Source organism: Falco cherrug, chromosome 15 (assembly GCF_023634085.1).
Source record: "Falco cherrug isolate bFalChe1 chromosome 15, bFalChe1.pri, whole genome shotgun sequence".
Taxonomy (NCBI): Eukaryota; Metazoa; Chordata; class Aves; order Falconiformes; family Falconidae; genus Falco; species Falco cherrug.
Window position 1 is genome coordinate 12,622,411 of NC_073711.1, and position 60,948 is coordinate 12,683,358.

Here is a 60,948-nt window from a genome sequence, read left to right on the forward strand (position 1 = left end):
ACTCCTTCTAGGTGGCTGTGGCAGGCTCGAGAGAATGGCAGGTTTCAATTATGGCTAAGTTGGATTTAAATCTGGAATGTGGCTATGCAGCACATTTGATCATGAGACTGTACGAGCAGCAGTTATGCAGCCTGGCTCCGTGAGATTGCTCCAAGCAGCCTTTCACTGGCTAAGCTGGTGTCTGAGAAAGGATTATTTCAAAACATGCAACGGGCTGACTCTAACATGGATGTCTGAATCCAGCAGCTGAGATCAGGGCTAGTGGAGCTGCTCCCATCCCACCACTCAATGGGTTTAAAACAAGGAGAGAAAAAAAAGCATTAAACATGTATTGTCTGGGCTAATCCTAGCCCAGCAGTGAAGTGCACTTAAAATGACCCTTCTCTAAGCTTCATCTCTCTCATTCGATGTTGCTCTTATTCGAGGATCTTTCTGGCTGCAACATCTATTTCTCTGTCAACAGCCCTCAGCGCATCTCTCTTGCTATCTTTAGTCTCGGTTTATTGATCCCTCATTCCTATCTATCCATCTAATTCTATTGTGCTTATTTCTGCCTGTCACTCAATTTACCACAGTACACCTGTCCTGTTTTACAATGTGTAGCTCATGTCAGCCTCCTTTTCCACATTTCCCCTTCCCTGGTGAGGGGGGACACCAAGCAGGTAACCGTGTGCCAGCCTGCAGTGCCTGCACAGCTCCTGGGCAGAGGCTGAGAGAAGAGCAGCCCAGTGGACAGAGCTGCTTTCTGTCAAGAAGAAACCCCACCTTGGCCGGGCTGGAGCATCCCCTTGACTGTGCCTGGGAAGGGAATAAATATAAATCAGGCAGCAGCCACCCGAGCTGCAATGTCAGACTCTCTGCCCTGTGACTCCTGCTGTGACACACCTTATCGGAGGAGATTAGTTAGAACCTCGATCCTAATACTGTCTCTGAATCCAAAACACCAGCCATACCCTTGGAGATAAGGACATCTTTGACAGCAGCATCAGCTCTCCAGGCTAGCTGGATCAGGGCAAAGCAGGGAAAGGCAGATAAAAGGAGAAAAGAAAGACTAAGAAAAGGGAGGGTGCCCTCAGAGCTGCTCCTGTTTTATTTTCACCTTTCATGTCTTTAAAGGTGAACCTGGAAAAAGAGAGGCCAATAACAAAGCCCTATCACTTACCCTGGCTCGTTAACTCATTATCATTAATGTGGGCTGTGCTGTGGCAAGCAGAACAAGGGGAAGAAGGAGGATTTTTTGTCTTAGAACAGGTGAATAAAGTCCCTCCTTAGCAGACAGCCACTTTTCAGAGGGTTTAAGCTGATGAATGCCTAGATTGCCCAGCTGTCCCTCCCCAGGGCTTGGCAGGGCTGAAACCCTCATAAAGGGTCTGGTCCATATTTTCATGCTTTTCTGTGGGACCAGGCGTTGTGGAGGTCCCATCTCTGGACACCACCAAAGCACATGCTTAGTGTGCACACAGCATATCAAGAGTGACACCCAAAACCGCTGGGATGTCCATCTGTCACGAAGGTTGGCAGTCAGACTGGCTTACCCTCTGCTGAGGAACTGGGTTTGGAGCACTAACAGAGGCTCAAACTCATCACCAGTCACCACAGCTATGTGGGTTTGGAAGCCCAGGCCATGGCCAGAAGGTAGGTCTGGATCCTTAACAAATGTCAGTCCCTTGTGTCTATCATAACTTTCCTAAGGATGGCTCGTAACTGTGAAGTGCCTTGTTGTCCTCCAGGCAAAGCTAAGCAAGTACGCATACAGATTGTGAACTCACCTGGAAAGGCAGCAGAAAAAACAGTGCCCTTCCTGAGTGAGACTGAAGTCTCAGAAAATCCCCAGAAGTCCCCAAATCCTGACCCCACCAAGCAGTGCGAGATGACTGCTCCCAGGAGCACTGATAAAGGCTGAGGTGGGAACACGCAGCTCCATGAAAATCTGGCCAAGCGAACTGCCAAATCTGACACCCCTCTCAGGAGAGAGGGCAGATACACATCATGGTGATGATCTCTGGAAAAACTTACGGGTTTTCACTGAAGGTTTTCCTGTAGGATGGACATCACTGCATCCACCGTAGCACTGCAAATATGTCCTGAATCACAACAGCCTTGTGCAGTAGAAATCCTGGGGTTAAGCCTTGGCTACTTCATGGCCAACAGGAGCTCAGGGACAGAAAAGCTGCTATCTCCACTTCTCTGTCTGAACTACCAGATTGTACCTGTTTGGGCAAACAACAACCGAGACAGTGATGCAAAGACCATTTTTTGCCCTTCTGCCGCAGCCACAAATGAGAGAGATGAGGAGACGACCACCAGCGGCAGGCAAAGATTGAAGAAGTTTCATGCCTCTAATAAAAACCGTCCCCATGTTGTAGTCCCAGAACTTCAACTAGAAATTGCTTTCACAGAAAAAGGACAATAACAGCAAGGCTAACATGCAAGGGCATGTTCTTATTTAAGAAGTCCTCTTGGGTTCTTGGGAAGATCAGGAAAAAGGGATAAGATGCAAAGAAGGTTTATGGCTTTGGGTACTCAAGTGTAAGACTGCAGTCCAGGGCTTCAAAATCAATGGTTCAAATTATTCCCACACTCTTTGCAAGCTGGTGGGCTTTGAAGGTGCATGCTTGCACCTCCTGCAAGAGTTTCACTGCAGCCCTGCTTGCAGACTGAGGCCTGGATGCGTAACGGTGACTGGACTCCATCACTGTCCCAGAGGGATGCTCCATCCAGGCTTCAGCAGGCTACACAGCAACAAGCACTCCCAGTACCTCCAGCAGGGGCCAGGCCCTCACCGGATCCTTCTTCTCATATCTCCTTGCCCCATCTCCAACAGCAGAGCGGGGTGAGAGGAGCCAGATTCTGCCATGCATAAGTGCAGGCTTTCCTCCTCCGTTATCTAGCGTTGAGCAGCTCATTATTGCACTTTTTCCACTGTAACCTTGTTGGCACCTCCAACATTGCCACATGCTGGAGTGGAAAAGCTCTACAGCCTTGGGACATGAATCTCACTTTCTCAGACACATCTCACCTTCAGCGAAATGATCCGAGTCACTCTTCCCACTCCTGCCTCCCAAGTTCACACCATGTTAAATGCTGTGGTTGCCATAAGTAACCTCCAGCTCTGCCATATAAGCATAGCTCCCACAGGGTGGGAAAATTCTATCAGGATTCCCCAAAAGTGCTGGCTCTTGTCTGAACTAGCTGCTGCAGCAGCCAAAGGCTGAAACAACTTTAAATCTCACACCACTGCAGAACCAGGACCCCGAAAATCTGTGGCTTTATAACAGGCCCCAGGAGAAAAACAGAATGAGAATAGGAACAGAGGAAGGAGGCACAGACACTTGCCCCATGCTCCAAGCCTCCAGCAGGTTGTGTTGTCAGGGACTTCTTGGGCTGACTTGTTTGGTTTAAAAGCTGCTGTGCCCCAACACAGGCCATGGCTGGTTCATGCCCCCCAGAAGACCAGGGCTTTGGGGACAGAATGTATTAGGGAAGCAAAGGCTCATCCACACTGCAGAGAGAACAGAGGGAAAGGAAGGAGTGTGGCAGTAACTCAGCCTTAATTAGCCTTATCAAATATTCATCTGGTAATTTCTCTAAATTTACAGAGAATGTTAACAACATCAATACGATCCACTGACTCTTTGAAGATCTCACAGCATAAAGCCAACCCGCTCCAAAAAGAGAGAACAGGCTGGGAAGGAAGGGCATGGGGTTTGAGCAGGCAGTGCCGTGCCGCAGGGATGGGAGGCCCCAGGCACTGGGATTTGCTCCAGCAGGGCCTTTGGAGATGCCAAGCTTAGCCCAGGGCCCTCCAGATGATATGATCCCCCTCCCCTGCATCCCAGCTGTGGCTGACACATGAGGGTGTGGACCTAGGAGGGCACTGGGAGCAGCTGGGGAGCACAATGGCACCCAGTGTGATGACTGCTGCGTGGCAAAGTCACAAGGTGCCATGGCAGCAACCAACGCAGAATATCCTGTGCTGAGGCGAGATGATGGGTTCGGTGGTCAGTGCATGGCAGCACGACAGTCAGCTTGGGCAGGCTGCCGGAGTGCTCGCCAGTCCTGGCCAGAACTGGGTTTGGAGGTGGCAGCAGAGAAATTTTCTGGGCTGTTGCTTGGCTCCGGAGAGATCATGACCTGTGCTGATGAGCAGCTAGGAAACATCTCAGCCTGAGGTCTAGTAGCAGTGGAGCCTTGCTATGCCTCTGGTCCGAGACCAAGGCTGGAGAAGGGAAGAGGAATAACAGCCAGCTACGCCATGCAAACAAGTCCATAAGTCTTGAGTTCTCACAGAAAGCACAAGCTATGCCCTTCAAGCCTGACAGAAAGCAATCAAGCCAAGGCCAGCTTACAGGGAACCTTTGCCATTGCTTTGCAGTACAAAGATTTCCATAAACTGCTGTTGGGTTTGGTGGGTTTTTTTCATGAGACATTTTCCCTCAATTTGTCTTTCACAAAAGGTCATTTTTAAAGACAGCAGCCCACTGGCGCCCATCACTCAGAGGCTCTGACAAGCCAAAGAAACTGTCAGACCACATTTTGCCTCCCAGCCACATTCAAGGTTTTGCATTCAACGTTTTTTATTTTCCTAATGGAGTTTTCCCTTCAAGGCCAGCACACTATCAGAAACCAGAGCGCACCAGCACAAGGCAGAACTTCACAAAGAGAAGCCTTACAACTCAATTCACTGCCAGGTAGAAGCTGCAGTAGGTGGCCAGAGCTGGAAACCTCTGCAGACATTTTGGGGTTGGTGTGGGGCAGACATTATCAAGGTAGCAGGATACAGACCAGTCCCAACTTTAGGAGCATCCAGGTAACAGTGAGATTTGTAGGGATCACAGGGATTGAATAGGAACAAGACTCACTGTGTCCCAGGTGAGCAGGCAGGGGGAAGCACTGGGAAATGGCAGGGCTCCCGAAGCCTTTTCTCAGGGAGGGCATGTCTCTGCGTCACCTGCAGGCTGCAGAGCAGGCAGGAGAATCCGGTCACTGGGTGCAGGGTCTTCCCCCAGCCCTGAGCACGGTGAAGAAAATCCACAAGGAACTTGTTCTGCTCCTGCCTGTCGATCTGGAGGATGGCACCAGAGCAGGGACCACGGCTGATGCAACCCAGACCCAACCATGCATGTGCCAGCATCATGGGAGTCTAGCTCCAAGAACAGCTTGTTATTAAGAATACAGCGTATCAGCACACGTTATTAAGAATAATCATTTACACTCCCTTTCATTGAGGGGGCTGGAGGGCAGGCCCAAGATATGCGCCTGGGCCCCACAGCTCACACCAGCCCAGATTCATGAGCTTGCTGAGGCAGCGAGGGGTGGCCCAGGGATGCCTGGTCAGGACAGCCATCAGCTGGGGACCAGAGACTGGCTAGGAAGGACAAAGGACCAACAGGGCAGGAGGGGGATAGGGAAGGCTCATTGTGGAATATAGCACCTGTTTTTCATAACTGTGATATAGATAAATGATTAAAAAGTTCTTAGCTGAGGTAGGATGAACTACCTGAGGCCCCAGAATAAGCTGCAGTAGCAGCATTATGAGCCTGAGCCTCAAAGATGTGGGCACAGACAATGCAAAGGACCCCAGGGCTACCCTCATCTCATGGCTGGCAATGCAGGCTTGCAAGCTGAGCAAAATCCCTCCCAGGGGTAACAGAAACATCAGAGATCAAATGTCCTGCATTTGTGCAAGGCACCAGATTAACTGTCAAATGCAACATGAACACACAGACCAGTGAAGAAAGAGTCAAGCATAAAGCCTGTTGGAAAAGAGATAAAACCATCTCCAAGCGGTTTGCTTCTCTCAAGCAAACGAAGGAAGAAGCCCCCGTGGTGAAAGGCACATTGCTCCTGGCCAAGAGCCGAGGAGGGTGATGGCTCATTGCCCCCACCCTCCACCCAGGGGGAGCCCAGTGCCAGGGGCACTGGGGAAATACTGGCTTTTAATTGCACAGCGGCTTGTAACTGCAGCACTGCTGATGGCATTTGTTAAGTATTGATTTAAGAATCAATAGGCTGTCAGTGTTAGCGTAATTTTAACTGGACTAATAATAACAACTGTTCATTGCATTTGTGGTTATATTGTTAAAAGTTTTAATTGGACTAACAATAAATTCTTGGTTTGGCATAAGAGGGTGGGTTTGGTTTTTAGGGAATAACATCCCCCAGCTTAACTAATACATCTCTGTCTTGCCCCTGCCTCCCAGGGTGGATGGGATACAGGGAGCTGCTATCCTCCCAACGGCTCAACACCACCCTCTTCATAGAGACCCTTCTTGGGGCAAAGTCAGAGCTTATCAACGCCTTGCAGCTCTCCCCCCTCCAAAGTGCCATTTATGGGTCAGGGCACAGACCGACTCACTGCCTCCACCTTGCACTGCTGCCCACCGTGGCCACTGTGACTGCTGAAAGTCCTTTCAGCAGCCCATCCCCACCTTGCATCCCGGCAAAGGCATAGCAGAAAAATGGCAGAGCTTTAATCTCGATCTGTTGCCGATACCGCTGCAGAGGCAGGCGAAGGGGTAGCAGTGACTGGCTCGCATCAGCCGTGCTACAGGTAGCTCAGCCACCTCCCCAGGAGCAGCCCAGGTCAGGCAGCAAAGGGAGGCTTTAAACCTCTGCGAAGGACAGGTCTGCCCATGGGACAGCATCTCTATACCTATGCAGACAGCAGTTTGTTACCAGTTTGTATAAGGTCCTGAGAGCATTACACCATGCTGAGCCCCTGGAGCAGCAGAGAGCCCTTTGCTCTGAGGCATGGGGGTCAGCAGGGTCCCTTTTTGGGGCAGAGGACATCCCCCTGTGGCTGCTGTGGCTTCCCGCCTGCAGACACCATGGACCTGACCACAGCATTAACCTGGCTCCGAGCAGGGCTGGAAGGATGCTGTGGGGCTGAGAAAGACCTGAGTTCAGGGTATTTGCCAGCAAGCAAGAGCTCAGCCCCACACCAGCCCCAAGCAGGGTCCCTCTCTGTTTATTCCATCTCCTGCAGCCTTCCCCAGGATGCAGGATGCTTCTGGGGGCAGATGTGCAAGGCACTGTCCTGAAGGCTGCCATGGGCCTGACAGCCCCCCGTATTCTGCCCCACTGTGCAGTCCCAAATCTTGGCATTGTGTGGGGCTGCTTAATCCTGGCAAAACCCCTCTGTGTGCCCATGCCAGCTGCACCTTCTCAGCCCAGTGGCTTTCCCCACCATAAAAAACACGTGGAGGGATACAGAGGAGCTTGGCCACCTGGAAGAGAGCTGGGTGACCCCAGTTCCCTCATCTCAAGCAGAACAACTTTTCCCAGCTCCCCCTGGAACCCCAAACAAGCCAGACATTTCTTCAGCTCCTTTGCATGCCCTTCCTGACCCCTTCTCTCAGTCAGCCCCTGTCGCAGTGCTTGGCAGCCTCCCCGTCCTCCCAGGGGCAAGAAACTGCCCATGCTTACAGCCCACCCACAGTAACAGCTCACCACAACATGCTCACTTCTAATTTGCTTACCCAAGCAATAAAGCAGAAATGAGAAATGGCAGCTAATTAAAAGTAGCAATTCACTGGCATTCACAACTACCCAGAGCAAGCCAGGGGTGAGAGGGATGAGAAACCTTGAAGAAGAGAGGATAGCAAGGCTCCAGGCGGGTGTATCCTTGCTTCCTGTGACTTCTTACCACGGGGAAGACTTTTGCTCTAACAATCCTGCTCCTGCAAGACACTGTCCCCAAGACACTGGGTGTCTCCTTTACGAGAGAAGTTGCCAGGATTCCCATTATCTCAGCTCCGTGTGAACCCTCACTGAAGCTTGGCATGCCCCATGTATTTTTAAGACTGGCTGATGGCACGCAGACAGAAACCCTGAAATGGAGGAAAAGCACAGCTGTGATGTGTTCCTACAGTTCCTACACAAGAGTGAGCACAGCACACTCAAAGGTTACCGCTTGCAGTCCCCTCTGACCTTCACATCTGCGCATCCATATGCGAACACACAGACTATGCTGTCTTTGTGACTCAGGTACATGCAGGACAAGGAGGGTGCCTGAGGCCAGCAAATCCAGACAACTTCCAGTCTAGATGGTCCGCAGCTCACCCGCTCTGCACGCCATTGAATTCTCCCTGCTACAAGAAGATGGTTTTTAGCATCGAAGTCGGTGCCTATAGCTTGCATGGGAATGGGAGCGGGGGAGGTGGAGGCCATCACTAGGGACTTGGGTCTCTACCATGGATAGATTTCTTTTGGTGGAAACATCCAGTTCATTAGATGAGGAAGGTGCTTATGACAAGATGGGAGCTGAGGCTGCCTGTGCCTGGCTGGTGTGGGAGAGGAAGGTGGCTGCTGAATCCTCACTTCTCAACAAGAGCAAAAAATTTGTGTCTCAAGAGACAAGCCAAGTGAAGAGCATCTAGCCAGTGCTCTGCCAGCGACAGAGCTATGAATAGACTCAGAAGAATCCACAGTCACCCATGAGGTGAGAAACTGTCGCTCTCTTGCTCCGCATTACCCATGCCACCACCTCCCCACCTCTCTGTCTTGTGTAGCTACCAAGAGGGGTCAGAAAAGAGCCAGAAAGTGGGACTGAAAGATTGCTCCCCATCCCTCTGATCACGCGCACCAAGCAGGTGCCACCATGGCCCAGATTACAAAGGGAGCAGGGTAGTGCAGCATCACCATCCGAGGACTCAGAAGCAAGGATGATCCTGCAGGCAAGGACTTCTGCTCTGGAAATGCTCTAAAAGCTTCTCAGAGAAGTGCCAGAGTATCTTCAAAACTTCTTACCTTCGAAACCGCCCTGGCAGCCTCCTCTGCAAGGTTTGCATCCACATCATGGGCACAGGCCTTGGGACGATCATCACCTTCTGCCTGGTGTGTCATCAGGGCTTCCTCTGAGCTCCTGGAAAAGCCGTGGGGAAGCGCAGGCACACACTTAGGCTGCTTCTCCACTGCTTCCAGCCTGTCTCGTTTTCCCCAGACAGCAGCCTGCTCTACCCAAGCTATCGCAGACCATCCTGCCTAGCAAAGCACCCAGGCACTGCTTCCTAGAGCACCACCAGACACCGGGAGAGCCAGCGCCCACTGCCCCAGCACCCCCATCCCACACCACACGCAGGGATCACAATGCTGGAGGAGATCAAAGGTCCTGCTACAGCTGCAGGTAATCCAGCCAGGCAGGCAAGCAGAGGGATTCACTCTCTGTTGCAGACTTTATCTGGCTCCAAGAAGGATAAGCCTAAATCCTCTACTGTATTTCCCCTCCCTCCCCTCCACTCTGTAGTCCAGAAGGTGTAATGTGACATGTGGCTGAGACCGAAAGGCAATGTTTAGGAACAGGCCCAGGAAAAATGTGTCACTTGGGGCAGGAAGGGGACAAGGGTGACTGAAGTCTCAGAGGAAGGGGAAGGAAGGACACCTGCAGTCTACAACCATCTCTCCTTGCAGACCCTGGCTCTGCAGGCTCTCACTCTAAACCAACTGCGTGGAGGAGACATCTCCCATCCCCCCAGAGGCTGGAGGAACCAGCCAAGGTGGATGTTCCCACAGGAGGTGGCAGGCTTACAGACAACCAGTTCTGCACCAATGTCACCCAGCCCAAGTCTGGATCCTGGCTTCAAGACCCAGCTCAGACCCTACCACTGCAACCCTGCCAGGGCTGCCTGGCTCCAACACCCTGCGCTGCCCTGGCACAGCTTACCTGCACGGTGGAGCTCCCAGCAACGGGCAGAGCCTGCTAGGCTCTCCCAAATCCCACCTTGCACCAATTGAATTACTGATCACCACCTCAGCTTGAACATTTTCCCCATGGACCACCAGCATGGGGAGTTTCTCTTAGGAGACTATCTGCAGAGCTAGGTTGAGGAGGGCACCAGGGAGAGCCCCATGATGGGGCAAGGAAGTCTTCACCCTCAGGAACACCAAGCTGCTGGGTCAGGGGAAAAAGGGGTGTTGGGAAGGCATCCCAGGGTTTTCCCTCCATCACACCAAGGGAGATGGCGGAGATGGCCTCACCTCCTGCTTACCCATCACCCTGAGCTGCTGTCATGGCAACACCCACTCCAGTTCAGGAAGGAATGGGTACTTCCACTTGTTTAACCAAGGAGGAGGCAGCACCCTGGCATTTTGAACATGGGAAGGATGGGAACAAGCAAGACAGCCTGCACAGAGAGAGCTCGCGGAAAGGCTGACCTGGACCTACACAACGTGCAGGTCTGCAGCTTCCTGCCACCTGCAAGACAGGTATGATGGTGAGCCACTTCGGCTCTGCTCCTCACGGCTGGGAAATGTGCTCATGGGGATGGTACTCATAGGGATACTGCCCGCACACCACAGCAACACCCCACACAAAAACAGGGGTGATAGAGGGCTTGAGCTCCGCAGGACAGAACTGGCACAGAGCACCCACCAGTCTGTAAGACGTGCTGGGTGCTCAGCACCAATCTTCCCCTTCAAAGGGCAGACCACATCTCAGTGAGCCACAACTCACTGAAACACCTCAGAAAGACCCTCAGATACTCCTCAGGGGCTGCAAAGAAAACAACCATTGCCTAGCACCACCAAAACTCCTTTGACAGTAGGTCCTACGCTGGCGGCTGTCCTCTGCAGCCATTTCCCAGGAGCAGCCCCAGGACACAGCACATCCACCATGGCCCATGGCAAGAAGCTGAGCACAGAGCCTTTTCTTTGAAATCCCACTCACACCTGCAGAGGAAGCAGGCAGTTCTTTGATTTCAGAGCTATTGAATCCAAACGATCATGAGCAAGCCAGCCCCCCTCCAGAGAATAGTGCATGGCAGTCTGATGACCTTCTACACCACCTCCACATCCCGGTTCTGGGAGAACTGGTGGAAATCTTGCTCACGGCAGCCCTCTGCGTGCAGTGCCTCACTCCTGGGAAGGCAGCACCAGCAGCACGCTCGCGGTCCTGGTTGCCTTGGGTGCAGAGGAGGCAGGAGCTGGGGAAGGCAAAGCCATCTAGAGAGCACTTTGGGGGGATGTGCTGGAGAGCTTGGAGCTGTATCCAAACTTTCCTGATTTTCAAGAGACTTCAGCTGAGCCCATAGGAGACACAATGCAGTCAGGAAGTCAGAGCAAGGCTGGAGCTTGCCCACCGCTTCACACCACTGAGGTCTTGACTGGACAGCCAGACCCCATCTCAGCAGTGCAGAGGAGACCATAGGCACAGCGCTATGGAGAAGGCCATCACAGATTTCAACAGCACCAAAAGCAGCTCTGCTGCTGCCTGTGCCGTGCCACACACCAGAACCGCAGTCATCAGGGATCCTGGTAAGCCACGAGCCAGCCACCTCCACAACCTCTGTTTCATGCCTTTCTCCCTGCACTGCACACACCACAACAGATCTTCTCGCCAAGGTGGGCCTGTTGTGCTGCAGGACTCAGAGGCTTCAGGCTTCGTGCCAGAGCTTGGGCTTGAAGCCAGGCCCACTCGGCAATCCCAAAATCCAGTGGTTCAAACTGATATGAGCCCTGCTTACAGACCTAACCTACCTCTGGAGAAGGGGCAAAGCCACATGGTCTCCTGCACTGCAGTCTCCAGCCCAAGGAGAAGAGGTTGTTTTGCAGCTTGGTCACAATGACCAAAATGGCCTCTTCGTGGACATCTTAAGAAAAACAAAAAGCAGGCAGGCAGCAGGCAGCAGGCAGGAGTTATCACTGTTGTGTCCTGGCAAGCTCTCTCCATTTCCCCCTGCTGTGAAACGGGTACTTAGATCTCCCAGAGGCCAATGAGAGACCTTTTTCTGGGTATCATCCAGTGATGATTATTTCATTCCTAGAAGCAGTGCTCAGAGGCGAGGAGGGAAACCAGTACCACGCAATGCACTTATGGTTGATACACCTGAGAATCCCAGCCCTTTTCCTGCAGCTGTAGGGGTGGCAGGCAACATCTGAAGATACACCCTTTAGCAGCAGCAGATTTGCAGAAAACATCTGGAAGTCAAGGGGCTTCCCTGGTCCGATGGCACTGGAAGGGGTGGCTGCCTGGTTAGGCACACGTTTGCCCCTGGTCTGACCTCTCTGGAGGTCAATGCATTTACTCCATATTTGATGTCTCCCACCCACAACACACAACTGAGAAAGCTGTGTTGTGCAACGGCAGAGATCTAGAAAAAAGAAATTGTTATTAATCTGCAGACAAAGCAGTTTAATGTACCGTGGTGCATGGGCAAGTCTGTGCAGAGCACCCAGCAGACCCTCTGAGTGGGCATCCTCAGCTTTTCCTCCCGGTTGCCAGCCCTGAGGAGCAGCCTTTGGTAAGCCTCTGTTCCCCATCGCCAGGCGAGCCTTACTGGGGGCGGGGGGGGGAAGGCACATACTGGGACCACCTGTAAAACAGGCAGCAGCCAAAGCTGTATCTGCTGTGCCCCGTGTCCACTCTGCTGGGAATTTAGGCAGCCCACAAGTGCAGCTGTGCCATTGTCTGCTTCTGTCCGACATCTGCCTCTCCAAAAAACTCACGGAGCTGCTGCTAATTTCATTAGCAGGCCCCATCAAGCGGTTCATCAATCTCTGATTTCCTGGCTTGCTGCCATGAGGAAACAAGCGGGATCTGCTCGGAATTCACAAAGCCATCCTCTGGGGTAATTTGTCTGAAGACTTAAAATTTCCCCGAGTGGATTATTATCTCGGATTAAAACCGGGGGGCGGGGGGGGGGGTGTTTTTGCTGCTTTCTTTTCTTTTTTCCTTCCCCCGGAATAAATCAGAATACCCCCTAAGCTGCCAGCAGTTCCCCAGCCCGGAGGCAGAAGCCCCGGGATCCGCTCCCGGGCCGGCTGCATCCCACAGACCCGCCCGGTGCGCAGCAGCGCAGGACCCGAGCCCGGGGGCTCGGAGCGGGGCACGGGGCCGGCGAAAGGGAACCGGGAAGCGCCGGAGCGATGGAAGAGGTTCCAACTCGCCCTCCAGGGACCTACAGCTCCGCCGGGAAACACTCCGGGGTACGCTGTCAAGCGCTCGGCTCCCCACGCGTGCCGCACGGCGAGCGGCTGCGAGCCCACAGCCCCGCGGGGGCCGCATCCAGCCCGCTGCAGCGCCGCGGCCCGGGGGTGCGCGGCCGTTCCGCGGCTCACAGCGCCCCCTCGCGGCCCCCTCCCCGCAGCGCGGCCGCCCGTGCCCGCCCGGCGGAGCGGGGCTGGGGCCCGGGCCGTGCCCTGTGCGGGCGGGGCGAGCGGCACCTTCCGGAGCCACAAACCACGGGAACGGGGAAAGCGGGGGGCCGGGGCTCCGGGTGTCACAGGAAAAAACAGAAACCACCTCACACTCAGCCAAAATCGTCCTAGCCCTACAAACAAACGAACGAACGAAAATCCTAAATTTAGAGGCGACAAAAAACTTATCTTACCCTAGATTCTAAATTTGGTAATTTAACCTTCCCTCTCCCACCAATCCCAAAAAGCAAGGCCATTATTTTTAAATGGAAAATTCCCATACAAAATGAAGAGAGGCAGTCTTACTTTGGAGGGAGAAGAAAGGAAAAACCGAATCCCTTCAGTTTTCCACCACGAACCTTCTTCAGTTGATACCTGTCTATGCGTCATCCCATTATTTTAGCCACACTATTGGCTGAATTTGACCCAGAACATGAAGTTTCTCTAAAATTCCTTTCTCCAACAAATATTCTCCTTGTAAACCAGCCCCAGCCCACCCCACAGACCCCGTGGCTGGGAGCAGGAGGTCGCAGATACCTACCCATGGATCAGAGCAAGCTATGCAACAGAAGCAAGAAATAAGGTTGCATCCCCCAGTGCCAGCACCTGCACAGCACCATTAGGCGTGGGTGGGATTATTGCTTGTGCTGAGGCTGCCGTTGCTTGCAGGGTATTGGTGCCTTCCCTGCACCGCACCCCTCACCAAGCAGCTGCTGGCACTGTGGAGCCCACAGAGCTTTGTGGCGCATGTGATGGTGCCACAGTTTCACCCTTGCACATGTGTCCCCGTGGCTCTGCCATTCATTTCTCCTTCAGAAGGCAACTGGCCGGCAAAGCCCCAAAACTCCTACTGAGTACAAGAAAACCTCCTGCCTAAGAAAATAAATGTGTTCTGTATTCTCTCCGAGCTACCCACAGCAAAGCAAATACAGGCACAGTTGGGTCCCACCACTGCTCTGTTCCTTAAAAATGTGTCATTTCAGTCAAACCCTTCCTGGCACATCTGGCTGTCATTAGGTAGAGGAGAGGGACAGCTACTGTCTTTCTTCTGCACGTAGCACAACAGGTGCTGTCGGGCCAGTAAGCCATGGTCTTTACCTCTGTATGGATGTCTCAGATGACAAATACAGTAGCCCAAATAGAAATCATGCTGCCTCTGCAGTGGGAGGGCTTGGGGACCATCCCCCAGGAAGGTGCAGTGCTCAGCGTACTGAGCCACCCACGCCAGGTGCCATCTGACAACATCAAACAGAGCAGAAGGGAGAAGAGAGGCAGGCAGGAGGACAGCAGCTGCCTGCCCTTGCAGCTAGATTTCCAGCCTCAGTGTGGACAGTAGAGGTGACCTAGGTAGTGACAATGACCCAGACAAGCCTCTCCATCTGCAGACATAAGAGGCAAAGACTGGGCTGTCTTAGTTGAGTGTTGGTATCTTGCAAGTAAGGAGTGTCTTGGTGCAGGCTGGGTGTCTGCAGACAGTCAGTGGAGACTGTTTACTTAAAATGAGTTATAAAGGCTGAACCCAAAATACATTTGTTAAATATGTGGCTTGAGTTTTGGTGCCTCTCACTGGGGTGGTTTTGTTATCTGCAAGGGATCCGGCATCTTCCAAAGCCTGTCTCCTCCTTGGTCCCTGTACGGATGGGTAGGTGGCACATGGCAGGCTCTGTCCACCATGACTCTGCGTCTCTTCAACATAGATGGGAGGCCAGCATGTCCAGGTATCCCTCCCCGTAAGGTTCACGTCCCACCTTCTATTAAGGCAACCAGGAGGAAAGAGGCGTGATGGGCACAGAACTTTTGCAGAAGCTGGAAGGAAATGTTAGCAGTGGCATTAGCCATTGTCCTCTTTTTAGTGATCCAAGTCCAAGATCTCAGACCAAGGCAATGAGAACAGGGACAGGCCAGAAGAAGAGCTGGGACAATCACCTGATTTGGAGCCATTTCAGAAGCTGCCATCAAAGCAGTGGCAGCAGCAATGCTAAGGACCTGAGAGAAGTCCCTGTCAAGGCAGCCACAGGATCTGCCTTGTGAAATAGCAAACACTGTCTCAGCACAAGACCAGACATCACCTAGCTGGCCTCTGCACCCTCTCATTTCATCCCACCAGGTAAAGCTTTCTCCTTATCCTCAAGCGAACTGTCTGAGCTATCAGAGAAGAAGTCCTCCAAATCCTGCTGCCTCATCTTGGACTCTAGAAGAGTGATGCGCTGCTTGAGCTTCATCTGGGCATTGTTGTACTCTGTCAGAAGCCGGCCAAAGCGGGCGTGCAGTGTGTCCAGGTTCAAGGCCAGCCTGTCCAGCTTCTCCTCCATGCTCTTCCCTTCTGCACTTGCCTCTGCAGCTGACTCATCCAGCAGACCTTCCTTGATCAGGATCTCCCGGCCACGCTCCTCCAAGACCTTTTTGGCATCAGGATACTCTGTGACAGCTTCCATAAGATCTTCCTTTGACAGGCAGAAGAGATCAGAGTAGCCCAGGCTACGGATGTTGGCTGTACGCCTGTTGCCCATTTTGCTCCCTTTAATGTTGATGATGCTGATCTCACCAAAGCAGCCTCCTGCAGTGAGCAAAGCATACTGTGTTATTCCATCATCTGCCACTACAGCCAGCTTCCCCTCCTTGATAATGTACATCTCTTTCCCAATGTCTCCTTTCCGGCAAACGTAATCCCCTGGGCTGAACACCTGAGGGCGAAGCTTCAGCACCAGCTCCACCAGTAGACCTGCCTCACAGTCCTGGAAAATCCTCACCTTCTTCAGTGTCTCCAGGTGAACGTTGATGGCAATCTCTGCCCTTAATTTATCAGGGAGATTCTTGAGGACTTCCCGTTCATCCACTGCTTTCTTGTTGGTCCACAGGTAGTCAAACCACTTGATGACTTTGGTTTCCATGTCTTTGCTCACCTTGCGAAACTGCATGTAGTGTTTGATGGCGTCAATTTTTGCCTGGAATTCTGCCCTGGTGGCATTCATGTTGGATATCATGGATCCCACATTCCCCACAATGGTGGCAAAGATGAGGACACCGATGAGAAAATCAAAGATCACGAAGAGGTACTCTTCATCACGCACAGGGGGAGGGGTCTCTCCGATGGTAGTCAAAGTCAACGTAGACCAGTAGAGACAGTAGACATACTCCCGGGTCAGATACCCATATTCAGGGTCTGTGATGTTGGGATAGACCCAGGTGTCCTCTCCAAAGCCTATGGCCTTGGAAATGGCATAATAAATGCAGGCATTCCAGTGGATGATGACCAGGATGTAAAGAACCAAATTGCTAATGCGGAAGACGTTGGGGTGGCTGGTTCTGGTCTCAGTCCTATCAAAGAACTCAAACATGCGGGAGAAGTGCAGCAGTCTGTTGAAACGCAATTCAGGGCAGTGCAATCCCACAGCAAAGTATGCCAGGTCTGTGGGCAAGATGGAGAGAACATCCAGCTTGAATTGTAAGGTGTAGATGTAGTTATCCCGTAACTTCTTCAGGTCCTTAACCAGGAGGCCCTGCTCCAAGAAACCTAACAGGGAAGCAAATGACAAAATTAGCTTGGCTTATGTTCAGCTCTTCTGCAGGCTTTGTAAGCACTTCTGAGAAACGTTTTATGGCACGCCATGCACATGTGTGCATATATACACAGGGTCATCCAAATATTACCAGTTCTACCTGATCTACTCAGTTTACAAGCTTTTGCCCCTACTCAAGCTCTTCATCTGGCAAAAGCCACCGAAAGATACCACTTAGGGATTTAGTCTGTTGCACAAAGAAAGGGGGACACAAAGGTTTTCATCCTCCAGATCATGAATTATTGCAGTTCTGACAGAAAACATACAGCCACATGCTGCATTCCTAGAACTTTAAATTCTGCCTTTTTCCATGTAGATAATTCAGTAGCTGAACTGATGCAAAATCAGACACACAGACCTTCAACTACACCCGAATACTAATAGTAACACAAGTCATTTTGTACAATTATTCAAAGCTGAAGTTGAAAGCTGGGATGATTAATCTTTCAATCTGAAACTTACTCCATTTCTCAGATCTTTTAATTAGATTCCTTCTCTGCAGACCGCTTCGTAGTAGTGAGTGCCAAGGTAGACAAAACCCCCCTTCTACTGGAGGTGCAGATTAAGTCTCTCCCTTGCAGCTCATCTCCACTTTTAGGGATTAAAGCAAAGCAACTCACAAGCCAGCATGCTCCCTCTGCTTACCCGTATGCAGGTGTATCACTATGTCCCCAACGTAGATACAGTCTGAGATGTAGTCTAGCACCAGCCAGAGGACAACATAGGTTTTTTGCAGGTCACTGAAGCAAGCCCTGGTGGAAGGTCATAAAACAGGGTGGTGAAACCAACAAATCTCCATATCATCTCCAGCTGTTACAGCTAGCTGATTCTGAGGCTCCTAACTTCGCAACAGAGCTTAGCCACTTGCCCCTTTTCTCCTAGAAATTAAAACTCCCTTCTCTGAAAAGTCTGCCCTCCCTGGACCTAGGTAAAGCAACATCCTGAAATGACCTCCCAAATGCACCTTGCAGCTTGACCCTGAAATCATGGTCCTTTCCAGATGGATGCTCTGCCTTTGCACCGCAGAAGTCACAATGATAGGAGGGTTCCTTTCCTTTAGGTTCCCACCAGCCCCAACACCACCAGTTGTCAGTTGTCTGATCCTGGCAGAGCCACGACAACCAGGTGAATAGGAGGATTAGAGGAGACAGGGACCCTACAACCTCCCAGCTCACCTGGCTATGAGCAAGCACCAGTTATAGAGGACAGGAACTGCAATGACAACCAGCCAACGGTAGTACCAGTCCCCTGCAGGGTCCACCACAAAGATCTGCCATTTCTTCCTGGAAACAGAGAGAAGCCAGAGCTAGCAATGTATGAAAAAAGGGCTAAACATAGAAAATAGGGTTGAAAGGAACCATCCCAGCCATATCCTTCATCCCTTGCACTAAACTGGCTCAAACATAGCTGCAGCTTGAGTGTCAGTCTGGAAGCTAAAACCAAACCCAGCAGCACTGAGCAAAAATACCCATCGCCATCTAAGCTCCTTTATCCCTTAAACTGAGCTCAGTAACGTACCAGAAGAGGAAACTGTAGGATGGTAAGGCAAAGCAGGTGGCCTACATGCACACAGCACCCCAGTGGCAGAGCCAGAAACAGATGTATGCAAGAGGGCGATCAGAAAACTTCTTGTTACATGACATTGCCTCTTGCAGATGAGGTATGGATTGGTGCCAGACAGATCTTAAGAGATTAATTAGAGCAGGAAGGAAAGCGTGCTGCAGATCAGCAGGAACACCAGGAGGGGATGCCCAGGCCCCAGCACAGAGACCCAGGGGGCAGCTGGCATTGCATGGCTGCAGTCACCATGCTGCTCACAGCTGCCTGCTCAGTGCTGGGTCCAGCCTTTGAACTGCTCCCAAGTGTTTGATCCTGCTCGTCTTGGGACTCCGAGATAAGATGTGCGTGTTCCAGTCCCCAGATCTCACTGGAGAAGCCAGGGAAGAGAAACTGTGTAGCAGGGCTGATAGACTGAGCTGCTGCAGCCTGGTGGGGCAAAACTCCCTCTCCCACTTCCAGATTTTGAACATGGAAAACTCTCTCCAGTGACAGGAGAAAAACAACCCACTTGCCAACAGATTCCCCATGCCGACCCCCACTGCTTCTGACAGCTTCTAAAGCAAAACCTCTGCCTTGAAGTCTCCTTCCCCAGCAGCACAGGCAGCAGCACCCATGGTGCCCAGAACGTGGGGACTTGCATGAGGCGCAAAGCCAGCAGTGGTCCTTCGCACTCACTCTGATCACAGCCATAGACAAAGAGATGGTCCAACCTTCCCACTAGAAGCGTTTATCTTTTGCTCAGAAAGTGGGATTTCAATGTTTTTTTGAGAAAGGGACTCTTTGCTCCCTGGCACATACAGCACCGACCCACCTGCGGCTAGCCAGTACCCTTGTAACATCTGCAAGCACTAATAACCTTAATAACAATGTTAATCACATTGGTAATTTTAGCTTTAAAACACCAGTGCTGCCCATGGCAGGTGGCCAGATTTACTGACATCACACTGACAGCAGGGTCAGGGTTGGAAAACCAGGGCTCTGGGTTAACCCAGGAAGAGGGAATAATTATCTCTTCCCAAAGGCTTTGCATCCAAGCCTGCAACCATGGAGTCTCCCAGGGCTGTTAACAGCAGCTCACGTTTGCAATTACCAGACCTGGGTCCTTTCTTACCTGTGGAGGTGAGGACCTAGAAAACAGCAGAAGTTACTACCATCTCCCCAGGAACCCGGTGGCACCGAGCAGCCCTTTCACAGCACACCTCAGCCGCCCCTGGTAATTAACAAGCTCCCCTTAACCTCACAGGGCAGAATGCTTTTTTCTATGACTAGTAAAGACCCAGATACAAGGCTCAGATATTTTTTCTCTACAGAAAACAATTATTTCCTTAGTGTTTTAATTACCAGGTATAATGGTAGGGTCCAGAGTAGTCTGTGAGCTTTGCCCTTTCATTAGCCAGCAGAAAAAAAGCCAGGTTATTGCTTTTCACCCAGAGTGTGAGCTGAGGAGATGAAAGGGCTGGATTTGAAAGAGCCTTTCCAGAATGCTGCTGTCACAGCGTCTGCAACTGGGGGGGGGGGCATGGGCAGCAAACACACTCCTGCATCTCCCTTCATCCTGCAGATTACGAATGAGACTGGCAAATCCCAAGTGTTTGTGCTTGCTGTGGTCTCCTGGGTGGCAACTCCACACCCCTTGGCTTGACCCCAGCTCCTCGTATGCACAGGCTGAAGGTACATCTCTCCACAGACCCAGGGCTGCCTCCAAACACCAGCCCTAGTGCTGAACTGCTGTGAAAATGGGGAGGTCTGCTAGCTGCCACAAGCCACACAATGTGTGTTACCTACCAGGGGAGAGAAAACCGCACTGGTGAGGCACAGGCCAGGTCTTTTCCATAAGGACAGACTACCAGATCCTATGTGCCTGCACAACACCCGGCAAAGCCAGGCTGGCTGCCAGGACAAGGGCTGGAGAGGCCAGGGAGGACTCTTCCCACCACTGCATCCTACCTCCCTCTTTTCCATCCCCATCTACCTCCATTAGCCATCACTGCCAGGAGCCCCCCTAGCACCACGCACAGCTGATCTCCAGCCAAGGACAGCTGGGGGCACAGGAAAGGGACCCTACTTTTTGTTTTCCTCTTCGGTCTCCTCGTCCTCTAGACCATTACCAGCACCTGCAGCCACTGTCTGGAGCTCAGGACCCTGGAAGCGCTCAAGGAAGGGGTCTGGCCTTTGCTGCTCCTCCTGCAAGCTCTTGCTGGCCCAGTTCCTCAGCACCAGCACCAGCCGGACTATCCTGGATTGGGAAGAGAGGCAGAATCAGGAGGTGTCTGCAGAGCAAAGAGAAAGCAAAAGCTTGAGAGCAGGCAGAGGGGCTACAGATGAGAAGACAACTCTCACAACTCCCTTTCAAGCCCAAACATTTCCTTCCCCATCCCCCCCCCCTTGTAGTGGTGGTGTGGGACCAAGAATATACAAGCAAAAGAGCCCACCCTGGCAGAGTCTCACAGCTTCTTCCCCAATCCTGCGGCCGTGCCTGCAGGGACATGAGGAATGTGTGGGTGACTGGGGCAGGGTGAAACTGCCTGTGAGGGAAAGGAGTGAGCCATCCCAGGGCCCCAGAGGTGATGAAGCTGCCCCCTCCCACAGCCCTCTTCATGGGCACTGAGGCAAGCAGAGCAGCATTCACAGATGCCGGTCCCTGCAACCCCTGTATGCCATGCAGCAGGAGGGGATCCTGACCCCACACAAGTCCCCAGTGTCAAAGCCAGGCACAAAGGGCTCAGGCTCACCCTGGGCCAGCAGCATGTGCAGGTACCTGGCCAAAGCTCCCCTGCCTTGGAAAGCAGAGGCAGCCGGCTGCTCCCTGCCATCCAGGGAAGCTTCTCTCCACAGCTCTGAGGAGGTGTCATCCTGAGTCAAGCAGGTTCTGCAGCGAGGAAAAGAGGGGGTCACAGCCATACCGTGCCATCGAGGCACTTGCCCACAGCCAGACAAACTGGAGGAAGCAGGCAGCTGAGGTTTGGCATCGCAGCCCTGCCCACACCAGGTCTCGGCAGACACACAGAGATGACCCTCCCCTCCCCTCCCCCACTACTGCCTCCCTCACCCCAACCAGGAACCAGCCTGACCTCCTGGTGCTGAGCTGCATCCTCTCTGTGTCACCCTCCACTTGGGCTTGGGTGGATGGGCAGGGGTGGCAGCTGGCTGGTGAGCTGTGCAGAGCATTACTCTTGGCCATCATCCTCCATGTGTGGAGACCACAGGCACACACCCTGCCCCAGAGACCTGCAAAGAGCAGAAGACAGCCACAGGAAGAGCCGTGCAGGACACATTATGTGGTCTGAACTGAGAGATACAGCACAGCATGGGAAGAGAGGTTCAAACTCTATGGGATGCGCCCACCCCATGTTTTCCACCACCGGCCGTCACTGATGCTGCATTAAGAGTCTTGCAGAGCATTTCACCCTCCCCAATAGATCCCACATCTGCCCATGGCTCATGAAAGATGCTCTCCTCATCATTCAGGCTCCTCGGCCATTGCTGGGACAACAGCATCCCCAGCCAGCTGTGCCATAACAAGCTCTCAGCACCACTGCCTGCCCAAGGACAAGAAAATAGTCTCATAAGGAATGCAAATGCAAGGCCAGCCCGGGCAGGGAGAAGCTGTCATGCAGCAGCACAGGGTAGACTTCGCATGTACGAGGGCATTTGCACCCAAGCAACCACCCTCCTTCTCCAGGGCACTGCAACCTGCTGGTGGTCTGCCCAGCAAGCTCCACCTCTCATCACTGCAGAAATTTCTGCTCTGGAAATAAAGGTTTGCTATTTAAAAAGAGCCTTGCTGAGCTTCCTGCTGGCAGGAGCTACTAACTGGCTTCAAAAAGCAGCAGACAAGACCCAGCATTAATACGTGGTGCTTGCTGTGAAGCTGTTAAGTGTGGGATTTAACTGGGGTTTGTTTATCTAAAAAGCCAGAGGTGCCCATGGGGATTGCCCAGCCCCAGCACCACATGCAGCCCTCACTTCTGCTGCACCCTAGTACAGACCACGCCGTGCAAAAGCACCTGACAGACACACAGACTTGACATGCACAGACACAAAGGCACACAGGCATTGCTCAGCCCTCCCTAGAGACAGACACACAGACTTGACATGCACAGACACAAAGGCACACAGGCATTGCTCAGCCCTCCCTAGAGACAGACACACAGACTTGACATGCACAGACACAAAGGCACACAGGCATTGCTCAGCCCTCCCTAGACCGCGTATTCCCACCCTGGCCACCCTGCCTGCTGCCCCCAGGGCACAGGACGCTCTCTATACCCACAATGCATGGATAAGCAAAAGCACGCTTGTGCTCTCCCATGGTGCAGCCCACGGCCAGGGCTCTGCTTGGGGGAAGGCAATGCCTTGTACACCTCTACCAACACGCACAAAGACTACATCCACGCTGCATGCACAGGGACAGCCACACACACGCGGGAGAGCCACCTCCCTGGGGCAGCGGAGCTGCTGCCAAGAAGCCACCACTGTCCACTTACGAGCCTGGCGTCCCCCGAAGCCTTCAACACTTGACTGCTGCCTAGCGCAGGCTAGAGGGGTGGCTGGGGAGCGTCCCTCCCCAGGAGCCTCCTGGGCTGTCTCCAGAGCAGTCAGGCTTTCACAAGGTGTGTTGAGCTGCAAAGCAAAGCTAGCACAAGTGGACCGGCCTGCCCTCCTGCCCTTCGTCCCTGCCCAAGCAGAGAAGCAGGCAGGTGGCCAGGCAGCACGCTGGCAGTGGCAGAGGGGCCTCCGCAGCACACAGGGAGGATGCACACACGCGTGTGCATCTCGTCACTACAGCACGCCCATCCCCTGAGCATCCTCGATGCCCTGAGCAGCAAGGCGCACTTCAGAGGAGTTAATAGCAGCCAGCTTTGTGTCTGGGGGATGAAAGAGGAGGAGGAAAATGTGCTGCTCAGGGATGCTCCATTTCCCTACCCATGAATCCCCTTCTCCACCTGCCACCTCCTGGGTGACCAGAGGGACCCTAGACATCTCTCAAGGCAGACCATGGCTGGAGATCTCAGCCATCCTGAGCAGCTCTAGGTCCAGTGGCTCTTGAGTCCCCAGCACACGTTGGGAAGAGTCACTGCCCACCCAGGGACAGGTACAGCCAGGTTCAGGTCCCCGAACACAAGGGTATGCGCTGGGATTGCCTCCAGGGCCATCTGCTTCTGCTCCCCTCCCAGCCCTCTGCCCCAGGGAAAACAAAGCTGGAGACTATTTCCCTGCTTCACAGGCTGCACCACAGCTACTGCTACGATGGAAAATTTGCAGAAGTAGCCACATTTTAACACCCTCCCATCCAGTTACCTCTTCTCATGTTCAGGGAGGAGGCCCAGTGGGCTGCCACTCTGGAGTGCCGGTGAAGAGAGCTGCAGAGTTTGAAGATGATCATGAAATGCATCTTTCACCAGTTTCTGTGCTTGTGTTTTGTTCACAAAACCATTCTAATAATGAGTTAGCAAAAAGTTTTGCATCCTCAAGGCAATAAGGAAGAGGTTAATTTTTACCCCCTTCCTCCAGCAGTGGCTGAGGCTGGATCAGTCCCTAATGTGCACATGGAGTTCTGTACCATGTACAGGGCTGATCTGAAAGCACCAGCACCAGGAGTCCCTTCGCTATCAAAGGTTCACCTTTCCTTCTCTCAAAGCCTTAAATCCCACCTGTTCTGATCTCACTGAAAACCTGGACAGCAGGGAGCCTGCAGGAAGAAATAGAATTTTTGCAGCCTTGGCCAGGGCTGCTGGCAGCGCCAGTGGGTGCTTCCCCAGTGAGCACCCATCAGCAAGGGACGCATCACGCTGCTCTTGTCCCCACACCACACACCGCAGCACTGGGGACAGCTCACAGACCAGGACCAGCAGCAGCACGTGTCTCCCTGCCAGCTCTCCTTTTGCTCCCTGCCTGCAGCTGCCTTCAAAAGCGACACGGGAACTCCAGGAGCTGCTCCCTCAACCACCGTAGTGCACCAAGACACTTCGTTTTCCACGTCGTTGTGGCAGTGACCCTAGGAGACACCCAGCCCTGCCACACATGATGCCCTGGGACAAAGAAGAGCCAGGAGGAGGAGGAGGCAGGGAAGAGAGAAAGAAAATAAATAAAAGCATAGAACCGCAACAGGGACAGCATTAACCAGAAACTCTCCTCCAGATCCCCCCAGCCAGAGCAGCTAGCATGCATGTTTTACACCAGTGGGCCAAACAGCCTGTAGCTCTAGAGATGTCAGAAATCCAGTAGCTGATTAAATAAGCATGCGTGGCTGAGATATACAGCACCAGGTCAGAGTCCCGCTGCCAAGGGAATAAACCTTACCTGTCCTCTTCCATTGGGATACCAGGATAAGACTCCACAATTCATAGAAGAAACACATCCAGAACACACGGAGTTTATTAAAATATGCATTTTATAGGTCAGTGTGTCCAGATTTATACCAGGATTTATGCTTTACATAAAAATCATATTGTATCCTCTTCAACCTGCCAATAATTAAGCTGTGAGAATACATACAGTTTGATCACCCCCCCTCCAAACATCTTCAATCCACACTTGAAGGTGGTGTGACCCCCAATGGGTCAGCCCTTTTTACCCTAAAATACAGCTCAAAATAATAATAATAATAATAATAATAATAAACCCAACAACAAAACACCACAAGCTTCCTCCAAAACATGTTTGCAGCTCTCAGACAAGAAAAAACAGCCAAATGATTTACCTGCTTTCCTGGCATGAGTCACACAGCAGCAGCCCCCTTATACAGACCTGTTGTGTAAGGACCGCTGGTAACCCTGACCACATCCCTGAGCCACAAGCCACAGGAACCCCCCTTGCACCAGTGCTCCCACCCCTTACACACACCCTGCCACAGCACACCAAGTCCACCACACCATCCTGGTCTACAATAAATGTCAGTGCTCTCCTCAGCAAAGCTATCAGCCACAGGTTCAGACCTGCAATTACTTGTGGGACAGTTACTTATTAGTCAATGTCCAGCTGCCAGATTTACAGTCACTGATGCTTGATGCGGTTGCAGGCAGAAAACACCCAAGCATCCATGTCTATAAATAAGCTCTTGGGATATCTGGGTGACCTATAGATCCAGCTACAATTATTTATAGGTGGAACAGAGAGGTCCTGTTAAGCCATGCCAAAACCTGCCCCTGAGCCTGCAGGCACAACTCCAGCAGAGGTTCTGGGTGAACTACCAAAAGCATCTCAAAGGCACCTCGGATCCAAGAATTACCTAAACTCCACAGAACGAAAGAAATGGCAAAGCTGTTGAATTGGGCTTGTTTTTAGCTAAAGAGCATCTGGGCCAAGAATTCCCCTCACCTGAGTTCTTGCACCATCACTGAAGTTACAGCTTGGCAGCAGACCTGGGAGCAATCCTGCCCTCTGGCACTGGCAACGTAACAAATATCTACTGCTGCCCAAGTGGGCAATTTTCCATGGCCTGTCTGGTGCTATCACTGTTGGTACAAGGTCTTATAATCTGGAGAGTCACTGTGGGGAGGTTTCCTATTTAAATCTCTCTGGGAAAGAGCCAAGCTCTCGGATAAGACCAGACCTCAGCAATGCTCTTACAGTCACTTTGGATCTGAACATTTGCAAATCTGCTGCTGAACAGCCTCGAGCAGGATGGGAGCCGAGGAGACAGTGGCACAGCAGCAGCTGGGGCTGGGGGCTCCTGGCTCTTCCAGCTCCATACCTCCATAGCAGGGGCTAAGGCATGGGAGAACTGGCAGTACCACCTCCACCTAAGAGCAGTTGTGCAAGGAAGAAAGAACCCACCAGCAGTTTAAAAACACTCAACTACTCTGCAGAAGCTTTTGGGGTGGAAGATGTGGAACAGACCACACCAGTTGGCTGAGGATTTTTATGGGGTCAGAATTGAGTTGTCCAAGTCAGGATGTGGTCAGGGAACTGGGCCCACCACAGTCTAGGACTCTTAACAGGACCCCATGTCTGCAAACACCCAACACCTTGGGTTTTCATCTCATCTGGAACACCTCCGTAGCAGCCACCAGTTTCTTGTGAGACCCAGGCTCTTCACAGCAGCTTCCCACGCAAGCACTCACCCCATCAAACATATAAGGTGGTTGCTGGAGTACACACAGCATTTCCAGCCACAGCCCAGCCCTGGGACTCTGATTGTTGGGACATACTCCTTGTACACCACCTCTCCCTGATACACGTCTCTAGCTGCTGTGGCACAAGGTCCAGCTCCGTCATTTCCCTCACCCGCCTCCAGTGCTAGAGCATGGGGACAGATGGCACCTTCACTGTAAGCGGGGCCTAAAGGACACAGATCCTCAAGGGCCTACAGTGCAAAAAGCAGGTCAAGTTACTAAGAAACATAGTTTTACTGTTTGCAAGTACATGAGCAAGGATCCTCTCCCTGCCCTCACCCACCCTGCCAGGGTTGGGCAGGGGTGGTCAGGGCATGGAAAGTCATCTCCTCAGCCAGAGCCACGTGTTGATGAGGCAGGCGGAGATCATCACAGAGTAGACCAGGGCCTCCTTCTGCCGCCAGGCATTGCACTGCTCCTCCAACACACGGAGCCTCCCTGAGATCTTCATCAACTGCAAGAGAAACAGCAGGACTGCTGTCAGCCCTGCAGCAAAGTGCAGGAAGGACACTGGCTGCATCCTAGAGACATGGGACAGCAAGGGATGGAGGGATGGGAGCTGCCATCTCCTTCAGGTCCTCCTTTTCTAGAGCAGCAGCTATCTTGCGTAGGAGAACTAGAAGCACTACCTCAGGTCCTGAGAAGATGCTTCAGGAAAAGGTCCTTCCCATTAGAAGAGCATGTGAGCCCTTTATTGCCAGCAGGTGAAGCCCTACAGCCCCGCAGGGTAGGGGCTTGATGGGTCAACACACATATAAGTTCTCCCCTGCTTCTCCACCTGCAACATCAGCCAGGACTAGGCTTGGCAACACCAGCCTGAGCAACAGACCCCTGGAGCCTACTCACCCACCCTCCTGTGGCTTTCCCAGGAAACATTTCCAGCCCTTCACCCCCATCTCACCTGCTTCCTCATTGCTGCCATCTCAGCCACCCCGACCTCCTCCAAGGCACTCTCTGGAGCTGGGCCAGCCTCCTGGGAGCTGGGGAAGAAAAACAGATGCAGACTGACAAATACTGCTCGAGAGGTGCAGCTGCCTTCCCGCACCCGCGGCACTGCCACGGGGAGCTGAGCCATGCAGGCAGCGCGTGTGTGCCCAGGATGTGCTGCCTGGATGCAGCGTCAGGAGAGAGGAAAAAGCACCTGCACAGCACCTACTCATCTCTTCTTAACCCCCCATCATGCATAATTACACCCCTCCACCATGCATCACACAGTGATGACAACAAAACATACAGCACATGCCATGACAGAAAACAGGGAAAACACATGCTTGTATTTCTTTAGAGGTCCAACAGAGAGAAAACATATTTACCAAGTATCCATTCTCTATAGTCAGAGGAATTCTTTGAGGGTTGGATAAATCACCTTTAGAGCCAGTCAGGTAAATACGTATCACAGGGCCAATGCCGAAATGGAGGGATGATCTCATTTACACCAGCAGGTGAGCATCCCGCTGCTGGGAAGCGGCCATCAGCTGGGGGGAACTATCTGAGCAAGTGCATCAGCCAGCAGAAAAGGGTCCTGTGTTTGCCGAGACAAGGATTTGTTCCTCTCCAGTATTTTCCAGATACCACAAACTCACTTTCCCCACCCACCAACAAAAAAGGTATCACTTCTTGCTCTTATAGCAGATTTTACCCACAACTTGAAATGTAAACAAGCAACCCAAGCATGCACCACTTTCTTCGATCCCTGGAAACAAAGAGGCCACCATCGGGATTAGCTGCTGCACTGGCAGAGGCAACACAGACCACGGATCTCCAGGGCATCCCCTAGAGACGCAGCCTTGCTGCAGGGCCCGCAGCGCTGAGCTACAGTGAGAAAAACAAAAATTGCCACATTCGGTCTGTTGTTCCTATCATCATAGCCCAGCCCTACATCGGTTCTTCTATAACCAAAACTCCCCTATGCACACCGACAACTCACATGGGCACTCGCTGACACCGTATGGGTTAATCAGTGTCTGACACTGCTCCTTCGGAGACCTTGGGGAAGGAGAGGGTATTTATTCCTGTTTGCAACATGATGTTGATCTCGCTGAAGACAAGCCAGAACAGCATGGGGAGATTCAGTGAATCTCTCACTGAAAATACATTTGCGAGATAATACCTCCACGTAGAGCAGCTGCAGTGTAAAATGAAAGTAACAACAGAAAGAAAATCCAATTTCCCCCAGCACAGAGCCATTAAAAAAGGACATATCCTGCAGCTTTTGACTGAAAAATCTGTTGATGCAGGTGAACACCCCTTAGAGTACAGGCTAGAAATTACCTTCCAATGATTCATACCCTTCAAGAGGTCACGGTCAGGCAAATATTCCAGTCTCTGTCCTAGATCATACTTTCTTTACTAAAATTTCAGGACAAAAAAAAGTCAGCTCAGTGATTTTTTTTTTATTTTTATTGTTGCATAGGGGTACAAAGTTGCCCTATTGAAGAGATACTATATGCATCTGAAGTACCAAGAAGAGGCACTGCAAGGTGGCTGGCTTCAAAGGGAGATGGAGACCTGGGGAGAGGCCCAGGACTCACCCCACCGCATTACAGCAGCTCCACAAGCTACCACCTCTCGTGGTACCGTGGCCTAAACGTCCTCTGCTGCTGATGGGAGAAGGTCTTACATAGCCACTAACCAGACCTGCTAGTATGTCCAGGCTTCATTACAAGAAAATAATTATTTTTTAAAAAAAAAAAAAGCGCTATCTGAAGACAGTCAGCCTACTATGGTTAAAAGCAGGGACACCACAGGCAGAAGCCAGCTCTGCTGCCAGCTGGGGAGGGAAGGTAGGATGTGCCACCGAGGGAACCGAAGATGGATGCTCACTCTCCTCCCTTTCTGCCTGGAGGCTTTGCTCAAGGAGAATTAGAAGTATGTGGATGTTCCTCCAGGTACTCAGCAGCCTTTGAGCAGTGGGGACACCTTAAGGCTATAAGTTGTCTTTGAATGTGTTAAATTTACTGCACTTGCACACATAAGAGCACGGTGGAGATAGTTGCTCCAGCACATCTGGAGAGACTCGAGTTTGTTGCATACCTGCTCCAGTGCGCACGTGGCCATACTGGCCCCTGGCCAGCGGCATCAGCTACAAGATGAGTGTCTTGGTGGAGCCAGTTCGTGGAAAATGTTAATTAAGATCAACCAAGACACAGCCAAGGGTACTGGGAGCCTGAAGGAGAAGGTGTCTCAGGGACAGGACCTGGGTCAGGCTGTCTTTTCTAGATTTTGATTCCCTTCACACATTTCTCTCCATCGAGCTACCAAGGCATGCATAAAAATTAGCACTTGCTTAGCAGTGAAGAGCAGCTGAAATCCCAGCAACATCACAGACGGTGTTAGATCCCTCAGGGTGCCCAGGGGACCGGTGTTAAGCTAAGCAGGAGAAACCAGCTGGGCTGGGTTAGCAGGATGCACCCAGGCTGGCTGCACCAAGCACTCCTGGGCCAGGCACCCAGAGCTGCTGGACAGGACAGGCAAGAGCGAGAGCCTGGGACAGGCGTGCAGCCTGCTCCTGCACTGCGCAGCCTGCGGTTCACGGAGCTCATGCCTGGCTCACGCCTTAGCGAGGCAAAGGCAAGTCCCTGCAGAATGACAGGGAGGTGGCTCAACAGAAGCCGAAGTCACCTGGATGGCACTGAGCCTTGCAGAGAGTCCCAGACACGGTGGAAGAGCACCTGGCCCAGGAGGTACATGGTCCTGAAGATGTTCTGCATGGAGTAGATCCTGCCCATCTCCGTAAGGACAGGGAGAGGGGCACTGCGCACAGGCAGGGGGCACGCATCCAGCCTGGGGTGCACAACAGAATCATGCCTGTTATTTCCTAGCCTCGTACAACACAGGCATAGCCTGGCATTTGGCAGTGCCCTTTATCCCTTCAGCAGCTCCAAGCACCTTTGGACAATGCCATCAGCACCCAGACCACTGTGTTACCAGGTGGGAGAACCCCTCCAGTGGCCCCCAGGCTCAGAGGCAGTTGCCTGACTCCTCCAAAGCCAACCGTGGCTCTGTGATAACCAGAGCTTTACCAGCTGCTCTCACAGGGGTTGAAGGTGGCAGCTTTCCTGCCACCCAGGACAACTGTAGACTTCTAGGGAGAACGGTGGCTCTGCTGTGGGATTACTTTAGAGACAATTTATCCACTGGGAAGACTCTGGAGACCAAGGCCATGAGCAGAGGATCACTATCACCACGCTACTGCTCACAAGCTACACTCAAACAGCTGAAAAGCAAGTGTATGCCCTTAGCCCACCCTGTCCACAAGGTACCACAGGTTTCAACAACGCTTGCAGAAACCCACTTAAGCCCTGGTGCCTCCTTTGCCAGTGGTCACCTGCCCGTAGCCTGCAGCACTCTGCCATATCACCCTGGGAGCCAACGCAGCGCCTTTAATGCTGCCTCACACAAACCCCTCTGACACTGGAAATCACGTTCCTCTTCTGCAAGAGTAGGACTTGCCAGGCATTGTCTTGCCCCAATCTGGATACACCCCACCTCGGGGCATCAACACCAGAGAGCATCAAAGCAGCACAGATGACAGGAGATGCTGATCCCCACCCGCCCCAGACAGTTCTGGGTTTGTGCTCACCGCTCGTGGTGCTGGCCTGGGCTGTGCAAGGCCAGCTGGGCACAGTCATTTGGAGTCCTCTCCCGCCGTGACCTGCTGCTGTGGTGGCCCTGTTGGCACCAAACATAACCCCATTAGCTCAGAGACCTGGCACAGGGTGAGACCAGCTCGGTGCCCTGTGTGATCTGCAGTGTCAGGAGCCCATCAGCATGGGGAAAGCAGTCAGTGGTGGGAGCATTACATGAGCCCCGAAGCTGGTGACCTGATGCTGGAGCGGGTGAGGAGACGTGCTTGGAGCAGGGCGAGGGTCACCAGCAAGGAGCCTGCTGATATGATCTCTATTCAGATCAGAAATCCTGAACCTAACGCATCCGGGAACAGCTCCTGAATCCGAGCAAGGTGAAAGCACTTGAGAAGGCAGACTGGCAGCTCCAGCACCCAAAACCAGCCTTTGCTGCCCATGTCAGGGGCCTCTCTTAAAATTAGTTTCACACAAAGTTAAAAATCTGCTTTCAACTCTAACACCAGCACCCTTTATGCTGCAATGATGAAACAGCTCCACCTCGTACTTCATCCATGAGAAAAAGTGGATGAAAGGGGACTTCAAAAGCAGCAGAAAGAGGTTATAGGGGGACTGCACCTACCCCAGTCTAACTCCTGCTTGCAAAATGCAGTAGGAGATCTGGCTGAATCGATGCCCCAGCATGCAGGTGTATCTTGGTTATGGGACCGAAAGAGATCCCACCACCCCTACCCCCTTGCTCCTAGAACCTCCTAGGGAAGGCAGCACTCTGGAAGGTGAATTCTGGCCTGGCATGGTAACAGACCTCTGGAGAAACCCAATGCTGGGGTTGCTCCCCTTTCCCACCACAGGCAACCCTGTCCACTCTCAATACAGTACCAATCGTTTGCGTTTCTGGGAGCTTGATCTGTTGGCTACATGCAGAAAAGGGAGCTCCTCGAGGTGGGTGGGCTGCCCAGAGGCATCCGGGGACATGTGCACCACAACAGAGGGGACCTTCTTCTGCAGGTTGGGCCTCAAACCAGCATCTGTTTCTACAGAGAGAAGACAGGGAAGAATTAAGCCGACCTGAATGCCCTCAGGACAGGAGAGAAGAGAGAACCACCCATGTAGGAGAGCCAATCCTATGTCTAGCACTAGATGTACATCAAAAGCCATGTCCTGCAGGTGTGAGCAGCGGGACAGCCCAGAGAGACATGGACTGGAAAGCAACCAGACACACTGCTCCAGGAAAGTGAAGCTTCGGAGCTGTTTTTCAAAGAGGCAGGGCCATATGTCTCTGCATCCCAAAGCAGGGAGCCTACCAAAGGCCAAAAGGGAACTGTAAGAGATGTGGAAGGAGATGCCTCTATATTTTCTCCTCACCTTTTGGAACTAAAAACCCTCCTGCCTTCTGTTGGCCACCTTTGCCCACCTCTCCCCAGGCATCTCTCCACCATCCTGGGCTACCTTCTAGAAGAAAGGTGACTACAATATCTGCCCCTATCCTCTTCTCTTGCAAAGCAGAACACTGGGGGCTTCATAAAGGGATTGTACTCCCTAGGATGTTGTAGCACCCCACTAAGCTTCAGCCACCCCAAAAGACAACCCAGGACATTACCTGCAAGAGAAATCCTATCAGGGATGTGCATCTGAAAGGAAGGGGAGCCATCCTCTGTCACTGGCTCCTCGTCCACAGGGCTGAGGCTGTCTGCTACCTTCAGCCTGTTGGGAACCTGCATCCTTTGATTGATGGCTTCTGTGAAGAGCAGGTCACAGCGGGCTCGGTTCAGATCCAGTCCCCAAAATGGCCACATCTTTTCAGTTGACTTGCTCAGATTGCTTGCACACCCTGGGGTTTCACACAGAGGAAAAGAAAGCTGAGTGAAAGTGGTAGCAAGCATCTCTTGCAAACTGGCACCCGCACAGGGACACCATGTGCTGTAAAACAGCTACAATACAGGCAGAAACAACCCAAAAGACAGACACTGTCGGGGTTGTCCCAGAGAATGGGGTGTCCCACTAAGCCCAGCTGGTAAGGGCAAGGGTGTGGGGCCACTGCAGGTGGGAACTCCTGCCCAGTAGGGTGAGAAAAGAGAAAATTCCTGTGTGTCCTGGGAGCAAAGCATGAGCTTAGCCCCTGTTGTCTCAACTGACAGCAAGGACAGGACAATAGTTCAGCACACTTGCGGGAGAAAAGTTGTTCAGTATACCCCAAAACCTACTGGAAAAAAAAATATTTTCCATCCAGAAGTAAAGGTTTTTTTGAGGGCTGGGAGCACATTTTTGTGTTCATAAACCTTCACGGAAAAATGGGGTTTTCTAAAAACAAAACACACTTTTTTGTGATAATATTCCAGGTTACACAGGAAAAGCTAAGCACTAAACTCTTTCTGCAGACACATCCACCACGGTATTCCCCAGGGCCATACCCCATTCCCCACCCAATCCGGCACTCATGTCCTCCATCCATCATCCACATCAAGCTGAACATGACGGACTTTGCCCTGAGCAGAGCTGCCAAATGCTGAACCATCGTCCCAGAGGGGAAGGTAAAGCACACGTCAGCTCCTCCAGGTCAGTGCCAGCTTGGCTCTCCTCCACAAGGAGACTGGCACTGAGGACGGTCCCAGTCCCCAGCTCTCGCTGCTCCTGGGGGCATCTGACAGCAGGAGCAGGACATGGGACACTGACACTATCTGGGGCTTTGCAGCTGCTCAGGGCGCACAATTGCCCTGTGCCTCAGCTTCCCCTTTGCCACATCCCAGGGCTTTGAGAAGTGCTCTGGGGCCACAAGGTCCCAACACTTTCACTGAGTGATGCAAGCAGAGGGTAATAAACAGATTTTTGGGAGAGAAGCCCCAGAAAACACCCTCCTGGCTCCCAGCATATGCACTCTTTATTCTTTCTCAAAAAGCTGCAGCAGAAGAGAAAAACCCAACAAGCAAGGGCTACCAAGGCTGGCAGATCCCAGCCTGACCCAACATCCCAGAAATGCCACATGCATGAACCCCCTGCACCCTCCTTGCTGTCACCCTGTGAGCTCGTCATGCCCCAAAAGGTTCCCCCTTTGCTTCAGGTGAAAATCTCCACCATAAGAGCAGCCACCTGCTCCAGCACAGCCCAAACAGCTGGAGAAAGGAGAGATCTTCCTCTTCAGAGCTCAAGGCAGGGGAAATGAGAGGAGGCAAGGGAGCGGCAGCGTGCAGGGGCCCTGCCTTCTTTGATCATGTCCAGGAACTATATTTAGCAGCCAGGTCTCTGACGCTGCGTTTCCAGCCCACCAGGCTGCTCCCAACTGGCTGCAGCCATGGCTGCCCACCACCACCCTCGCTGCTGCAGCTTCTCAGGGTGCTTGGAGCCTCTCGCCTGCCCCAGCCCCCTGCCACCCCCTGGGATATCACCCAGGGGAGAGGAGCAGAGGGAAATCCCTGGGGAGCAGCGCCACTCCTGAAGCCCAAAGGGCCATGGGAGACGCAGCCCCCAAGCCATGGATCCCCCAGCCAGGCCCTGTAACTCCAGGTACACCAGGGCAGCCAAACAGGTTCATGTGGCAATAACCAGCACTTCCAGTGATCACCTACCTCACGCTGCTCCCTCCTCCTCTATCATTTAAACCCTTTTAATTGAAGAGACAGAAATGTGCCCAGCATCAGCTGCAGCAGTTTCCTGGTTCCGGCTGTGCAGAGAGGAGATCCCCATCTCTGCAGCTGGGTCTGCCCCAGCAGTGCTGCTGCAGATGTGGAGTGCAGGGGCGCAGCAGCCCCCGGCTGCCCCACACCTTCTCCACCAGCTTGCCCAGACCCAACACTGGCACAGGTGACACCAACCCATGGGTGTCACAACACACACACACCCCCCTCCTGCTTCTCCCCCAAATCTTGAAGAAAGTGGATTTTTGCAGGAACCTTCCACTCAGGAGTGGGGCAATAAGTCCTGGGAAAGTCACAAAGTGGCTTCAGTCCCACAAGAGAAACCTGCATCAGAGACCCAGCCTCACAGACCACAACCATGGAGACCACTGGGTTTCTCCTTCACCTTTTTGGTGCCTTAGAGGAGCAAACACCCTGTGTTGCTTTCTCAGCCTGCTCTCTGGGAAAGCAGCATATATTAATAACAATAAATCTGGAGAGGGCAGACGGGTTCATTTTCTGATCACCTGCGAAGCTGCTGCAGCTCCCAAAGAGCAGAGGGATGGGATGGGAGTGAGAGGCAGGCTCCGAGAGCTATTAACTAAAGGGGGAAAAAATTGGCTGTCAAAACCCATAAGAACAAAATGCTTAAGTGGCTGGATTTCCTCCTTTAACTTTCTCCAGGGCTTTTTCCAGCTATTGCCAAGCAACCCCCCCCTTGCCAGTGGAAGAAGACTGCTTCTGAGCCTCTGCTTTGGCACTTCTCCTTGCGTTTGCAGTGACAGGGAATTTCCAGCTCACTAAGCCTGTGAGTAGGTTTAAGCTCTGCCAGCGAGGAAGACCTGCCCTGGGGAGGGAAACCCCACAGCCTCCCTCCCTGCATCCCTCCCCAGCCCGGGATGCTCCATACAAGGCAGGCAGGGGTACCCAGCACCCCCCCGCCTCACCGCTCAGGATGGGGTGCTGGCATGAGCAGCCTTCTGCTAGAGGAGCTGACCTCGCTCACAGTTTTGGGGGTCGGGCTTGGGGCTGTCCCTTGTCACAGCAGAGGGGGGCCCAAACAAGGCGGGGAATGGGGTTTGTCCCCGGCTCGGGTGCGGCAGCCCGCCACGGCCAAGCCGCGGAGCGCAGGCGGCCCCGCAGAGCCGGGGTGACCCCGCTGCGCCCCCCGAGCCTCGGCTCAGGGATGCGCCGAGGGACGAAGGGCTCCGGGGGTCCCGGACACGGCTCCAGCTCCGAGCACCGCGGAGGGCCGAGAAACTCGGGCCGTGGGTGAGAGGAGGCGGCCACGGACGGCAGCGGGGCGGGGAGGGGGGGGGCTCCCGTGCCCTCCCAGGGGCGGCTGCCCGCCCCTTGCCCCCCAGGGCCGCTCCCCCACCGGGGCTGCCCGCAGAGCCCCGTCCCGTCCCCGGCACCCACCAGCTTTGCGGCTCGCAAAGGGGGGAGCAGGGAACCACTTACTGTTCTTTGCAGTCCGAGGCAACTGCCGGACCTGTCAACAGCCGCGCCCGCTGCCAGCCGGGCGGGGGCTGTGTCCGGGGGGGTGGGAGGACAGCCCGCCCCGCCCCCCGGATGCCCGCCCCGCCCCCCGGCAGCCCGTCCGCCGCTCTTAAAGCCGCAGCCGAGGTAATTAACGAGCCGCCGCTCATCAGCGCGGCGCCTGCGCGGGAGCAGCCGGCCCCCCCTCCGCAGGTCATCGCGCAAATAGTTTACCGGAGCGAAAGGATTGCTCTTGCCAGGGGCAAAACTGGGGAGGGGGGATGCAAACCCAGGGGCTTCACCCGGGGGGGGGGTGTCCCTATGCCCACGGGTATCTGCAAGGCAAAACCAACCCAGGCTGCAAGGTGGGGGCTCAGCCCAGCTCCTTCGGCACCCCAGCGCTGCTGCCCATGGCTCATGTGTCCCCATGCCACCGCCCGAGCCCGGCTGGCAGCGGGACGGCAGCCATCCAAGTGCCAAGCTGTGCCAGAGCAAATCTCTGCTCAGTGGAGAATGGAGGCCGCGGCGATAAAGTGATCCATTTGGGATGAACGACAGTTTTAAACACTTCTGAATGGGGACAGAGTCCAAGACCTGACCGTAAAATCTGGTTTTGAAAGGGCTTAAAATAAATCCCGCGCTGCCCTGGTCTTGCTATTTAAAGGGGATTATCTAAGAGGTTTAGGAGCATACAGAGGAACAGCAAGACAACTTGTGCACCTAAATCCCCTCAAAGACCTTAGGAAATCCCTCTGCGTCACCTACCAGCTGGTCAGGGCTCACAGGACTCTCGCCAAGAGTTGTACCAAGTGCCCAGGGAAGTCAAAAGCTCGTGTCGGATGCGTGCGGTTCACTCCCAGCGCCACAGCAGTGCACACACCCAGTTTCCCGAGATGGTCCCCTCCTCGCTGGGGACTGTGATGCAGCCGTGCCTGGGGGGAGTATTGGTGACATTTTCCCACAGCTGCTTCTGTTGGCCCACAGAGCTGAGCCCCAGCAACCCCACAAGATGGAAAACCAGGTGCACCCAGCAAGACATCCCCTCTGTGGGAAAAAGCCACCCTGTGCCACTCAGACAGTGAGGGTTTTTTTAATAAATACCTTTTTTTGCACAAATATACCAAGTTTTACAGAATACAAACTGCAGGGATAATGACCGAGCATCAAAGACAGAGGATGCAGAGCGCCCTTCTGGCTCCCTCTGGTCTTTTTCCAGGCTCTGACCCCAATGCTCGCTGTCAGGTCTTCCCATAACCCAGATCTGCTAAGGCCGAAAGGCAGAGTAAAGGTCTGGGAGGGGACAGACGAGGTGCCAGCAGCTTCGAGCCCCGCGTGTCCCGCCCCAGGAACAGCCGCACCGAGCAAGCCTCAGCCCTGGGCTGAAGCACCCGCTGTGAGAGCACTGCTGGGACCGGGCGGTGGGCAGGCGGCCGGTGGATGTACAATAGCCTTTCTGTGCTGGGGACACTGGTGCTGGGGTGAACAAGGAGGGGTGGCAGTGCTGGGAGCTTCTCGGCTACTCCTGGGGGGCTGGTGAGCGCAATCCCCTTTTTAACCCATCAGACGTGCCTGGGCAAAGACAGCTCCATTGCTTGGACCCCAAAAGCAGCTGCCCAAGAAAAGGGGACACTGGCTCTTCTCTGCCCTGGCACCACAACCACCCAGTCAGGGTCTGGCCCTACTCCTGACCCACCGGCATCGCCAGATCGTGGCGTGGTTGATCAGTCAGCTCTCACCTCTGCAGCCACTTCTGTCAGCAGGCCCTCCCATGCCACGGCCACCAAGCACTCTGCTCACCAGAGGGGCCTGGAGGAGTCTGGGGTTTCACATTCCCCTTTACCTGCTCTGGAGGACAAAGAGAGGCCAGGCAAGATGGAGAGGTTTGGGGTAAGGAGAGGGGAGGTTTGGCCCATCTGCAGGCTCCCTGTGCTGGCACCCCACCTCTGGGGCAGACACGGGACAGGCTATGCTCCACGAAAGAGGAGCATCCCCACCGCTCAAAGTCACAGGACCACGTTTGGTCAAGGTAAGAGATGACCCTGCCGGCCAGCTCCGCTGCAGCCAGACCTCCAGCTGCCCAGCACCCCACAGGGAGAAAGCAGAGAGCATTGGGAAATGGACCTGCTACTCCAAAGTCACTTACCTCATGTACAAGACCACCATGAGCCTTTCCCCCTTTCCAAAGGGATTTAGGAGATCAGAGAGCACCTCCCTGCCTGCTCTTCCCTGATCTCCAGACAGTGAGTATTGCTACAGGCACCACAGGATGGACCAGGCTCCCCACTCCCACCTGGCAGCAAATCCACTCAAGGGAAGCACTTTGTCCCCAACCACAGAGCATGGGCACCGACTGTGGGGATTGGCAGAAATTCACCGCACAGCTCCTGCATCCCCAACTCCTAATCAGAGCCCCTCGCAGCAAAACAGGGCCCAGCGAGGACATGGGGTAAGGCTGAGCAGTGCCCCGGGGAGGCAGCGAGGCTATTTTAATCATGAAAAATGTTATGTCTGTTTGAGGGGGAAGTGAGGAAATCAAATGCATCACGGGGAGACCCCCACACTGAGCCAGGAACAAGCTCCCACTCTGCTCTGGCTGCTACAGCACTTACGTGAGCAGGGAGTGAGGGCCAGGAGATGGCTGGACGGCTCCAGAGCCATCCTTGCAGCCCAGCCTCACCCCACTTGGGGACAGCTATTTTTGGTTAGGAAGGTAAGGCTACTGTGTGATGGCACCAGCTTGTACAGGTGAGACAGGGTGCCCAGTGGCACCTGCAGGGGGTCCCGGGCACAGCGAAGGGAGGGTGGGTGGGTAAGTACAAGTGTGTGAAGAGGCAGGAGGGAGGCAGACCCACTATTTGCCTGCAGCAGGGGCACTGGCCACAATCTCTTCGTACTTGGGCGGCGGGTCATTGTAGGAGACGCTGGTCTCTTCGCCACTGCTGCTCTCCAGGTGCCCCGTCACCTCCTCATAGGAAGGCGGAGGGGTGGCACTGGACAGTCTGGAGAGGACGGAGACCGAATGCTCCGGCAGGTAGAGGGTGCCATCTTGCTGGGGGGTGCCCCCAGCTCTGCCATCTCCAGCCACCCGGTTGCTCGCTTCTCGCTGATACTGCGTTTCCCCTTGGCTTTGCGACCGCTCCCGGTACACCATGACCCTGGGGAGGCTGCGTCCCGTTCGGCTGGCCAGGTAACGGTTCTGGGCATAGGAAGGGCGGTGGCGGGTGGCCTTCTGAAGCTGGCACCTCCAGATGATGAAGAGGGCGATGACTATCAGAAGAGCCACTCCCAAGAGGGGCACTACCACGTACATAGCGTCTGAGCGCTCCGTGCTGTGCCCGGGGTCCTTGACAGAGTAGACTGAGTTGGTGTAGCCCTTCCAAAACTCCATCTGTGGCAGAACAGAGAAGCAACCATCATATGCTGTAGGTGGGACAAGCACCCCCTGACCACCACCAGCAATAATCAGTGCCCTCCCTAGGCCCACAAAAGAGGCGGTTTTTCAGCCGTCCCCCACCACTCTCATCAGAGCTGCCAGCACCTGAGGTGCTGTGAGAACCAACACAAAAGATCGCGGGAACATCCCTCAAGAGCGGCCAACAGTCCCCATACCAAGCAGGGAGAAATTTGGCTAACGCCAGCCCCAGCGTGGACAGTCGGGGACAACAGCACAGATTTCCCACATGTGCCATGGCAGTGCCAGCTCAACCTGCAGCCGCGGGCAGAGTGTCCTGGCAATACCACGTTAAGGGCATTGCCTGGGAAGGGAAAGTCGTGCTGGGAAGTGAGGCCACAGCATTCTGCCTGCGGACAGAAGAGGACAAAGGGAACAGGAGAGGCTGCTGCCCCCTTCTCTGCCTCCCACTTGCTAAGGCAAAAGCTCTCACACATCCACTGGGGAGCAGGGCAGGTCAAACGCACCGTCTTCTCCTGGTTCTCGAACACTTCTTTGACCTCCTCATAGCTGCAAACCTCCTCAATGCACTCCCGCTCGATGGTGCCCTGCCGGATCTCCTCCAGGAAGCCGTTGGCTCGAGGAAAGCGCTTCAGGACCGAGTGGGCATTCCTGGCCCCCAAGAACACTGCAACACAGAAGGTAGAGACACGCTGAGCAGAGACAACCCCACATTTGGCCTCTGTCTAGCCAGGCTTTCCAACCTGGCTTCCCACAGAATTTTGGTGATACAGGCGTTCGAAACACCGAAAGCCCAGGGCTACAATTCAGTTAGCACAGCAGAGTGAGGGAGAGCAGAGGAGCACAGGGATCTTGGGGTCTGCCTGGAGACATATGGCACCAGAAGCATCCTTTCCAGCAGGGCTGAGATGCTAGAGACATTGGAAGCAGCAGCTGCAGACCACACAGGGCAGCTGGAGACAGAAGGCTCCAAAACCACTTGTTTTCAATCTCTTGCCCTTGACAGGATTTCACTTTCCTGCACCTTTGCTGCAGGGCAAGGGAGATCCCACTGGGTGAGCAAGACCCTACAAGGCCGGGATGCAGAGCTCTCTGCCATGACACAGGGCCAGCACCAAGATGGACTCACAACATACAGTGCAGTGCGCATCATCCCACAGTCCCCCCGCACATCACCCCAGAGCCTCCTCTCCTGCTTCGTACCTCCACAGTCCCCTAGGAGGAGGGCAGACAGCCTGCTGGAAGCTGGTGTCCCTGCTGCCAGCTGCTGCGGGGTCATGCAAGCTCAGCTGGCTTCAGGGATGCTGTTCAGGTCCCAGAGAAACCACTGTGTCTTCTCCCAGGCCTGGGCCCAACAAGGACAAACATCCCAAAACACAGGGACAGCACAGGGGGTCATGATTCAGGTACTGGAAGGGGCTTGAGCAACCTCTCTTCTCATCCCTACTGCATTTTGGTGCAGAGGCCTCACAAACCTTCCTCCGCTCCCAAAGCCTGGGAGACTCTATTGCCCACATCAGATCTTCCCACAGAGCACGCAGTCAGGAAGCCAGACAGAGCAGGAGCAGCACATTCCTGCCTGCAAGAGACACAGCCCTTTCAAAGCCTCTCCCCCCACACACTGCAGGAGGGAGACCTGCATGGGGTGCAGGGAGCGAGTACCTACCACGACCTGCAGCAGCACAGGAGAGGCAAACAAGTTGCCCAGAAAGCAGAAACTCCACACAAACCACAATCCTTCCAGGAGCCAAACATCCCATGCATGCATTTTGTAAGAGTTTCTGTAATGCAGCTCAACACACTCGGCAGTAGACTGGCACCACCTTTTCCCACCAAGCCACGTAATCATGCTGCTTCCCTTGAGGAAGATGAATCGGTTCAGCTGGCTGATCCACAGAAACCTATTTACCTCCTTCACCCTCAGGCTCAGTCTTCCATCGGATCAACCAGACGAACCAACTCACACTGCAGCAGCATAAACAGATGCAGGACAAGGAGGCAATGGAGACTCCCATTAGACCAGCTCAGCTGTAACACAAAAATACTCCTTCAGCAAGGAGCTTGGTTGAAGATCAAATGCAACAGTAAAAAGCTACCAACTTCTTCCATTAGGAGCCTTTTACCAGAGAGACCAGCAGGTTTCCTTCTGCTTAACTTTCCATGTATCCTGCTCCTAAAACAATACAGCAAGGTATTTGTGAGAGTACTTGTAAATATCAAGGCAGGGACAAGACCCTGGCATAAGCAACTACTACTGTGCTACACCATCCCATGCCTGCAGGCACTTTGCTCTTTTTGTGCTGTGTAGGTGCGTTGTCCCCCCATGATTTATTGATGGCTTACTTCAGTGAGAGAGTTTGCAGAGGGCTGAACCACTGAGGTGCGAATGAAGAGCAGCATGAATGATGTGAGTCAGAGACCTTCCCTCAGAATCAACTTTATTATGCAAACCTTTTGTGGTTTTTCTTTTTACAACGACAACCAAAAAAGCATTTTCAAGAGGCACAGAAGGCATCTTGCAGGAGGGCAGGGATCAGCTTGCCTTGGCTTTCCACAGCTGACGAGGGCTATCCTGGCTGGAGAGGGAGCAAGTTGACTGGCTGACCTTCTCTTGAGCCTTTCCAGAATGAGATGAAATTTTGCAAAGACACCATCCATTCTGCAAATGTCCCATCCTTTGCTGGAGAAGTCTGGCCTCACCTCCTCTGCCTCCCGCCTTGACCGAGCTGCGGTATCAACTCTCCCCTCCTCAGCACTTGAGTCTGAGCCTCCTTCCAACTTCCTCAGCACACCTTGGAGCAACAAGCTTGGCCACAGATCTCACTGTCAGGGGTTTTCATCCCTGCAGATACATCACTTGACCCCTTCCCTGCTTTGCCACGCTGAACTGGCCACTGTGACGGGAAATAAAAACAGACAGGCAGGTATCACCAGCAATGTCCAACTAAAAGCATGCTGTGATGGAGATGTATGCCTCTCCCCTCATCCAATTTCCCTCAGGGACCTGGAAATGGCAGAAAAGCAGAAACTAAGTCGCTGCTCCCTCCCCTGTTTTACATGGAAAAGCGCAAAGACCACCCACGTGCCCTGGGGACCACAGCAGGAAAAGCAGTGGCCTTCAGGAAACAAGAGCTTTGCCACCTCTCATCTCCAGCCTGGATCCCCAATTGAACCAGAAGCAGACAGCTAAGCAGGTACTGTCCCCAAACCGCGGGGCAGAGGGGACTTCCCGAGGCCCAGCAGCCTCAGTACTGACCCCTTGTGCCTCTCCAAGCCTCCCCACACCAGCTGGAGAACCGGTGCTCAGGAAAGATCAGAGCTTTAGGCAGGGGAAGCAGGAGCAGGAGCCGGGTTCACTGCATCCCTGCTGGGTTTCCCGAGGCGCTGCTGGCCCCTGGTGGCGGCAGGCTGGGCCACACTGCTGCCCCACAGCTCTGCTGCCCCACAGCTCTGCTGCCCCACAGCTCTGCTGCCCCACAGCTCTGCTGCCCCACAGCTCTGCTGCCCCACAGCTCTGCTGCCCCACAGCTCTGCTGCCCCACAGCTCTGCTGCCCGGCGTGGGGGGACACCCCTGGGGCTGCTTCTCTGCAGAGTGTCACGTAGCTGTGTCTGCGGAGGGACAGCCATTGCTGCACGCTGCCAGAGAGCACATGACAGTGAATACGCTGACCACCACATGCCCCTTCTGCATGTCAGGGTCACCACAAAGGGGACTGTTTGGCGGGGGACGCTGCCACCACATGGGACATCTCCCACAACCAGTAAGTGCTGGTGAGCCAGCACCTGAGCTCCTGGGAGGGAGAAAAGGCAGTGATGGAGGAAGGCAGGGACCCAGCTAGGTACCTTCCTCATTAACAGAAGATTAAAACTGCCTTTTAAAAGCACTGCCCGAAGATCGCTGCTGCCTGCCCCAGCTAGCATAGCACAGATAATGAAAGAAGGCATACCTGTCATCCCTGGGGTCCTTCTCCTGCCCAGAGTGGCTACTGCCTCCACCTTCATAGCTGGCTCTGGCGACACCTCGAGCAAATCTGGAGATTCCAGCCAGATCTCTACATCTCCCCATTCATAACTGCCGTCCTCCCTGAGCTCCCATCACTTTGCATCACATCTGTGCAGGCTGCCCAGTAAGAGCGAGGAGGGAGGGTCGAGTCCAGCTCTTTACAGACCACACGCCATCCTCCACCCTGCATCCTCACGCGTCTCTGCCCAGCTTTAGCTGCTGGCCCCGAGCAGCTCCATCTGCCAGGCACTCCTCCAGACACCAAGATGCAGCGAGCTCCCAGCAGGGCCGAGTTAGACAGCTGCCCATCCACTGAGAATGCAGAGCCCTCGTGCCACTAGCCACACAGGCTACAAGGCAGCGTGGCCCCCAGGATTGGCACCTCGTGGGATGTCTGTCATGGGCCAAGAGGAACACTGTTGCTAGATGTCAGCACAGACTGGCAACCCCTGCAGAGGGGCCAGACACTTCAAAGAGGCTCAGGGAGGCCTGCCTTGGACAGCAAGCATCATGCAAATAAAGAAATGCTGCAGTGCAGCGGGAGTCCTGGAGAGGCCAGCCCTTCAGCACCACCTCAACTCCCACCTTGCACAGGAGAGAGAGAAGCACAGGTCAGGCCAGACCTCAAGCCTCAACCAGTGACAACAGCCGATGGCATCTGCTCCCCACAGTAACACCCCCAAAAAAGCACAGGCACCCCTTCCTCGAGAGGTGGCTGCCAAATATCCCCCTTCTCTCCTCCAGCACCACCGCCATCTCTCCGTCTTGACTGGGGAACACTTACTTGCCATGCTGCCTCACTCGGCTACAGGGGGCTCCTGCCTACCTGCAGGGAAGAAAACAGGAGAGTCACTGACAGCTTCAGTTTCACCCCCTGAAGCCCAAGACCTCCATCACCCAGGGTCAGATCCATGCAGAAAGCAGGGCGCTGTGGCGAACCCACGACAGTCCCCAGCCAAGCAGCACCTCTTCAGAGGGCCAAGGACTCACCATCTCCCCACTCACTGCGTGGCTGGAGGGGCTGAGGGCACCCTCAGCTCTCTCGCAGCCCAGGGCAGGCCTCCACCATACTTGCTCACCCGCCCAGGGTCCTGCCCTAGCAGCCCAGAGGGCTGCAAACAAGCAAAGCAGGAAGGGAAGAACTGGATGAAGGACAGTCCCTGTATCTCATCAGCAGATAAGATGACCTGTGTGTCAGAAGCTGCTGGGAGCAACCTGGTGCTCTTGCCTTCCACAAGAGATTGATGGATACAGGTAAAGCAGTCATCCTGTTTTAAATCAACTTCACAGCCATGCCAGTTCTCACATCCGCAACTCCCACCCAGAATCTGCAACAAGCATGGCCATACTGTTTTCTGCACTGCCATAAAGCTGACTACACAGCAGGAAAGAAAAGGACATGCATCTCCTAAAGGTTGTTGGGTCAAGCTAAGGGCAGCAGCGAGACTGACAGAGCTCCCCACAAACCCAGGACAAGAGCTCTCCAGCTGGAAAAGCACCTTTTGTGCTTCAAAAGCAAAACTAAACTAAACAAAACCCCACAAGAGCGAAACAAAGTCCTGCAGAAGAGGAGTATATTCTACTCTGCTCGCAGGAGTTTCACTCACTTGTTTTTCCACTCTTTGTCTTCTCCTTGTGCTCAATGCCCCACCAATCAGACTATCCTGGGCAAACTCATCTCCTCTCACCTTGGGTGACATGGCAAAGCCACGACTCTGTCAGGAGACAGAGACAGGACTAACCAGCTTCTACACTGATTTATTGTGGATGAAGGAGCAAATGCAGTTAGAAACAGCAGAAAATAAAGCAGATGCTGATCTCAGATCCAGGACTTCAGACATTGAGAGTTATCCCAAAAGTGCTTGAATCCACTCAGCTGGAGCGAGGTCAGGGACAGCACAGAGCTGTCCGTGGGGCCAGCAGAGCTGGAAACACACTTCTCATTTCAGGTAAAAGGTGGGCATCCAGCCACAGAACGGCTGCTGCACGCCACCACAGTAGGCAGTACCACACCTCACCAACAGCCACCTTCCCAGTAAATCCAGCACCTCTCCCTGCCAACATCAGGTTTCTTGTGGTTTCTGAGGTTCCTGTACCAAAAGCGGCAAAAGGCCAAGCAAGCCCAGAGCTGTCTCCAGAGGGAGAAAGCAGCTTCTTTCCAACAGTTTGCGAAACTAAGATTGCAAACCTCAGTCTGAAGTTTAAGCAGGAGGGAAAGCAGCAGAGCACCAGAATTACATAGGAGGGGTCTGCCAACTCCGGCGCCCACAGTCCACACCAGGAGGCCTTTTCTTGAGAAACTGCACATCCAACCCCACTTCTCTGAGCCATCCTGGGGGATATGAGGGCAGCTGAGAGGTCTCTGGATCCATGCATTCCCCCAAAGGCTGTCAGCTCTGAGCAGGACCACCTGACCTGCTTTTGTTGACATCAGGTTTTATTAAGAGACCAAAACTCACAGGACAAAAGAACACATGGCACAGAAAGCTTGCCAGTTTCCACACAAACCCTCTGCATCACTCGTTGTTACAGGCATTCTCCCCCTTTGACAGACAGGAGAACAGACACACGGAAGAATATTCAAGATCACATTTGTCAGGACCTCCAGCTCCATAACCCACATCATCAGGCAACACGTTTAATGCATCAGGAAGATTTTGTCTTTAACTTTTTTCTAAGCATCTGTGCCAATGCACCCAGTGTCACAGCTCAGAGATGGTTTATTCCAGTGCAACAATAAGGCAGGTGTATGCAAGCCTACAAGCATGAGCGATGCCTGCAAGAAGGGCAGACATCCCAGACACTTATTTTTATTTCCACACACAAATTCCTAACCACCTCTCCCAGCTCCGATGAGTAGGAAAAGCTGGACCACCGCACAGCATCCCTCCTGCCTCCACACAGCCGTGCAAGCCAAGAGAAGCCTGAAGCCAGCGGCTGACCTAGCAGACGCCCACCCAGTCCCGGTCCCCCCCTCCGGCTTCCCAACACGCGTTCGCCTTGTCTATAAATACCCCATCGATAGGAGGTTGCCAAGGCAACTGTGAGGCGGTGCGAGAGATGCAGCCATGAGAGTGAGGATGCTGCAGTTGCACATTTGTGTCTCCCCCGGGCTCCCCCCATCTCCACCCCCGCTCCTGTCACCAGTGCCAGAGGAGGAAATCGTGCTGGTAAAATATGGTGCGCACACGGTGCCAGCCCCCCGCAGACCTCCAGCAGGCGCGTGGGGGGCACACCGGGAGGTGGCACCTCCTCACTAGGCTGGGGGGTACTGGTACAGGTCAGGGGGATCCACGGATGCCAGCAACATGCCACAGCATGCAGGGAGGCTGCTGGCTCTTCTGGCATCACGTAGCCACGGCTGCCAGCCGCTCAGCAGGATCCTAGCGATATTTGGGGTTTTCTGTGCCAAGATCCACAGTGAGGAGAAGAGGCTGCACCAGCTCCGCTTGCCAGGGGCCATGGGGTCCCCACAGGCTGCCAGGAAGCCCTGCCCTCCCAAAACAGCCTTCGGATCCCACCCCACACGGCCAGTCCTCGCACAGCCCTGGGCCAGCCTCTGCCCTGGCCCCCACCAGCACCCGCCCCTCCATCCCAGCACCGGCCCTGCCTTGCCCAAACCCCACTGCAAATTATTTCCATCACCCTCAGCTTCTGGCGTCACTCCACAGCAGGGTCCCCCCCAGCTCACCTGCCCCCTCAGCCCGCACGTGAACTTACCCATGTGTGGGGCTTTCTAGTCCCAGATGAACCCCACCGCCACCCCTTGCCCCACCGTCACCACCACATGCCCTGCCCACTGCCACCGCCACACAGACCCTGCCCCACCGTCACCCCCTGCCCCACCGTCACCCCCTGCCCCACCGCCGCCGCCACACCCCCTGCCCCACCGTCAGCCCATGCCCACCGCCACCCCCCGCCCCCACAGCCCCCTGCCACCTCCGCAGCTCCTCTCTTCCCCAAACGCCCAGGGACCCCCTTTGCCACCTCCACTGCCCCAGCCCCCCATAACCGGTCCCGCAGCTCCTGTCCCCCGCCCCACCGCCGCCCTCGCTCCATGACACCCCCCCACGCCTCCCGCCTCCCGCGCCCCCTGCGCCCCGGCAGCGCCGCCCCGCCCGTACCTCATGGCGGCCTCGCGTCCCGCCGCAGCCGCTCCCTCCCGCCGACGGGGAGGGGAGGGGAGGCCGCACCCCCGCCCCGCCTTCCCCCGCCCCGGCCCCGCCCTCCAACCAATAGGAGCCCCCCGCGGCCGGCGCGCCCCGCCTCCCTCCTCCCGCAGCTGCAATAGGAAAGCGGAGCGGGGGGAGTGGGCGGGGCCCCGCGCTCCGCCCCCGACCAGGGAGAGGCTGGTAGCGAATGGGGGCCGGGAGGTGCCGCGGTGGCTCCTGGGAGCCGTAGTCCCCTGCACGCCGCCGCGGGGCGCTGTCAACGTCCCGCGGCCGCTCCCTGAGGCCGGGCCGGGCCGCGCAGCCCGGGGGGCCGGTGTCCCGGTGCCCGCGGCCGGTGCCCACTGCTGGCTGGGCAGGCGTCTGCCTGTGCCTCCGCGGTGCCGCCAGGCCTGCCCTCGCCTGCTTTGCCGCACCCTCACACCGGCCTGCCAGGGCTGCCCGCCTGCAGCCGGGGGCCTGCCGCCGTGTCCGCTGCCTCCTCCGAGTCCGAGTCCTCCTCCGAGTCCTCCGAGTCCTCATAGAGGCAGAGGGTGGCCTGCACCGGGAAGTTCTCCAGCAGCTTCTTCCCCACACCGTACAGATAGTCAAAGCACTTGGACTTGGGCCAGAGGAGCCTGCGAGGGGAGAGCCGGGGTGAGAGCCCCTGTGTGCCGCTGCCCTCAGCCCCCGCCAGGGCACCGGCGGCCGGGACGTACCTGACCGGATGGTGGAAAAACATCAGCGCTTTGTCGGGGCCGCCATCCCCCACCGCCGCCTGAGTCCAGGCCTGAAGAGACACCGTCAGGATGGGACCTGCCAGGGGGCTCCCACTGCAGGGTGCGCAGGGACCCCAGCGGGCAGCGAGGGCAGGGACCCTTCTGTCCTGCTGGTGGGGGTGATGCCCCACAGACCTGGCAGATGCCTGCAGGGTCAGCCTGCCCTGAAGCCGGCATCTCCCCCTGGATTTAGTTCCTCATGCCCCCGTAAAGCAAGCTGGCATCTACCCCCCCGCTCTGCCCCACCGGGCTCTTTGCCAGTGTAATCTACACACACACCACCCCCATGCTCCAAAGCTCATGCCCAGGCATCCCGCTAAAGCCCTCAGGAATGCCCGCCAGACCTGAGAACAGGGGGCCCTTTCAGGCCCCCGCAGCGTCTGCCTGCCCCTGGCCCTGGCCCGGCAAGGCTGCGTGGGTTGTGGGGCAGGGGGGTGACGCGCCAGGGGAGGTGGGCACAGCACTACTGTGCAACAGGGCCAGGGGTGGGGTCTGGGGCAAGAGGCTAGTTTTCTGCCAAACAGGGACCCCAAGCCTGCCAGCAGGAAAGCTGGGAGGATGCAGCAGGGAGTGTAAAACTCACAGTGTCCATCTGTTCCCTCTGCCACCCGGTTCCCTCCTCTACTCGGGGTAGCCACGGTCTCCAGAGAGGCAGTGATCTAGATGCAGAGAGCAGGTTTAGCATGACAGCATGACAGCATCCCACCCTGACCCACTACCCCCTTGCCTTGCTCCCCCACCACTGCAGCCACACACCCCCAGCACCACAGTCTCACCCACCCAGCTCAGCCGCTGTTCAGACGCACGGCTGGGATGCCAGGCACATGAGGGTGCACTCATACCTCCTTTGGCCTCAGTGCTCCTCACCCTGCTACAGCCCCCCAGCACCCCTGGGAGCCCCCGCAATTGCTCCCTGTGCTCCACAACCTCTCCCCCGCCTGCAGCCACCAGGATCAGAGGGGTCCCCATCAGAGCAGGGAGCCACACAGCCTTCACCCAAACCCAGCTGGAGCTTTCTGCTTCCCAACTTCCATGCACCCCCTGCCCTCCCCACCCTCCCCAGTCCTCCCGGGCGCGCACAGCAGCCATGTACCTTCCCCCTTGCTCCAGCCCCGGGGCTGGGCGAGCACTGGCCACGGGCACCCAGAGCCCACGGGGAGGAAGGCAACAGGCAGCAGCTTCCATGGTCACAGGCAAGAGTGTCCCCTCTGATGCTGCAGGCTCTTGGCAAAGACACCCTTATAGCCCAGCCCCGGCCAGTGACTCACAAATTCTTCAGGGTAGGGGCAAAGGCAGGGGAGTGAGGAACTAGGGGTGTGGGGACAGCAGTCCTTGGGGTGTGAAATTTGTCCCAGTTGTGTAAACAGAGGGCTGGGGGGAGGCTGGGGGCGGAGGGGCTGTGATCTCTGGTGGAAAAGCAAAACACAGAAGGGGTAAGTTAGACACCATTTGTGAGAAAATCTCCAGGGGGCAACAGGGGAGGGGAGAGACAATTAACAAGGATGATGAAGTGCTCTATGTAGCCATATGCATAAAGCCAGAGGTGGGGGAGTGGGAGGGAAAGGATGAGGAGCTCTGAGGCAGCATGATGGGCACGGGATGGGGACAGTGCAATGGCCATGTGATGGGACAGCCTGACGGGCACACTATGGGTACAGTGTGGTGGGCTTGTGATAGGGACAGTGTAATGAGCATGACGAGAACTGTGTGATGGGCATGCTCTGGGTGCAGGGTGATGGGCTTGATGAGGACAGTGTGATGGGTGTGCAATGGGCTGCAGTGGTGGCAAGCACAGAGCAACCAAGAGGCAGGTGATGGGATGCTCGAGGGGACAGGGAGGGAAGACGGATGGCAGGGGTGGGTCTCAGGTGCAGGCTGGGCAATGGTTCTGCTCAGGCATCCACGGCTCCTGCTCAGATCATCCCAGGGAGCTGCCTGTCCCCGTTCCCGCACAGTGGGGAAAGCATGCACTTGCCCATGCCCCCGTCCTCTCCTTTGGCTTTTTGAGATGTGGTCCATACCAGGAGATACAGAAAAGATTCTTAATACAAGGTTGTAAGGCTCACCACCCCGGTCCCTGCCTGCTGCTTCTGCCCAAGCACTAGGCAAGGTGCCGCTAGCACTCAGGTCACCTCCTGCTCCCAGGAGAGTTTCAGTATGGGACAAGGAAAGAAAATAGCAAATGGTCCCTACTGTAGCTCTGCTACCAGCATCCAAACACCCCTGTCCAAACGCTGGCCAGACCCTGCTCAGCTCTGAGCACAATTTGTCACCAGGGGCCCTCCCTGCCCCTCTCCATCTGTGGCAGCCGGTGAGCAGGAGGGGGCACAGGGCCAGCGCAGCCCTCATTATTGTCTCCATTTGCTCCTCATTTGGGCCAGGAGTCTTACAACAACAAACCCTGCAGAGGACAAGCAGGGCCAGGAGGAGCAAACTGCAAACCCAAGCTCACCCTGCAGGCACGGAGAATTCAGCCTGCTGGCATTTCACTGTGCCTCCAACCCCAACGCAGACAATGCAGCCTGAAGTGGACACATGGACAGAAGTATGCAGTCACCTGCCGGCCACCAAGACCAGCCAGAAAGGTGACAGCAAGCCACAGACCTGAGCCACTTAGGCGAACATACCCTATACAAGCAGAAAGAGGCATCCCAGCTCCCCAATCCTTCCCGATGCCGAAAGGGTTTAATTCTGATCTGCAATAAGCCTCTGATCCAGGCTGAGATTTGCAGGTGGATTTTGCAAAGCTGTAGCTAAACAATTTGCAGCCCCTGATCCCCCAGGCTGGGGCCACGGCTGCTTGCCCTGCCCCAACCAGCCACCTCTGGTCCTGGGTGACCCCCGGCTGTGGCCATCCTTGGTCCCGCACCGCGTCTCCAGCTGCCTCCGTAAGTACCACAGAGCTCTGGCATGACCCTCCCATGCCTTTTTGCCCGCACCCTGAGCACCCCAGGTGTTTCTTTTGCAGTAACGCCCCTGAGACAGAGTGGGAGGTCTTGGTTAGCACATAGAAAAGGAGACAGAAAGTTGGGAAACTCTGGTACCAAGCATTTGAGGTGCCAGTGTGGGGACAGGGAGAGGAGCAGAGGCACTGGGCAGTGGCGGCACTCCCAGCTGGGAGCATTCCCAGGGCGAAAGGCTGCTGGCCGCAGTGTCGGCGTGGCGTGGCACGGCCTCGGTCCGATTTCGCAAGATGCTGCAGGAGGGAGAATTCTGAAACAAGGTAGAGGGAAAACAAACCATCCCACTCCACTGCCTCTGCCACCCCCCCCATGCCTGTGCCCAGGGCTGCAGGCAGGCGATAGCACTGACAGAACCCCCCCCCCCACCGGCAGCAGTGAGCACGAGCTGCACCCCAGTGTGCTCACCCCACTGAGGGACAGGTCACCCCGCTTGGCTGTGGCAGTTCCAGGAAGAATCCCTGAGGCACTGCCAGTGTGCTTCGCCTTGATGTAATTCTGCCCTCCACAGACCTCTGGGCTCTCCTGAGGACGCAGGCGTCGCTGTGACACGCATCCCTCTCCATCGTTGTCCCCAGCAGCACAGAAAGGCCAATAGCTGTGGTTCAACCTCAGGTGGGCATATCCCGTTGTCCCACCAGAGCCTCAGAAGCTCAGGGTGGTGGTGGGTGGGTGGCTGCAGATGCCTTGGGTGAGCCCCATGCAGGTGGAGACAGGGTGCAATCCCCCTTCTTTGGCTGGGGGAGACTCAGAGCTACCACTTGAAATTGCCTCTGGCGGGTCCCAAATAACATGGTGCAGCTGTAGCTTTTTGGCTTCCTTGTCTCAGGACATCACAGAAGACAAGGGACACCCAGGAAGGCAGTGGGTACCTTCCCCCTGCCAGCGGCCAGCTCTCCATCCCTGCCCATGGCCCCGGCGCAAGGGAGGGCTTTGGCACCCTTCCCGGGCAGTGCTGCTCTGTCTCTGAAGTCTGGCTGGGGAGATAGCGGAGGTGAAAGGGCGCTTGGCGCTCCTCCACAGGCTTGGATCAATCATTAATTGGGGAGGGATTGCTTTCTCCTCTTGCAGGTATCCTCTCCTCCTGCTGGCTCCCACCCACACACCGGTTCCCGCACAAAACCAGCACCCCCGGCAAGTGGGGTGGAGCTGTGGCATGGTGAGTGGAGCTGCTGGCAGGGCGATGGGAAGGTAAGCACTCGGGACCGAGCTGCCGGAGAGCCGGGAGAGAAGCCGCAAGCCCCAGGGAGGCGATAGCCAGCCCCCACCATGGTGTCCATGGGGCTCCAGCTGCTGGGCTATGCCGTGGCGTTCCTGGGCTACATCGGCACGCTGACGGCCACGCTGCTGCCCAGCTGGAAGACCAGCTCCTACATCGGCTCCAGCATCGTAACAGCCGTGAGCTTCACCAAGGGGCTATGGATGGAGTGTGCCACATACAGCACGGGCATCACCCAGTGTGACATCTACAGCTCCCTGCTCAACCTGCCGGCTGATGTCCAGGCGGCCCAAGCCCTGATGGTGAGCTCCTGCACTGTCTCCTCCCTCGCCTGCCTCCTCACCGTTGTGGGCATGAGGTGCACCGTCTTCAGCCAGGGCTCGCCGAACAAGGACCGGGTGGCAGTGACAGGCGGTGCAGTCTTCATCCTCGGGGGGCTGCTCTGCTTCATCCCGCTGGTGTGGAACATCCATGTGGTGTTGCGGGATTTCCGCAACCCTGTCATCCCTGACAGCATGAAGTTCGAGCTTGGGGAGGCACTTTACCTGGGCATCATCTCCTCTCTCCTCTCCCTTGTCGGTGGCATCATCCTCTGTGCCTCCTGCCCTGCCCGGGACCCAACAGCCACGTATGCAAGTAGCTACCAGCCCCGGCTGCTGGCGGGCAAGAGCCCCCAGCCCTCCGTCAGCCAGACGCAGAAGACCAAGAGCGAGCTCAACTCCTACAACCTGACAGGATACGTGTAGTGTGGGTGGGAACTGGGCTGGCATCTCTCCCTGCTCCTCAAAGCATCTAGGCTAGCACCAAGGGAGCACACGAAGGGGAGAGGACACGGCCGTATCTGCCGCGCTCAGCCCTCTTGCTCACGTGCTTAATGGGTTTGAACCTGCTCTCTCCCCAGGGATCCCAAGAGCCTTGTGACTGCTCAGAGATCCCAGCTGGTGGCTTGCATTGGTGAAGGACTCGGAATCTGGCTTCTGTTCCCTCCTCCATGTTGCAAGCCTGCAGGCAGCCCCTGGCACAGTGGGACCCCAGCCTGCAGCCCCAGCAAGCCTGCCTGGATGGGGGTGGGTGGGCTTGTGCCCCCAGCGACCAGCCCCACTGGCCACGGAGGTATCACAGCAGGGTCAGGGGGTCTGCGTGGGTCTGGAGTCACTGCTGGGAGGGTTTAATGCTGGTTGCAAACCAATGTCGCAATAAATCTGTGTTTCTAGCCAGGCTGTGGCTGAGCTTTCCTCTGGCGCCGAGGGGCCCTGGCAGCACCCACAGCAGGGTGGGCTGTGGTGGGGGCTGTGCTCACCCAGCTGGTGGGTCCGTAGTGCAGAGGGCACCCCTGGTCCTTGCTCTGGCCTGTCCCACCCTCGTCCCATGGCTTTGCCTCCCAGAAACCCAGGCAGGTGGGAGCGCTGTCAGGGAGGGGAGGGTGTTACTCCCCTGCACAATTTGTCCCTGGGCACCGGCACTGCACTGGGAGGTTGCCATGTGCCACCACTGCAAGGGTGTCAGCAGGGGCAAGCACAGCTCCCCAGGGGCTAACAACAGGCAACCCCACCCCACCCCCAGCCCTGCTTGCTTCTAGAGGTGCTCTGTCACTGGGACTGGGGTGACCAAAAGGGGATTTGCTGCTCCTGGGTGTATGTGGCACCATCAAGGTCCCCAAGCTGTGGGGAGAGCCCTGGCATCACCACATCTCCATCCCAGGATGCTGTGTGCACCAGCACCCAGGAGGCAACACAGTCCTGAGCACCCGAGGGAGCTACTGGCCACGGTGGAGGCTGAGCACCCCAACGCAGCTGCAGAGGGGTCTTCGCAGGCAGGTCCTGAGCTGGGAGGTCCTTGCAGGGGCTGTTTTGGGAGGAATAACACCACCAGTGAGACATCAGCAGGCTGCAAGGTATGGGCAAGCAACCTTTCAGCAGCAGCGGGACATCCTGCATGGTTGCAGCCCCGCACAGAAACAGCAGCGTGGCAGCTGGCACCGGCTGCCAGTGGCGCTGGGGGATGCTGGGCACGTGCCAGAGCACAGCAGGAGGGGGGATGCACAGGCAGCCCAGCCCTGCAGCCCACCGAGGAGCAAGTACATTTTGACCACTGTACCCCTCTGCTATCCCACTGCCAGAGGCAAAATAACCCCTGCACTGCCGTGCCACAGCACAGGGCTGCCTGGGGACCCCCTTGCCCTGGTTCCCTGTCCGGTGGCTTTGGTCTACCTGCTGGCCCCTCATAAAGCAATTTAGATTAGGTCCCAGGTAGGAGGGTACCATGTTCCCTGCTCAGACGTCACCATTACCCTTGCACCAGTGAAATCATATTTGCTATGGGGTTAACATGCTCCTGATAACAGCGAGTCACGCTTTCTCCCCTCCTCACCGAGCAAGGGGCCACACAGGGACCCATCCCCAGGGTGACGTTCGCTGGAGGGGACCAGGGTGGATTTCAAGGCAAGGCCAGTTACCCTCTTTCCAAGGCCAAGTTGGGACAAAGTGCTGCCTCAGCCCTGGGCCAGCTGAGTTACTTATTGCTGCCACGGGGAAAAAAGAGCCGTGCATGCAGAAGACAGAAAGCGTGCAAGGTGCTTAGCCTGTCGGCTGCAGTCCCCCAGGAAATGCCGCAAATTCACTAAGCCCTTCAGCCATAAATGTTTTGTCTCTGGGCAGCTGACGCAGAGAGGAGGCGAGAAAATAGTTGGTAGGAGAGGTCGTGCCTCTGAAGAGGAGAAATTCCTGTGTGCCACGTCCTCGCCCCTCGCCTCCCACCCCAGGCTGCAGGGGGACAGCGCTGCCTGTGTCTGCGGGCAGGGGCTCCACTAATTAAACAAAGGGGCATTTGAACCGCTCAGTTCGGAGTTTGATTGCTGCTGCGTTTATTAATGCTTTAAATCAAACAGAAGAAGGGAAGATTCCTGGTTTTAAAGGAGTCAGCTTTTGCACAGCTTCCTCCCAAAGGAGAGAGGCAGCCAGCGCAGGCAAGGGCAGGCAGGGCAAGGAGCTAGGGTACAGAGATACCCGTGGTTTGGACAGATGAGCACAGGGCAGAGGCACTGCAAGGGGCCCCAACATCCCCTCGAGTTTCTTTCTCACCTGCGCAATGCCAGACCCCCATTCCGTGTGTGCAGCACGCCGGCTTCAGCGGTGGCACAGTAGGAGAGGAGCTGACGAGCATCCCACTGAAAAGGGGGCAAGCCTCTCCCCAGCCCCCCATGCCCCCAGCCCTGCCAAGGGGGAGCCCCTGCATTAAGCGTCTGTAGGCTCAGGGAGGGGGAAGTTTCTTACCCAAAGATGTGAAACTTGGCTACAGGGCAAGGCAGGTTGAAAAGGAGTTTCCACTTCTTTACCAGCAGGAGCGGAGGACAGGGAAGGGAAGGACACCGGGTGCACAGATGTGGTGGCAGTGGTTATCTCTGCCTCACGCAATAGCCACGTTCCCTGTTATTGATAAGCCGGGTCCTTGAGGGCAGGCTGGATGCGGCCCAGCCCAGGGCCAGAGAGGACGGGAGCCCAGACTGCCCCAGGAGCCAGCTCCGCCGACAGAGAGCATGAGTGAAGCGATGGAGCTGAGCCAGCCAGCGTAGCACAGAGCCAGCCCCTTGGGTCACCTCTTGCCCCCCCACCGGCTCAGCAGGAAAAGTTGAGCGTGCTCTGGGTTTTCCTGCAGGAAAGCCACAGAGGATCGTGGTCCCAGCTCGGGACAGGAGCGGGATGCGAGGGGGATGGGCAGGCAGGGGGAAAAGCAGAGGTGGGGTGGGAAGAGGGCTGTGCGGGAAACGGCTGCCTCTGAGCTCCTGAGCTGGAGCCCTCACCTCACAGGACAGCGAGGTGGAGCAGGGAGCCTTGCAGCCCCTCGCTGGAGGGCCAGGCTGCAATAACTAATCCTCTGTCATAAGGAAATGAGTCCTTCCCCTCTCTTCTTGCTCTGGATGGTGCCTCAGATGAAGAAAAGGGGCAATAAAATACTAACATGCCCTTATCTTCAAAAGCAATAGGAGCTCTATAAATGCCCAGCACACCCAAACCCACAGCTGCACCTGAGCCAGGGGCTGCAACCTCATCGGATGTTGTGAGAAACATGCAAAAAGTCCCAACTTCTTCTGAAGAAGAAACAACACACGCTTGCACCAAGGCCTGTGCAGCCAGCCCTTACCCACCAGGCAGCCCACCCACCATCCACAGCACCCCTGGTGATGGCCTGGCCAAAGCACCCTCCTGCTCCCCTGGCCCAGCAGCACCCGGCCGCTGCCCGTGCAGGGCAAGCAGAGCCTCTTCTCCTGCAGAGCACTGGGTAGGGATGCCCTAGGGTGACAGGGCACGGGTTTGTCCCAGGCCCAGCCACATCCCATGCCTCCTGCCTCATGCAGCCCTCCAGGCAAGCAGAGTTTAGCTCCTTCTGGCACTCCTGACCTGCCTCTCATTCTTGCCTAGAACAGCTGGTCTGAAGGAGCAACAAACAGTCCACGCAAGCTCTCTGAGGAGTATCAGGCCAGGTGCTGGGAGAGCCTGTCTCTGCCTGCAGCCCCCGGGAACTGTTCAGATAGCAGAAGCAGGAGGGGGAAGAACATTCAGGCCAAGTTCTCGATGGGCTGAGGCACTTGGAAAGGGCTTCTACATTCCTCCGCTCTCCTCCCAGCTGCAGCATACTCCCAGCGGCCTCCCGCACTGCACCAGAGCCTCCCAGCCCTCAGCAAGCCAGAGCTGGCACGGAAGAGGGGACACTCTTCCTGCCCATGGCATTACAGCAGCCTTTTCAGGAGCAGCAGAGGATGCACTATGGGGAGGGGCTGCTCTCAGATACTTCAAATCCCAACTCCCAGGCTGGACTAAGCAACAGCTCAGGTCATGGGCTGTGCTGGTGGGAATGGGAGATGCACTCCCCACTCCAGCCACGCCCCAGGCCCCACTGGCAGCCACACCATAGCCCAGGAAACAGCCTCATGGTTTCACCTCAGAGCATCTATGATGCTTGGCTGGTGATTGCACTTACATTTTACCTCAAAGGCTTCCTGCCCTCCCAAAGCCTTGGGGATGGCCCTGTCTGGAGTCACACAGCTGGGACGCTGCCATGAGGCTGTCGGTGCCTGGCTCTTCAGGTTCTAATAGGAGATGTTGCAATGGAGGTGAGGAGTAGTGCAAAACCAGCTCCTCTTTGGAAAACACCCTCAGTCAGAGGAAAAGTCTGTCCACAGACTCATGGCTTTCCCACAGCCTCCTGGAAGAGACCTGTTTAAAGGTGCTTTAAAGGATATTTTGGTCTTTAAAGAAAGATATGAGGGCAACAGGACGGAATGAACTCCATGGCACTGCAGTTGACAGAGACCTTTGGGTGCACCAGAGGAGATTGCTAGAAAGCACCTTCCTGGCTGGGTTTGAACAACAGCTCAGAAATTTATCAGGAGAGTTATGAAAAGCATTTATCTCAGAAAACCATGATACCTGTGAAGGGAACACAGAGGTTTGATCTTCCAGGCATTACATTAACATCACAATCAGCTTTCTCCATAATTTGAATCTAATCTATGCTACAAGAGCTTCAGGTTAGCAATCTCAGCAAACCTAGCATACGTGCAATCTGTGGCAGCGAAAGCAGGCGTTATCAGTAGAACCTACACTAATTCAGTGAGCAAAATAAGCTTTATCAGCAAGACACACTTTTATAGTAGCGTAAACGTAAGCTCTTGCAGGGATTTTACAGACATATCACTGAAAACAGACTCCATCTCTAACCAGAATCTACCCCGGAGAACTGTCCTAGAGAATTGAACACAAATTGTGCTGCATCCCCAGCAGCTCCACTGCCAACTGACAGTTAAACAGCACCACACTGTACAGAAGAGATGAAGACCAGAGGATCCCAGACACCTTTACATGGACAAACTGAGCCACAACCACAGTAGCCGGTCAGCAGAGTCACCCTGAGCAATCCAGTCTACCAGCCTGTTCTCTCCATGCTCGGGGTACACTTGAGGGCACCAGCATTTTGGCATCTGCTAACCCAGGTTCATACCTAGAAGATAAGGCCAGGCTGGATGGGCTTTGAGCAACCTGGTTTAGTGGAAGGTGTCCCTGCTCATGGCAGCAGTGTTGGAACAAGATGATCTTTAAGATCCCTTTCAATCCAAACCATTCTATGATTCTAAGATTCTCAGACCCCAGACACAGCTGAGCCCAAGACCTCTGCTGTGAGCCAGGAGTCTGGAAGAAACAAGCAGTCACCCCATAAGCAGAGAAATGAGGGAGTCTTCACCAGCTCTAGGGTTGCCTCTTATCTCCGCTTAGTATTTCAGAGGAAGGGTGTGCTTTGATGAAGCTTTTCCCAGACCAGAGAACTAATCATTCCTCACGGCAGGTGCCTTTTTTCACAGAACTTAGGACATCCTCTATTTCTGGGATGTCCAGCCTGCTAAAAAAAAGCTAAAAGCAGGAAACCCGCATCACAAACAGCGTGATTGCCTTGAACTCGCTTTCCTAGAAAAGCTGTCTCTCTAGGTTTCTCAGGTCACTAGAGCAAAGTCTCACACCACTGGCTATACCTGGCAGCTGCTCCCAAGATTGGTCCAACAGATGCATTTTCACTACCCAGATTTTTAGCCCTTTTCATAGCAGGGGGGAGCCAGTTCCAGCGTCAGTAGAGCAGAGAAGCCCAGAGAGTCTGCAGGCATTACAGAGCAGACTGCAGCCATTGCTGGCTCCATGACCGTGATGCTCCCATGCCCTTTGAGCTACTCCAATACACTTTTACAGGAACAAGGGTGCTGCCCTTTGCCTTTGGATTTTCCCCCAGCTGCAGCAGAGGCCAGGCACCGCATCTTGCAGAGCATGGGTAGGCAAGGGGGCAATTAACCTCTGCTCTCCCCCACAGCTGAATGCTCCCTTATCGGTCGCCTTCTCTTCCCAACCCACCTTTATTTTAATGGTGTTTCCAGATGGCAAACTGGCAGGTCGTTTCACCACTGGCCTGTGCGAGGCTGCTCTCTCCATCTCCCTGCATGCAGAGGAGGCACAGGCTGCCTGTGCCTAGGGAGGCCGGCAGGTAAGAGACAGCAGACAGAAGAAATTAGCTCCTTGCTTTCCAGGCAAGGAAAGCAGGCGTTTTGGGCCTGGGGATGCTCCCCGGCAAGGGAAAGGACCTCTCTGCTGCAAAGCCAAGCCCCTGGGAGGGAAAAGCAGTTCCCAGCACAAAGCCTCCATAGCCTAGCCCCAGGGAGCAAGACATGAAGGACTGCTGCTTCCAGGAGCCTGCTAACACACATTACATTCCCACCTCCCTGGGCAGAGCTGGCTACAGAAGACCTGGCTCTGTAGCTGACGTCCCAGGGCCTGCACACTAACAACGGTCTTGCTGTGAGTTACAGCCTCCTTCCCAGGACCGAGACAGCCCCTCTCCCAGACGTGCTAGGGTGACTAGCATCTCACATAAGCCCCGTGGGCTGATTCCTGGCTTGTAAGTCTGCAATCAAAAATAGGCACGTTTTACCACAGGTGTCACAGGCAGATGCAGCTAATCCACCCGGCTTCAGTACTTCTGGCTGAATAAAAGCCTCAGGGGAAAAAAAGGAATAACCAGGACAAAACACCCTGTAAAGGCAGCCCGGTCTTACGTGAAGAGACAAGTTCACCCTCAGCTGTCCCCGAGTGCAGCTACCCTTTCTGATGGGAGATCTTTGCAAAGCAGAGGGAGGCTGCCCACAGGACCCAGTACTAAAGGTCCCAGCTCCCCGGTGGGACAAAGAGCTGTGCTGCCCATGGCAGCATGAGCCGAGGGGAAATGCAGCACGGCTCTTCCCTGGCTCCTCTCATCACCTGCCTGCACCTGCAGAGCCCTCCCACAATGCTGGGAAGCAAGGGCAAGACAGGCTGGGCTTAGCCCCTGAGCCTTGCCGGTGCTGCTGGCTACAGCCCCAGGACTTCATGGGGCACAGCACGGTACTGACAGGGAGGACACAGAGAGCTCTGGGAGGAGAAGGCTTGGCCAAACAGCCTTATCTTTGAGATGCTTTTCTGACCTCCTCACCTGCAATAAGTGTTTATCTTCACTGCACAACTTAATCCTCTCAAACTACTACGGCATCAACCTTATGGCATGGGCACTGGTAAGCAAGTTTTGAGAGATGCAGGAGAGAAGCGCAGTTTAAAAACCAGGTACTTTGATACCAGTTTATCTAAGGAAAATTAATAGCTGCACTGTTTGCCAAGTTACATCCATTTAGGAAACACTCGATCACAGGACTGCTTTGTGTGTTATTTCTTTACACTGAGGAAAACAAATCAGCTCAAGAAATGTCAAAAGACCCACGTACTGCTGTAAGAGGTATGTATTTTGCCTTGCTAGTAATGTGAGACACAGAGAGGTGAAAGTATGAAGCCTACTAACTGTTTGCAATCTGTTCAA

General features: G+C 54.9%; 5 protein-coding genes across 15 annotated transcripts; 1 reads left to right on the forward strand and 4 right to left on the reverse strand.

The window, feature by feature from the left end:
• Positions 1-14,008: 14,008 nt before the first annotated feature.
• On the reverse strand, positions 14,009-22,311 carry CNGA2 (cyclic nucleotide gated channel subunit alpha 2). The gene is made up of 6 exons (XM_027806507.2): positions 21,326-22,311; positions 21,013-21,123; positions 20,320-20,490; positions 17,870-17,977; positions 17,340-17,446; positions 14,009-16,648 (listed from the first exon to the last, which is right to left on the reverse strand). Exons 1-6 carry the CDS (start codon positions 21,436-21,438, stop codon positions 15,225-15,227), a joined length of 2,034 nt encoding a protein of 677 aa, XP_027662308.1. The 5' UTR covers positions 21,439-22,311; the 3' UTR covers positions 14,009-15,224.
• A 2,303-nt stretch (positions 22,312-24,614) lies between these two features.
• Positions 24,615-36,565, reverse strand: FATE1 (fetal and adult testis expressed 1). 5 transcript variants are annotated; one of them, XM_027806491.2, is made up of 7 exons: positions 36,398-36,565; positions 32,555-32,785; positions 31,834-31,988; positions 30,954-31,042; positions 29,993-30,154; positions 27,273-27,351; positions 24,615-26,825 (listed from the first exon to the last, which is right to left on the reverse strand). In XM_027806491.2, the coding sequence occupies exons 1-7, from the start codon at positions 36,471-36,473 to the stop codon at positions 26,694-26,696; spliced, it is 924 nt and encodes a 307-aa protein (XP_027662292.1). In that variant the 5' UTR covers positions 36,474-36,565; the 3' UTR covers positions 24,615-26,693. The 5 variants fall into 5 exon arrangements, 4 of the variants coding, with proteins under 4 accessions (XP_027662292.1, XP_005440040.1, XP_055583747.1 ...); XM_005439983.3 differs by lacking the exon at positions 36,398-36,565 and adding an exon at positions 36,279-36,371; XM_055727772.1 differs by lacking the exon at positions 36,398-36,565 and adding an exon at positions 36,027-36,113.
• Positions 36,566-37,118: 553 nt separating this feature from the next.
• PRRG3 (proline rich and Gla domain 3) lies at positions 37,119-47,665 on the reverse strand. 7 transcript variants are annotated; one of them, XM_055727774.1, is made up of 4 exons: positions 47,585-47,665; positions 44,245-44,286; positions 39,963-40,123; positions 37,119-39,432 (listed from the first exon to the last, which is right to left on the reverse strand). In XM_055727774.1, the coding sequence occupies exons 2-4, from the start codon at positions 44,249-44,251 to the stop codon at positions 38,896-38,898; spliced, it is 705 nt and encodes a 234-aa protein (XP_055583749.1). In that variant the 5' UTR covers positions 44,252-44,286; positions 47,585-47,665; the 3' UTR covers positions 37,119-38,895. The 7 variants fall into 7 exon arrangements, 1 of the variants encoding a protein (XP_055583749.1); XR_008735307.1 differs by lacking the exons at positions 37,119-39,432; positions 39,963-40,123 and adding exons at positions 41,878-42,350; positions 43,405-43,488; XR_008735303.1 differs by lacking the exons at positions 37,119-39,432; positions 39,963-40,123 and adding exons at positions 41,878-42,350; positions 43,405-43,577.
• Positions 47,666-47,738: 73 nt separating this feature from the next.
• On the reverse strand, positions 47,739-52,424 carry RIPPLY1 (ripply transcriptional repressor 1). The gene is made up of 6 exons (XM_027806504.2): positions 51,861-52,424; positions 51,432-51,583; positions 49,481-49,793; positions 48,971-49,046; positions 48,328-48,398; positions 47,739-48,246 (listed from the first exon to the last, which is right to left on the reverse strand). The coding sequence occupies exons 3-6, from the start codon at positions 49,570-49,572 to the stop codon at positions 48,048-48,050; spliced, it is 438 nt and encodes a 145-aa protein (XP_027662305.1). The 5' UTR covers positions 49,573-49,793; positions 51,432-51,583; positions 51,861-52,424; the 3' UTR covers positions 47,739-48,047.
• Positions 52,425-52,607: 183 nt separating this feature from the next.
• Positions 52,608-53,779, forward strand: CLDN2 (claudin 2). Its single transcript, XM_005439985.4, has one exon. It carries the CDS (start codon positions 52,617-52,619, stop codon positions 53,310-53,312), a length of 696 nt encoding a protein of 231 aa, XP_005440042.1. The 5' UTR covers positions 52,608-52,616; the 3' UTR covers positions 53,313-53,779.
• Positions 53,780-60,948: the final 7,169 nt, after the last annotated feature.

Coding starts and splice junctions, on each gene's coding strand:
- RIPPLY1 (XM_027806504.2), bottom strand. CDS start 49,572: ATGGAAGCTGCTGCCTGTTGCCTTCCTCCCCGTGGGCTCTGGGTGCCC. Junction 49,047..49,480: donor GGGCTGGAGCAAGGGGGAAG/GTACATGGCTGC, acceptor CTCTGCATCTAG/ATCACTGCCTCTCTGGAGAC. Junction 48,247..48,327: donor TTTTTCCACCATCCGGTCAG/GTACGTCCCGGC, acceptor CTCCCCTCGCAG/GCTCCTCTGGCCCAAGTCCA.
- CNGA2 (XM_027806507.2), bottom strand. CDS start 21,438: ATGATGGCCAAGAGTAATGCTCTGCACAGCTCACCAGCCAGCTGCCAC. Junction 21,124..21,325: donor ATGCAGCTCAGCACCAGGAG/GTCAGGCTGGTT, acceptor TCCTCGCTGCAG/AACCTGCTTGACTCAGGATG. Junction 16,649..17,339: donor AGTGATACACCTGCATACGG/GTAAGCAGAGGG, acceptor CTTCCCTGTTAG/GTTTCTTGGAGCAGGGCCTC.
- FATE1 (XM_027806491.2), bottom strand. CDS start 36,473: ATGGGGACACATGAGCCATGGGCAGCAGCGCTGGGGTGCCGAAGGAGC. Junction 31,989..32,554: donor TGATAGGATTTCTCTTGCAG/GTAATGTCCTGG, acceptor TTCTCTCTGTAG/AAACAGATGCTGGTTTGAGG. Junction 30,155..30,953: donor CCAGGCCAGCACCACGAGCG/GTGAGCACAAAC, acceptor TGTGCACCCCAG/GCTGGATGCGTGCCCCCTGC.
- PRRG3 (XM_055727774.1), bottom strand. Junction 39,433..39,962: donor TCGAGAACCAGGAGAAGACG/GTGCGTTTGACC, acceptor GTTCTGCCACAG/ATGGAGTTTTGGAAGGGCTA.
- CLDN2 (XM_005439985.4), top strand. CDS start 52,617: ATGGTGTCCATGGGGCTCCAGCTGCTGGGCTATGCCGTGGCGTTCCTG.